Genomic DNA, 72,089 nt, shown 5'->3' with positions numbered 1-72,089 from the left:
CCATTTTTAAGGCCCTGGCGGAGGGAAGGAGGTTGTCACTCAGAATTGTACGGTACATGGCCCCATCCATTCTCCCATTGATGCGGTGAAGTAGTCCTGTGCCCTTAGCAGAGAAACACCCCCAAAACATAACATTTCCACCTCCATGCTTGACAGTGGGGACGGTGTTCTTTGGGTCATAGGCAGCATTTCTCTTCCTCCAAACACGGCGAGTTGAGTTCATGCCAAAGAGCTCAATTTTTGTCTCATCTGACCACAGCACCTTCTCCCAATCACTCTCGGCATCATCCAGGTGTTCACTGGCAAACTTCAGACGGGCCGTCACATGTGCCTTCCGGAGCAGGGGGACCTTGCGGGCACTGCAGGATTGCAATCCGTTATGTCGTAATGTGTTACCAATGGTTTTCGTGGTGACAGTGGTCCCAGCTGCCTTGAGATCATTGACAAGTTCCCCCCTTGTAGTTGTAGGCTGATTTCTAACCTTCCTCATGATCAAGGATACCCCACGAGGTGAGATTTTGCGTGGAGCCCCAGATCTTTGTCGATTGACAGTCATTTTGTACTTCTTCCATTTTCTTACTATGGCACCAACAGTTGTCTCCTTCTCGCCCAGCGTCTTACTGATGGTTTTGTAGCCCATTCCAGCCTTGTGCAGGTGTATGATCTTGTCCCTGACATCCTTAGACAGCTCCTTGCTCTTGGCCATTTTGTAGAGGTTAGAGTCTGACTGATTCACTGAGTCTGTGGACAGGTGTCTTTCATACAGGTGACCATTGCCGACAGCTGTCTGTCATGCAGGTAACGAGTTGATTTGGAGCATCTACCTGGTCTGTAGGGGCCAGATCTCTTACTGGTTGGTGGGGGATCAAATACTTATTTCCCTCTGCAGAATGCAAATAAATTCATATACTTTCCACAATGTGATTTTCCGGATTTAATTTGTGATGTGCTATCTCTCACTGTTACCAATAACCTACCCTTCAATTATGGGCTGCTCATGTCTTTGTCAGTGGGCAAACTTACAAAATCAGCAAGGGATCAAATACTTATTTCCCCCACTGTATTGCACATCTGTTTGGAAGATATTTTTGAGAAGCTTGAGTTTGTAAGATCTGAAGTAGAGGCCGATTGAGTTTCAGTTACAGTGTCGAAACTGGTCTAATTTTCTGTCTGGTTTTGGTTTTGGCTGAAAGGTTATTTTACTTTTCAGCCATGTTTTCCGTTTCTGGCAAAAAAATACCACATGTTTTTGGTGGAAACTGAAAATTTGTGCTTTGTCCCATTTGTCTCCCTTCCCCCCCCCCCCCAAATAGGAGTTGCACTTTCTCCAAGACACCCCCCCAAGCACCCATCTGTAAGCCCTCTGGACTTATCTTTTAATCCCTGGTGGTCTAGGGGTGTAGATGGAGCAGGAGTGATCCCCATTTACTCCTGTCCATTCTAGCTCTGCTCACAAAATGTCTACCACAAGTGGGGCATTGCTCCTTCCCTGGCTATACCATCAGGGAATGTAAGGTAGTACTGGGTGGGGGTGGGTTACCATATTTGCCGTAAGAAAAAAGAGGACACAAAATATCACCCTGCCCCCTGTCATTTTGACCCCCCCCCCCCAAAGAAAGCCAGATTCCCTCTTTCTCCTCCCATGTATATCCCCTCTGGCCTCCCCAATCTTTTTTCCAGCCTCTGTCCACCCACATGAATCCATTCACATCCCCTCCCCTCTTGTACCTTATTGTAGTGCCCTGGTGGTCCAGTGGCCTCTTTGGGGCAAGAAAGAGCCCCTTCATTAATGCCCAGCATGGCTGAAGATCTGTCTTGCTCCTGGTGCCGCATCAAAATGGCTGCCGAGAGTTCAAGCAGTGACCTTGCTTCTGCTGCCTTTTGAACTCTTGGCAACCATTTTGAAGCGATGCCAGGAGCAAGTCAGGTCTGCAGCCACAACGGGCAGGCTGAAAAGACTACTAGACCACAAAGACAATAATAAGGTAAAGGAGGGAAGGGGAGGATAGGACACCCTGAGGCCCGCCTGCCCTTCCGCCCGCCAGCCTGCACGTTCATCTGCAAACCCAGACAAACAGGCCGGATGTCCCACAGTGTCCTCAAAAAGAGGACATGTTCGGGAAAAAACAGACACATGGTAACCCAAACTCTCTTTATATTCTTTTTTTTCTTTGTACCGTGATTGCGAATAATACAGTTATGATCTTCCACAATAGTTTCCATGGTAAATAGAGTGCTCCAAATAAATGCTTTTGATTCAAAGGGTTAGTAGGAATTTAAGTCTGTAAATTTGGAATGATAAATTCCTTAGGAATTAGCCTCCCTGTGGAGCTGTGATGTCAATTATCACTCCGAGTGTGGCACAAAGTCAGCCATTGTAAAAGCACTATGGTTTTTACTTTCAGTTTTCATTAATTGCAGTCCAAGTGTGCACGGGCTATTTTGCTTGGAGATAAAATAGCCTCTCATTATTTAAATTATTATATTCTGGCTTGGATACTATGGATTTAACAGAGGGATGCAGACCACAAGCTCTGACAATCCCCGGCAGCTCTCATTAGTTCACATTCAAACAACCAAACTTGAGTTTTTGGTTTCGGCTGAAATCAGGTGCTGAGTTTCAGCTTCAGCCAAAAGCTTTCAGATAATTTTGGTGGCATTTTGCTTTTGGCCAAAACTGAAAAAAGCAATTTTGGTCAGCCTCTAATCTGAAGAAGATCCAGTATTGGCTTTTATACTATCGTAAGTATGACACTCATCTCAACAGAATCATTGAGAGCAAGTTCAGTAGTTTCATTCATTAATGAGTTGAGTCTTTCTATGAAATAGGCTGAGTTTTATCATATAATTGCGTTATAAAAATGGACTGATGATTGAGATTGATGTATTATTGAGCGATTAGCTCTGAATTGGAGCAAAGTGCTGGCCCTCCTCTGAAGGTTCTCAAAAATCAGAAACCGAGATAGGGGATTCGCCTCGGTGTTTGTACTGCTAGATTTCTCAGCAGCTTTTGACACTGTGGATCACAATATCATGCTAGCACGACTGAAAGAAATGGGTGTCAATGGAACAGTACTTGTTTGGTTCAGATCCTATCTATCAGACAGGCAACAATCCACAATGTTTGGCAGCAACTCATCGTCAACATTAGCACTGACCTGTGGGGTACCACAAGCATCAATACTGTCACCTATTCTGTTCAATATCTACCTCAATCCACTAGCTGAGCTGATTCTGTTAATGGACATCCAATTCTACATCTACACGAATGATGTGCAGCTATTCATACCCATTGAACCTGACTTACCTACAGCCCTGAATAAACTGATTACCTGTCTAACATCAGTTCAAGAATGGGTTAAACACAACAAACTTTGCCTGAATCCAAGTACAACCGAGCTTCTCTGGGTCCCTAACACAAGTGAATGCCAGTGGCGTAGCCAAGGGTGGGCCCAGGCCCACCCTCTTTGGGCTCAGGCCCACCCAATAGCAGCACACCTATGTTGTGGCTGGCACTGATCCCCAAGCCTCACCAGAAAACTCCCAACAACTGTCCCTCCTCCATACGTTATAAATAGCAGATCTTCGCCTTCAGCGAGTAGCAACTGATACATACTGTTCGCACCAGCCCCACAGCCTTCCCTGTGATGTTTCCCTCTGCAGAAACAGGAAGTTGCATCAGAGGGAAGGCTGTGGGGCCAACATGAGCAGTGTATTAGTTGCTGCTCACTGACAGTGAAAATCTGCTATTTAAAAGGTATGCGGGGGGGGGGGGGGATTTTTGAGAAACCATATGGCATGCAGGCGAGAGAGGAACTGACCAAATCACTTGTGGGACAGAGCGGAGTTCTTCTGCCCACCCATCTTGAGCCCAGGCCCACCCAAAATTGGGTGTCTGGCTACACCCCTGGTGAATACATACCTGACATCAAAATCTCTTTTGGAAAGTACGAACTCCCCCTCAAATCACAAGTAAGGAATCTTGGAATACAGTTAGATTCAACATTTACTCTGATTCCCCAAATCCAAGCAACCTTCAAGAGCTGCTTCTACTATTTGCAACAGCTACGCTGCCTCTCTCCTGACATCAAGAAGGTAAATCTTTTTTTTTAATCATTTTCAAAATTTTAAACAACATTAATTCAGAAAAGATAGGTAATATTGAACATCATACTACTTAGTAATTATATTTTTACAAGCAAACTTTTATACTATTATCTAATCTCTAGTCCACTATTAAAAGGGGAAGACAAGGTACAATTCCACGAAATATTATTATAACCTTTAAATGAAAATTAGAAGCAAAACACGGACCAAATTATTATTATATTATGGAATAGGAGAAGATATTGCTATAGGCTGCAAAACTGGGGTTACAACAGTCTTCAAGTCCAAAAAAGATACTAAATGCGTAGGATCATAAAAAACATATTTCACTGAGTTAAGTTTTAATACACACTTACAAGGAAAATTCAACCAAAATAAACCACCTAATTGCACCACCCGAGGGCGGAGTTTAAGGAAAAACTGACGCCTTTTTTGGGTTGCTCTAGCAATATCTGGAAAAATTCTAATTTTACAATTCAGAAAAAACTCTTCTCTCTGTCAAAAAAATTGTCTCAAAATCCAGTCTCTATCCGGTTGTAATACAAAAGTCACTATCAAGGTAACTGGTTTAATAACACTATCATCTTCAAGGATTTGTGTTAAATTTAATGTGTAAAATGTAACTTCAGCTTCTTCAGAAATTGGTTGATCAGTATTCTCCCTTTTATGTAATGACAAATAGTATATTTTAGAGACCGGAGGATATGCCTGTTCTGGAATCTTCAATATCTCTGATAGATACTTTTTAAAAGTTATAAGAGGAGCAACAGCTGGAACTTTAGGAATATTTATCAATCTTAATGTTTTAGATCTCTGTTGATTCTCCATATTCTGCATCTTATATTTCAATATCAAATTTTCTTTAATCAGATTGACTTGAGTTTGTTGGAGCGACTGAATATTGGTAACATTAGAATCAATCAGTTTTTCCATAGTTAAAGTTTTTTGTTTCCAGCAAGGATATTTTCTCCGAAGGAACTTGTGTATATTGCATTAGAGAAAGTAGTTTTTGAGAGAATGAAGTTTCCAAACTTAGAAGAGCTTCCCATATAGTGTCCAAGGTAATGGTGGAAGGTTTAAGAGGCAGCTTCGGAGTTGCCTCACTCGTCTGAGCAGTTGTTTCAGGCGGGTTAACACAGCAACCCGACCCCGCTTCAGGAAACACTCTTTGCATTGCAACGCTAGGGGTTTCCTGACTATGTCACTGTTCCGTCGCTGGCATGAGTGGAGACATCCGATCTTCAGGGCTGAAAGAAGTCTCAACCTCAAGCCGGGGAAGCGGGTCACCACCCACTGCTCCCTCCAGCAGCGAAGAATCCAGCCCCACATTAGGTCCGGATGTAGTAAAGCGGTCCATTGGTCCGACCGCGGGAGTCGCAGGTGTAGCGGGGCCAACGCGCTGCTTACCCTTCCTTTTAGGCATAGGTAAGTAGGAAAAATTCCTTTCAAATCCAAGAGTAAAGGTCAGGAACCGGGCTGCTTAACTGCTTTCGCTTCACGCCGCCATTGTGTCTCCCCAAATTCCAAGAAGGTAAATCTTATCCCAGTTGTGCATGCCATGATAACATCAAGACTGGATTACTGTAATGTACTCTACAACGGTCTGACTACAAAGAGCCTACACCAACTCCAATCGATTCAGAATGCTTCAGCAAGACTAATAGAAGGTTGCAAGCGACGTGACCACATCGCACCATTTTTGCAAAAACTTCACTAGCTACCAGTACAATACAGGCCTAAATTTAAAACTCTATATCTGATCTTCAAGGCCCTTAAAGGAAATGGTCCCAAGTACCTGAAGAATAGAATGATCCTCTACACACCTCCAAGGACACTAAGGTCCTTTCAAGGACTATTACTAACCACACCCTCTCCAAAAGACATTACACGATGTGATACCTGCAAGCGAGCCTTCTACGGAGTAGCCCCAACACTCTGGAATGCACTCCCTGAAAGGCTCCACAACACAAGACTATCTCTACTTCAGGAAGCAAGAGAAAGCTTGGCTCATCAACCAGGCCTTTAATGGAAGAAGTAACTAACTTGTTAGTCTCACTCACACACAAGGAGTGACACGGGCTGCACATCCTGCAGCAGGACATGTTTATCCACTCCTACCCTAGCTGAGATAATATTTAACCATCTCTCTGACCTCATGTATACCTTTCTTTAGTCACCTTACTTTCTAACTCCTACCTATATGTTTCATCTTTGCTTATACCCTACACTGTCTATGGAAATGTTTTATTACGTATTGTGATGGCATTGTAAGTAGTATACTATGAGGGGCATAATTGAACGGGGCGCCCAAGTTTTCCTGAGGCCGTCCCCGCAGGATGGCCCCATGAAGGAGCGGGGAAACTGCTATTATTGAAGCAAGATGGGCGTCCATCTTTCATTTCCATAATATGGTTGGGGACGTCCAAATCTCAACATTTAGGTCGACCTTAGAGATGGTGGACTTCACAAATTGCTTCCAGGTGCATAGCTCCCTTACCTTGGGTGCTGAGCCCCCCCCAAAAAAACCCTAAACCCACTCCCCACAACTGTACACCACTACCATAGCCCTAAGGGTTGATGGGGGGGCACCTACATGTGGGTACAGTGGGTTTCGGGTGGGTTTTGAAGGGCTCACATTTACCAGCACAAGTGTAACAGGTAGGGGGGTATGGGCCTGGGTCCGCCTGCCTGAAGTGCACTGCACCAAACTGCTCCAGGGACCTGCATACTGCTGTCATGGAGCTGGGTATGACATTTGAGGCTGGCAAAAAAAAATTAAAAACATTTTTTTAGGGTGGGAGGGGGTTGGTGACCACTGGGGGAGTAAGGGGAGGTCATCCCCGATTCCCTCCGGTGGTCATCTGGTCAGTTTGGGCACCTTTTTGAGGCTTGGTCATGAAAAAAAATGGACCAAGTAAAGTCGACTAAATGCTCGTCAGAGATGCCCTTCTTTTTTCCATTATCTGTCGAGGATGCCCATGTGTTAGGCACGCCCCAGTCCCGCCTTCGCTATGATTCCGACACGCACCCGTGAACTTTGGTCGTTCCCATGACGGAAAGCAGTTGAGGACGCCCAAAATCGGCTTTTGATTATGCCGATTTGGGTGACCCTGAGAGAAGGACGCTCATCTCCCGATTTGTGTTGGAAGATGGGCGCCCTTCTATTTCAAAAATGCCCCTGTATGCCATAATTTATATTGTTATTTGAATATTTTTACTGCTGTAATTGTCTATCACTCATGTTTCATTTATTCTTGCTGTACACTGCCTTGAGTGAGTTCCTTCAAAAAGGTGGTAAATAAATCTTAATAAATAAAATTTTAAAATGTAAATTTTTTTTGTATATTGTCGGTGAAGTCTTTACTGTTGACTCATGCTTCATGACTGCCTTTATAAAATAGGCATGGGTGCATGGCATGTGACTTTCCTGTCTGGGAGTCCTCTTATAAGATTACTCGATAGTTCAAGCATTTCTGATACTTGCACCTTCCTGACCTGTAAACAGAGTTTACAGAATTACTGAAAGCTATTTACAGAGCCTTCCTCAAAAAGGAAGATTTCAGTGGAATGGTACCGCCTCCCCCATTGTGAAACAGTACAGGATTTTTATTGTTTGTTGGCCCAGAGCAAGTTCCATACCCATCTTACCCTAACTGCCAGGGACATTCCTGCTAATGAGATAATTCATGCCCTTCCTCAGTAACTAAAGTCTTGCAGTTCCTGTTTAGAGATGAGACAGTCACTAATACTTATTTAACAATGGACAATAAAAATTGAGCTTGATACTCATCATATAAGCTGTATTTTTGCTTGTTTTGTGGATAATAGACCAGACTGTCAACACCAATCTGCAAGTTTTGTATTTGCTCTTCTATGAAGACTGCTGGTTTTAGAATCACACACAAATGCTACATTAGTTGGAAATCCTTTCTCTTTGGGGCCCCTCCATCCATCACCCTGCTCAAAATAAACGGTATAATGTGTTCTGTGGGACTTTTCTTTCCTTGCAGTAGCTCAGCCCAGGTATTTCTGGATATATTATTTTTCTTTTGGGGGGGGGGGGGGATTTTTGCTCACACCTTTTTCAGTGGTAGCTCAACGTTCAGGTACACCAGGCATTTCTCTGTCCCAGGAGGGCTCACAATATAATTTTGTACCTGAGCCAATGAAGGGTTAAATGACTTGCCCAAGATCACACAGAGCAGCAGTGGGATTTGAACCAGCCACCTCTGGATGTTAAGACTGGTGCCCTAACCACTAGACTACTCCTTCACTCTACTGGGAAAATATATGTGCAGGAAAGGTTGTGGTGTAGGTGGCTGTTGTACATTTTTCCACAAGAAGGCACTAGAGCCACTGGCTTTGCAGGTTAGCTAGAGTAATAACTTCCTCAAAGGGAACCTACCTGCCTCTTCCCTGTAGAAGCCTGTACACAGAAACAATTACAGAAAATCCCTTCACAGGGCTGCAGCACCTGCTCTTTTCTGGTTCATCCTCAGGGCCGTGCCAACACGGTAAGCGCCGCAGGGGGGCGCCTGCCTTCAAGGGCGCCTCGCCGTAGTTGTATTTTTTAAAAAAAACCTACCTCCTCCTCTCCATCCCCGATTCCCCCATGCTTTAAATTTACCTCGCTCCGCCTCCGACGTCTGCGTAGCGTCAGTGAAAGCGCTGCCTGTCTGACGTCTCTCCACCAGCCTTCCCTTCCCTTCGCTCGTTCGTTCCCTCTGTGTCCCATCCTCAAGGAAATGATGTCAGAAGAAGGCGGGACACAGAGGGAACGAACGAGCGAAGGGAAGGGAAGGCTGGTGGAGAGACGTCAGACAGGCAGCACTTTCACTGACGCCGCGCAGACGTGACTCAGAGGCGAAGAGAGGTAAATTTAAAGCGCCGGGGAATCGGGGATGGAGCAGAGGAGGCTCAGGGTGAGCGGGGGGGGGGGGGGGGGGGGCGCCAACTGATGGTCTGCAGGGGGCGCCAGAGAATCTAGGCACGGCCCTGGTCATCCTGTCCTGTAAACTGATTATCTAGATGGGGAACAGCAGATTAAGGTGACATTAGGAATGTGCATGAAAAAATGAGTTGCAACCTCACCTTGAGTATTGTGTGCAATTCTGATCACCATATCTCAAAGATATAGTGGAATTAGATAAGGTTCAAAGAAGGGTGACTAAAATGATAGAGGGGATGGACCTCTTCTCAAATGAGGAAAGGCTAAAGAGGTTAGGGCTCTTCAGCTTGGAAAAGAGATGGTCGAGGAGGAGATTTTACCACCTCACCATCTCTCCTATCCCCCTCCTTCCTACCATTAACCCATCCCCATTTCTCCTAAGCGCATCCCATCTTCGTCGCCTTCATCGCCCTTCCTCCCCCACCCTCCGCCGCACTCTCTTGCTCCTTCTCCTGCTATCCGCAGGAGACATCAATCGCAATCCAGGCCCCCCTCACCTGTCCTCATCCTATCCATGCAATCAATTCCGGGATGCCTCCAATCTCATCTGTATTCCCCTCCTCCCCCCTCTTCTCTCCCCTTCTCGTGTGCCCTGTGGAATGCCTGCTCGGTCTGCAACAAACTTTCCTTCACCCATGATCTCTTCATCTCCCATTCCCTTCAACTGCTCACCCTAACTGAAACCTGGCTCACCCCCGATGACTCTGCCTCAGTCGCGGCTCTATGCCATGGAGGTTATCTTTTCTCCCACACTCCCCACTCAGTTGGCTGCGGAGGAGGCGTCGGGTTTCTACTTTCGCCCTCTTGCAGTTTTCAACCCCTCCTCCTACCACAGTCTCACTGCTTCTCATCCTTTGAAGCTCACGCCATCCGTCTATTCTACCCGGTGCCACTCAGAGTTGCAGTCATTTACCGCCCCCCTGATAAGTACCTCCCCTCCTTCCTTACCGACTTCGACGCCTGGCTCTCCATTTTTCTTGAACCCTCATCTCCGTCCCTCATTCTTGGAGACTTTAACATACACGCCGACGACCCAACCGACTCTTATCGCACTAGCAATTCCCGGCGCAGCAAATGAGAGGAAGCCCATTCAATTCCAATGGACTTTCTCTCATTTGCTATGCATGAATCGCTTGCACAGCTTTGTAAAAGAAGCCCTAACATGGCTACCACACTAATTTAATCAGAATTGCAAATAAAATTCTTTTTCTACCTTTGTCTGGCCATTTAGTTTCTCTGGTTTCTGCTTCTTCAGTCTTCTCTTAACTCTGTTGCCAGGGTTTTCTGTCCATTTCTCCTTTTCTCTCTCTCCTTTCTTCTACACTTCCTCCACTACTTTCATGTCTTGACACCCATCTTTCAACTTTCTTCTATTTTTTCTGCATTCCTATCCATTTAGATTTTATTCATTCTTACTATCCAGTCTTTAAGCTCCCTTTTTTCACTGAATCTACCTACATTTTTCCATGTTTCCTTCACTCAAGCCCATCTAGTCCCCTTTCTCTTATTCCCCAGTCTTTCGTTAACTCTTTCCTCTATTTCTTTTTCTCCCCTTCTCCCTCCTCCACTATGCAGCATCTCCTCTTAGTATCTCTTTCTTTTCCCCACCTAAATGCAGCATCTCCACTCTCTTTCTCCCCCTGCAAAGCAGCATCATCTCATTTCCTTCTTTCTCTTACTTCCCCATATTCAGCATTGCCCCATCTTTCTCTCTTCCCTGTTATCCAGAATTGTCCCATATCTCTCTGCTCCCCCATTCAGCATTAGTGTCTTTTTCTCTTCTCCCCCAACCAGCATTGTGATCTCTCTCTTCCCACATCCATCATTGCCCTCTCTCTCTTCCACCCAATTCAGCTTCACCCCATCTATCTCTGATCCCATCCACCATCTCCCTGTCTCTGTTCCCCATCCAACATCTCACCCTCTTCCTCCCTATCCAAAATCACCCCCTCTCTCCTCCCCCATATCATCACCCTGTGTGTCTCTCTTCCTGCCCCGCACCCAGCATCATTGTCTCCCTTTCATCCTCCATCTCATTCCCCATCCAGCATCATCTCTTAATCTTCCTCCTCATCCAGCATCATCCCATCTCCACTTCCATCATTATCCTGTCTCTCTCTCCACTCCCACCCCCCCCCCAGCATCATTATCTCTCTTCTTCTCATCCAGTATTTCTCTCTCTCTCTCTCTCTTTGGTACCTCATCCAGAATGGTGAAGTCTCTGCCCCCCCCCCCATCCATTATCTCACCCTCTTCCTCCCTATCCAAAATCACCCCCTATCTCCTCCCCCATATCATCACCTTGTGTGTCTCTCTTCCTGTCCTGCACCCATCATCATTGTCTCCCTTTCATCCCCCATCTCATTCCCCATCCAGCATCACCTCTTAATCTTCCTCCTCATCCAGCATCGTCCCATCTCCACTTCCATCATTATCCTGTCTCTCTCTCCACCCCTCCAGCATCATTATCTCTCTCTCCTTCTCATCCAGTATTTCTCTCTCTCTCTCTCTTTGGTACCTCATCCAGAATGGTGAAGTCCCTGCCCCCCCCAATTAACTATCACCATCTCTCATTCTACCTTTACTCTCCCCTCTCTTTCTCTGCTATCCCATCCACCATGGTGCAGTCTCTGTTCCCCCCCCAATCACTCTCTCATCACCCACCATGGTGCAGTCTGTGTCCCCCCCCCCCCCCCATCACTCTCTCATCAAGCATCACCTCATTTCTGAATCCCTTTTGTCTGTCTCTTCTTCCCAATATTCAGCGTCATCCCCTTTTTGTCTCTTCCCCTTTCTCTCCCGATCATCTTCTTTAACATGTTTTACGTTTGGTGGAAGAGCACCCCCCCCGCGTTGCATCTTTCAACCTTCTCTTCTCCTCGTCGCTCCCATCCGCATGGTTACTTTGTACTTCCCTGAAGTCTTCTCCTGCGCAGCACCGCACCGGAGATTCCCAGTCAGCCTTCTTCCAGCGTCGGGGCCTCTCCTCAGGCGCGTCCCACCTCTGCGGAAAACAGGAAGTTGCAATAGAGTAGGCGTGACGCGTCTGAGGAGAGGCCCTGACCTGGAAGAAGGCTGATTGGGAATCGCCGGTGTGGTGCTGCGCAGGAGAAGGCTTCAGGGAAGTACAAAGTAACCACGCCGATGGGAGAGACGAGCAGAAGAGAAGAGACTGGAAATATTTATTGGCACGGGGCGCATAGGCGCCATTTTTTCAATACAGCTGTTTGGGGGAGCGACCGCTCTCCCTGCGCCCCACCTAGCTACGCTTCTGGGAGAGAGATAGAAAAACCAATAGGGACAGAACTTGAGATCAGGTAGCAGAGGTGGTCCTAGAGGGCAGTCCTCAATTGGAGAGAAAGGTCATACCCTAGCTGACCCATCAGAATAAAGATAGTAGAAATAATCAGGAAATGACAGTAGGCAAACAAAGGAACCAAGCTTGGCTGAGAAAGGGAGGAGGCCTTTGCGGGAGAATAGACCACTAGAAACAAACTTTATACAAACAAGCAGGGGTGGCTGCACTACATGTGAGACTACATTATACATGATGCCTTGCTCACATATCTTGGGAGAAAGTGCTTGCAGCAGTAAAAATCTTTAGAAGTGAGAATAACTGTAAAGGCATTAAACATATTATAGGCTACACTATAAAACTAGTATAAGGCTGCTGGGGGGCAGAACAATTCCAACGCACCTACATTTTGGACACCATATATAGAATCTAGCCCTTAATGTCCAACTGTCATTGCATTGGTTTAATGGCAAGCATGCACTAATTCACTCGTTAAGTGTTTTTGTGATGGGGCAGGAACTAGGTGGGATGTTGGTACAGAATGGCCTTAGATATTATATTGCAGACGGTGCAGATAACATAGAGGCCCTTTTACAGAGCGGTGGTAAGCCCAATGCAGGCTTACCACTTGCTCTTCTGGGACTAGCGTCAGCCCAACACAGCTGTTGGCAGTAGTCTTGCCCCGAGCGTGTACCATTTCCTGAGGAAAAATGAAAGTCCTGGAAATGGCTTGCACGGTGGTAACCCGGTGTAATTGGGCATCGCCGCGTGCTGCCTGATTACCACCGGATTAGCATGGGAGCCCTTATTGCCACCTCAACGGGTAGCAGTAAGAGTTCTCTCACCGTGTGGCCATTTTTTGTGGGGCTTTTACTGGTTGTGGAAAAAAGGGCCCTGCTGCTACCACAGGGCCCTTTTGTCCCGCAGCTTAGTAAAAGGACCCCATACTGCTCGCTGTCAATTGTGCTGCTTCTGTAGGATCAATAGGAGGCTTGAAGTATCCACGCTAATTGTGAGCAGTATTGACACATTATAATTGCAGAGGACATGTTGGGCACACTCCCAATAATTAGCATACAAGTTTTGCACATAAGGCTTGTTAATATTTGGTGTTAAGGTGCACTAAGTGCAAAATCTTTGCATAATTTAGTTAAAGGGGGCCCCTAAAAGTATTAAACTCACTCAGTCCTGAAGGATTCAATCTGTTATGCCTGTATCAGAACTAGAGCTGTACTGTATAACATATTTTACTATTCGGCTAAATAAGAACAATGACAAATATTATTTGTCCGAATACAAATAATGGGCATTGTGTTTTAATATAACAAATAATGAAGAGGCAACATGAAATCAGAGATCAAGTGTTTATTTCAGTAGGGTTTAGCACAGTAGAACCCCAGATTATTAGTATTAAAATTTAAATCACTATTTGGCTGAATATGAATAATGTATTCAGGGCCGAATCGAACTGAATACGAATATTCTGTATAGCTCTAGTCAGAACAAAACATGAAGGAACTGCAGACTGTTCAGAGTGCTTTGGAAATACCCTGCCATGATGAAATTTTGAGATTGCTGATGTGGTATTATAATTTCTTTTTTTTTTTTAACATGTACATTTAAGTTGGCGTAATGTGCTGCATGCCAGGAATCTTCTGCAAGTGGTTTTGTTCCTGTACATAAGTGTAGATGTGGAAGAAACGCTGAAGCCACACAATGTTACACAATAGCGTTATTTTCAGATCTTCCTGCTGGGATTGTATCAGCACATCTATGGGGGGCCTAATATATCTTGAAAATTAACATGATTAGCTAAGGCTGTGAATTTGGAGGTGTGTGGTGATGGTGGGGAAGAGAGATTTGCTGTTTTATTTTTGTTTAATTGTATGAGATACTCTCTCCCCCCCCCCCCCAAGACCCCTGGACAGCAGCAAAGCTAGTAAACCTGTTGGAGTAAGTCAGTTGCAAATATGCAGATCAGTAAGAGACATAAGTACATAAGTAATGCCATACTGGGAAAAGACCAAAGGCCCATCAAGCCCAGCATCCTGTCCACGACAGCGGCCAATCCAGTTCAAGGGCACCTGGCAGCTTCCCAAATGTACAAACATTTTATACATGTTATTCCCGAAATTGTGGATTTTTCCCAAGTCCATTTAGTAGCGGTCTATGGACTTATCCTTTAGGAAACCGTCCAAACCCTTTTTAAACTCTGCCAAGCTAACTGCCTTCACCACATTCTCCGGCAACGAATTCCAGAGTTTAATTACGCGTTGGGTGAAGAAAAAATTTCTCCTATTTGTTTTAAATGTACTACACTGTAGTTTCATCGCATGCCCCCTAGTCCTAGTATTTTTGGAAAGCGTGAACAGACACTTCACATCCACCTGTTCCACTCCACTCATTATTTTATATACCTCTATCATGTCTCCCCTCAGCCGTCTCTTCTCCAAGCTGAAAAGCCCTAGCCTCCTTAGTCTTTCTTCAGAGGGAAATCGTCCCATCCCCGCTATCATTTTCGTCGCCCTTCGCTGCACCCTTTTCCAGTCAGAATTCTAATTAATTTCTGAGGCAAATATTAGTGTTACCCAAAACACTTTTTACTTTAACCATGCTCTACATTTTGAATTTACTTAAATCATGACATTGTTGGTGTACTGATTCTCACCAGAATCCCATGCATGTACCACATACTCACATACAGGGGCAGCTTTCAGAAGGAATTCAGGGAATGAACAGATGTTTATCTGGGGAAAAGCGTATCTTGAAAATTGCCCCAAATCTGTGCTGGGGAAGGTGAGGCATAGGGTGAGTCAAAACTCCAGACTGCGGGTCAATATTCCCTGGTGGGGGTGAAAACTAAATTAAGGAGTCAAAACTTCTGTGCAAGGGTCAAAATCACATATGTAATATGTTATATATATTAAATATATAATATTATATATATATTACATAGGTAGTATATGATATATAATATATATGCAATATACATTATATATTACACACTGGTGGTGGTCAGAACTAAATTAGGGAGTCAAACTTCTGTGCAGGGGTCAAAATTCTAGAAAAGAGTCAAAATTCCAGGCCAGGGGTCAAAACCTTTACGTAGGAGTCAAAACTGCAGACTGAGGATCATTATTCCCTAATTGGGGGGGGGGGGGGGGGTCAAAACTAAATTAAGAAGTCAAAACTTCTCTAAAGGGGTTAGAATTCTAGACATTTATTTATAACATTTGTATCCCACATTTTCCTACCTATTTGCAGGCTCAATGTGGCTTACATAGTTCCGTAAATGGTGATTACCAGTTCCAGATAGGAGAAATACATAGTTGAGGTAGAGGGACAGAGTGGGTTAGGTTACAGGAGGAAAGTTCGTCTTGTGATGAGAGCTGAAGGTATTAGGTTAAACTTCATTCATGACAAAATTAACTTGAACAATTAGGAACATTAAACTACAAATCAAGAAGATTTAGCAAAAACAGTTAACATGAGTCAAAATTTCAATAATGGGGTCAAAACATTTAGGTAGGAGTCAAAATTCCAGGCCAGGGGTCCAAAGTTTTATTTAGCAGTCAAAACTTCACCCTGAGGATCAATATTCCCTGGTGGGCGTCAGAAATAAATTAAGGAGTCAAAAATTCTGTGCAGGGGTCTAAATTCTAGAAAAGAGTCAAAATTCCAGGCCAAGAGTCAAAATTTTTAGGTAGGGGTCAAAACTCCACACTGAGGGCCAATATTCCCTGGTGGGGGTCAACACTAAATTAAGGAGTCAAAACCTCTGTGCAGAGGTCAAAATTCCAGGCCAGGAGTTAAAATTCCAGGACAGGGGTCAAAACCTATTTAGGAGTCAAAACTCCACACTGAGGGTTAATATTTCCTGGTGGGAGTCAGAACTAAATTAAGGAGTCAAATCTTCTGTGCAGGGGTCTAAATTCTAGAAAAGAGTCGGTAGGAGGTATGCATGGGAACATCAAAGCATTTCATTGATAGTCTAACAGGATGGGTGTGGGTAGGTGAGGGAAGAGGGAGATAAACAGAGAAATACCACTTTATGGTTTATAATGGGCTAGAAAACCCAGATCTTTGTTAAGTCCTGTCTGTTGGGTGTCAGTCAAAATATTCAATCATTCTGACTTCAAAGGTCTTACGTTCCTGTATTGTTTTAAAGTTACCTTTCAGGATTCTTACTATGAAATCACTGGTACAGTGTTCTGGTCTGGTAATGTTAGACTGTCAATGAAATGCTTGGATGTTTCACTTATATATACTGTCATCTTCCACATTTGCTTATTTCCGATCTGATGAAGAAGGGCAACCTTCGAAAGCTAATCAAGAAATGTATTAAGTTATGTCCAATAAAAAAGGTATCATCTTATTTTCTTTTCCATGTTTTCTTTTGTTTGATTTCTATTGATTACCTCTAAAAGTGGACTAACATGGCTACCACACCTCTCTACTTAGAAAAGAGTCAAAATTCCAGGCGAAAAGTCAAAACATTTAGGTAGGAGTCAAAACTCCAGACTGAGGGTCAATATTCCCTGGTGGGGGTCAAAAATAAATTAAGGAGTCAAAACTTCTGTGCAGGGTTCAACATTTTAAACAAGAGTCAAAATTCCTGGCCAGAGTTTTAAACTTTTATTTAGGAGTCAAAACTGCAGACTGAGGTCAATATTCCCTGGTGGGGGTCAGCAATAAATTAAGGAGACAAAACATCTGTGCAGGGGTCAAAATTCAACAAAGTAGTCAAAACTCCAGGCATGGAGTCAAAACTCCACACTGAGGGTCAATGTTCCCAGATGTGGGTCAAAACTAAATTAAGGATTCAAGACTTCTGTGCAGGGGTCAATATTCTAAACATAATATATATTTTATATGTGATATATACAGTACGTATGTAACATGTGATGTGTATAGTATATATGTAATATGTGATGTGTATACTCTGTAGGTAATACATGTATATATACATATATACATATATATATTATATATGTAATACATGATAGATATTACAAATGTAATATATGAAATACATTATGTATGTAATAGATGGTATATATTATGCATGTAATATGATATATATATATATATATATATATATATATATATATATATATATATATATATATATATATATATATATATGTATTATATTATATATTCCACATGTAATATATATGTATTAAATATGTAATAATATATATAGATTACATATGTAAGAAGTACATAGTGTACATAAGTATTGCCATACTGGGAAAGACCAAAGGTCCATCAAGCCCAGCATCCTGTTTCCAACAGTGGCCAATCCAGATCACAAATAGCTGGCAAGATCCCCAAAAAGTACAAAACATTTTATACTGCTTATCCCAGAAATAGTGGATTTTCCCCAAGTCCATTTAATAATGGTCTATGGACTTTTCCTTTAGGAAGCTGTCCAAACCTTTTTAAAACTCTGCTAAGCTAATCGCCTTTACCACATATATTACATGTATATTATATATATTTTATATATTACATAAGTAATATATCATATGTAATATATGATATAGAATACATATGCTATATAAATTATATATTACTCACTGGTGGTGGTTATAACTAAATTAGGGAGTCAAAACATCTATGCAGGGGTCACAATTCTAGAAAAGAGTCAGTATTACATGTCAGAGGTAAAAACTTCCATTTAGGAGTCAAAACTCCACACTGTGGGTCAATATTACCTGATGAGGGTCAGAAATAAATTAAGGAGTCAAAACTTCTGGGCAGGTGTCAAAATTCTAGAAAAGAGTAAAAATTCAAGGCCAGTGGTCAAATCTTTTAGGTAGGAATAAAAATTGCAGACTGAGGGTCAATATACCCTGGTGGGGGTCCGCTCTAAATTAGACTTATACGGTCTGTGCCAGAGCCGGTGGTGGGAGGCAGGGATAGTGCTGGGCAGACTTATATGGTCTGTGCCCTGAAGAGGACAGTACAAATAAAAAAAAGTAGCACATATGAATTTATCTTCTTGGGCAGACTGGATGGACCGTGCAGGTCTTTTTCTGCCATCATCTACTATGTTACTATGTAAGAAGTCAAAACATCTGTGCAGGGGTCATATATTACATACGTGGAGGGGCATAATCGAAAGGGACGCCCAAGTTTTGCTGAGGACGTCCTCGCAAAACATCCCGATGGAGGGGTGGAGAAACCTGTATTATCGAAACAAGATGGACGTCCATCTTTCATTTCGATAATACAGTTGGGGACGTCCAAATCTTGAAATTTAGGTCGTCCTTAGAGATAGTTGTCCTTAGACTTGGTCATTTCTGATTTTCGTCAATAATGGAAACCAAGGACGCCCATCTCAGAAACGACCAAATGCAAGCCCTTTGGTCGTGGGAGGAGCCAGCATTCATAGTGCACTGGTCCCCCTGACATGCCAGGACACCAACCGGGCACCCTAGGAGGCACTGCAGTGGACTTCATAAATTGCTCTCAGGTACATAGCTCCCTTACCTTGTGTGCTGAGCCCCCCAACCCCTCCCCCCAAAACCCACTCCCTACAACTGTACACTACTACCATAGCCCTTATGGGTGAAGGGGGCACCTAGATGTGGGTACAGTGGGTTTCTGGTGGGTTTTGGAGGGCTCCCATTTACCACCACAAGTGTAACAGGTAGGGGGGATGGGCCTGGGTCTGCCTACCTGAAGTGCACTGCACCCACTAAAACTGCTCCAGGGACCTGCATACTGCTGTGATGGACCTGAGTATGACATTTGAGGCTAGCATAGAGGCTGGCACAAAATATTTTTAAAGATTTTTTTTTTAGGATGGGAGGGGGTTAGTGACCATTGGGGGAGAAAGGGGAGGTCATCCCCGATTCTCTCCGGTGGTCATCTGGTCAGTTCAGGCACCTTTTTGTGCCTTGGTCGTAAGAAAAACAGGACCAGGTAAAGTCATCCAAGTGCTCATCAGGGACGCCCTTTTTTTTTCCCATTATGGGTCGAGGACATCCATGTGTTAGGCACGCCCAAGTCCCACCTTCGCTATGCCTCCGACACGCCCCTTGAACTTTGGTCGCCCCGCGATGGAAAGCAGTTGGGGACGCCCAAAATCGGCTTTCGATTATACTGATTTGGGTGACCCTTCTGATTTTTGTTGAAAGATGGGCGTCCTTCTCTTTTGAAATGAGCCTGATAGTGTATTTCATATATTACATACGTAATATATTTCATATATTACATACGTAATATATTGAGCAGTCACAGGTCTATTATAATGGCAAAGTTATGGGATCATGGGATTATATATAAAAGAGAGGCCTAACATAGGAGCATAAAATCAGGAACTCACCAGCCAATTCTGCCCACAGCAGTCAGTAGAGTTGAAGCCTAGGACATAGCTTATTGAAAACCTGGCTTATGTCCAGGCACTGGCATTGGACATCTGGGTCAATGCCTATAGCTCCCCTAAAAATCTGGCATTTGTAATGCTTGACCAGATTCGCAACAGGGGCATAGCCAGACCTGACATTTTGGGTGGGCCTAGACTTAACATTGGGGGGAGGGCACTAGGCATACAGATGTGAGTAGTGCTTGATATATTCCTAAATAATGCCTTACAGTGCATTTGATGACACATTTCTAAGGAAACTGTGTGCCCAACAGGCATCCTGCATCAGCATAAACCCCACACACACTTATGGAAACTTTGGAAACATTCATCTTTTAATTTAGGAGTTTAAAAGTTATTCTCTTGATATTCAGAGCTATTTAACTGGCCAGACACAGCATATCAGCACCTAACCACTAACATTCAGCAGCAGATAACTGGATATCTCGCAAAATATTGCCGGTTAGCGTCTAGTGCATAACCAGCTATATTGCGTGACTTTTCCAGTTAGGCGCCAATATTCAGCACCTAACCAGATAGGTCAGTTATTTATGTGGTCTTATTTGACCACTAAACTTATCTTAAACTGCTAAACAGTTAACTGGTTAGTGCTGAATATTGGCGTGAGCCAGTTAACTTTTTAGCGGTGAAAAAAACCTGGATATGTAATGCCGGTCATCAGAAATGGCCCTGCATTGAATATCTGGGTTTAACAGCAGCGGCAGACAGCAAAAGTGCTGCTCTCCACTGGCTGAATATTGGGCCCTATGCTTATAAATTTAGGCCTGGTTAAACTAACAATCAATGGCTGAAATTCAAACTCCAGTCTTCTATCAATGCTCCAAACAAAATTACTATGATATCAATATATATATAACTTTTAATCAAATCAGTACGACCTCAGCAGTGCAACTCGCTAGGCATAAGTAACCTGTCAAGATTTAGGCGCTATCTTCATCATCGGTCTTTTAAAACTATTAATTATTTGCTTTCTTCAAAACTATTTTTATGAACTTTTTACAAATTTCACGCTTAAATAAATACTTACCTTCTGTCGGCTCAGGCATAGGCGCCGACTCCGTGGGTGCTGTGGGTGCTCGAGCACCCCCAATATTTCACCCACCGGAAGTTTGTTCCCTCCCTCCCCCCTTCGAGTTCCAGGCCCCCTCCATCCGAATTTTAAAAGTCATCTTTCTTACCTCGTCGGGGTTAGGGCGGCAGCAGCGGTAAAACGCATGCAGGCTCGGCTCAGTGCTTAGTTGTTATTCCTTCTCTCTCTCTCCCGCGGGACCAGAGCTGAGAGAGAGAGAGAAGAGAAAACAACTAAGCACCGAGCCAAGCCTGCATGCTTTTTACTGCTGCTGCTGCTGCCCTAACCCCGACGAGGTAAGATAGATGACTTTTAAAATTCGGAGGGAGGGGGCCTGGAACTCGAAGGGAGGGACCCTGGAACTGGGAGGGAGGGGGGCCCTGGAACTCGGAGGGGGGGAGGGAAAGGAGAGAGAGAGGGGAGGGAGGGAGGGAGGGAGGTAGGGCCTGGAACTGGGAGGGAGGGAAGGAGGGAAGGGGTCTGGAACTCAGAGGGGGGATGAGGGAGGGGGGAGAGGGAGGGGGAGGGGGGACAGGGGAGAGGGATGAGGCGGAGGGGCACAGGGGGAGAGGGAGGGGGAGGGGGAGGGGGAGGGAACAGGGGGGAGGGGGAATACACCACCTATAAAAAAAATAATTCAGCACCCCCAATCATTTTGAAAGGTTGCCTCCTATGGGCTCAGGGGCAATGTATCCGATGTGAATCATGTTTTGCCATTAGGTGTATCAAGGATATTCCCCCTCAAACTAAGCCAGATCCATCTTGACGACATGTAACAAATAAGTAATAGTTTTAAAAGACTGATGACTAAGATGGTGCCTAAATATTGATGGGTTACCTATGCCTAGTGAGTTGCACTGCTGAGATCTTACAGATTTTGATTAAAAGTGATATATTGACATCACAGTAATTCCAGCATTTTGTTTGGAACATAAATTTAGGCCTGCCATTCATTTGACCAAATTTATGAGCCTAGTGATGAAAATAATTGCTAAGCTCTTAACTCCCACCTCCCCATCCACCCTTTTGCCACCCACTTTTTATACTTCTAAAGTCAAGAGTTTAGTGAAATTCTTAGTACAAATTTAGGCACTTAGTAAATTTTCAAAGTCAAGTTAGGAGCATAAATCCTTTGTATATCATGCCCAATGTTTCCAGAATCTTCCACAAACCATGTAAGGGTGGCTAGACTTAGGTGATAGGAAAGCACCCGTTTAAAGCCTATCCTACAAATTAAAGTAGCACATGTGGCCCATAACATGTCTAAATTTAAGGCACAATCATTTACACTAATCATAGAGTGCCTAGATCGCAAACAAATGCGCAAGAATTAAACCCCTGCTATTCAGCTGGAGCTGTTGGTGAGCATTTTGCTGTCTGCTGCCGGCAGTATTTCTGTTTATTGAATTCCAGGCTTTGGCATTGAATATCATGGGGCTTTTTGAGCCGGCTAACATATAGCCGGCTAAGTCAATATACAGTCCTTGCCCACATAAGCCAAACCGCTTAAATTTAGGATTGCTATCTATTCAGCCCAATTTTAAGTGTTTTTTCTTAAGCAGTGAGGGGCCGAATATCGGTACTTAACCTGACTCCACCCCTGGAATTCCCACACGTTAGCTGCTTTGGACTTTGACGCTGATTATTTTTAGCGGAGATACCTGGTTAAATGCTGCTCAAAATATCCAGATAGCTGTGAACAAGGGAAAATGACTGGATAGCTACAAACAGTCAATGGCTGTTTCCAGATAGTTTTCTGTTATCTACATGCGTGTAAGTGCACCATAGCCCCACTCTACCCAAACTCCAACTATGTGAACACCCAACTGCTAAACACGTGTCATTGAATATTGCTGTGTACTTACAGAACAGTGTGTAGCCAAAATATTGTTAATTACGTGCATATATGTTCACTTATAACATGTAAATGACTAGCGACATCTACTTGCATTCGGCTTCTTATAGAATTACCCCGAAAGGACCAAGTAGATAACTAGAGGCCTAGTTACTAAGCTGTGCTAAGGTTTTGCAAAACCATAGTTTCACAATTGACATTACTTATACATTAGAAACTAGTTCAAAGATACTGACAGTGATTACTAACAACCATTTAGTATTTGAACAACAAGCATTGGCCATAGCTACCAAGATTTTTAGGACTGTATGGAAACTTAGAAGAATTAGGGCTTATTTGTCTACTTAAACCTTTCGCTTATTAGTCCAAACTTTGGTTTTAGCTAATATAGATTATTGGAATATTGTATATGCAGAATATAAGGAGGCTGGATTATGAAAACTTGAGACAGCACAAACACTGTGGCATGTTTGATTTATAGGATATCAAAATATGACTACTACTATAAATTTCTATAGTGATACTAGATGTATGTAGCACTGTACACATTATATGCAGATACTTTCTCTGTCCCTAGAGGAATCGCAATCTAAGATGATGTACTTAGGGCAATGGAGGTTTAAGAGACTTGCTCAGGGTCACAGGGAACTTCAATGGGAATTGAACCCAGGTCACCAGGATCAAAGTCTGCTGCACTAACCATTAGGCAACTCCTCCACTTCCCTTGCTGTTGTCATTACACTAGCTACCAGTAAAAGCTTGTTCTGTGTTCGTCTTGTGTACATTCACTTACTGGATATTGTATGGTATTGTAATATTGTAGGGACGTAGATTAATCAGAAAGGAATATTAAAGGTCACTCAGAAAGCTGAATTCTTCATTATCCTAGGTATAGGAAAACTGTTTATAAAATTATACATTCTGCCTGGTTTTCATATCAAGTGAATCAATGGTGGAATCTGTTACCCTTGGAAAATCAGATGTCGGGAAAGTTACTTTACATTTCAGAAAATAAAAGTTAATAAAGTTTTCAACAACAACAACCACCTGTTAGCATCTGGGCTCTCGGAGGGCTAGGCCGCCCGTGGAGGCAACAGAGTGTGCCAACCCCTTTGAGCACTGTTAGGGGTCAAGCCTATCTGAAGGTGGACAAAGCATCTTATGATGGATTTTCAAAGAGAAACTTTGCAGGGCATTTCCCTTTGAAAATATACCCATGGGACTGCTGACCTCTAATGACCTGTATGGATACAGTGGATTTCCAGAAATGTATGCACATTGGGCCAGATTCTATATATGGTGCCTAAAAAACCAGCACAGAAATCAGTTTCGCCCAAGCGTATTCTATAAGATTTATGTGTGGTATGTAGAATACGCTTAGTCAATATCATGATGCATAAATCTGCATGTGCCCATTTACACCAAAGAAAACCTGGCGTAAATCTCAGCATGTATTCTATAACTACGCGCATAAATTTTAGAATGTCCATAAACACACCCCTTTTCAACTGCTCACATTTATTTTCAACTGCACGGTTCACCATTTAGGCGTAGTTCATTATAGAATGTGCTTACAGAGATGTGCGTGTAACTTGCAATTATTGCCAATTACTTCTCATTATTGCTTGTTAAGTGTTGTTAAAAATGCTGATTGGCTTGTTGAGCCAATTAAGTTACACTCGTAGTTTTAGAATGCACCTGGATTTCGGCACGCAAATCTAGGCGCCATATATAGAATCTGGCCCATTGTGGGCATTCTGCTAATGTAGCCAACTTGCATTATCAGTTTTGAAATGCATAAAGGTATGAGCTGGGCTTTTAAAGTGAAGAAGCCAGGGTTCAAATTCAAGTGACATTTGAGTCCTTGGGTAAGTTACAACCCTCCACTGCCACCCATTGTTTAAAATCACCAATGTGTGTGTGGCGGGTTGTGGGGGGGGGGGGGGGGGGGAGGAAGAAGTATAACATTTACAGCTAAAAGCTTTGGTTCCATATGATCCTCTGTTTTGTCTATTTGGTCATATAAACTGTATTCATCTATAAGTTTTCAATAAGGGCATGTTATTGGCTAGTAGTTTTGGGGGGAAATTACTTGGGCCTCTGTTTGGATGTAGATCTGTTTTCCTTGCTTTAGAAAAAACAACAGGTCTACTATGATAGGCCAAACAATATATATACATTTTTAAAAGGCCATTTATCAAAGCCAAAATGCATGTTTAAACAATTCATTGCAAACTGAGGTAATTTTTCTGCCTTTCTTTAGGTGAAGTGCTCTGTCTGATTCTTTTAAAAAGGGTGTTTAAAATTATAATTTTATATTGCTGGATTAGCTCTTTGATTATTTTTTGTTCCTTTAGTAGAAGGGGATTTTTTTTTAAGAAGCTTATTTGCTTGCTGTAGTCTTCAGGCCACACCCAGCAAGTCAGGTTTTCAGAATATCCACAAGGAATATGTATGGGAGAAATTTTTATTTATTATTTTATTTATTTATTTATTTATTTTATTGCATTTGTATCCCACATTTTCCCACCTTTTTGCGGGCTCAGTGTGGCTTACAATAAGATATGAATAATAGAAATACATTTGTTACAACTTGGTTATGGAATACATTGTGCAGAGTTGTGCGAGACATTCGAATATCATTAGGAATATAACAATGGGACATCAACATAGAAACATTGGAAGGAGACAGTGGGACAATGGATTATACTGAGGAGGCAGTGCATGCAAATCTATCTCATACATAGTCATGGTGGATATCCTGAAAATCTGACTGGCTGGGCGTGTCCTCAGGACTGTGTTGAGAACTATAAGGCTTTCATTTTTACCTCTAGTTCAATGAGGAGGTGAGCTAATAACACCTTGGAAGTCACAGCACTTCTGTGGTTAAGTCCCCCCATCTGAACTTCACCCACCTCATCTTCCAAATCTTGTTATTTAGGCCCACTCACCAGTTAGCTGAATTGAATTATATAGAAGTGTTTGACATTAGTTGAAAGGGAAAATCAAGACAGTAAATAGATCAAATTTTGGTTACCTGTAAAAGAGGACAATCAAACATATAAACGGCGAGTGACCGACTCACTCGCAAATGCGCAGTAGAGACTTCCCTCTCTGTCCCGCCCCCGCGTCAATACGTGATGACGAGGGCGGGACAGAGAGGAAAACTGCGCCGCCGAGGTTGATACCGCTCCCCCCGCCCGCCCGCCTGAGATCGCCGCTACCGTTCCTCCCCCCCACCCGGCCCGGGCCCTCTCTCAGCTACTAACACATCTATTCGCCAGAACGCAGCATGCACATCAGCTGAGCTGCCGTCGGCCTTCCTTCCCTGCCTGTGTCCCGCCCTCGCTGACGTTACGTCACAGGAGGAGGGCGGGACACAGGCAGAGAAGGAAGGGCCGACGGCAGCTCAGCTGATGTGCGTGCTGCGTTCCGGCGAATGAATGTGTAAGTTTAGTAGCGGAGAGAAGGCCCAGGCCAGGTGGAGGGATGGCGGCTACTCCGGGGGTGGGGGGGGGGACGGTAGCGGTGGCGACCTCGCGGGGAGGGGGGAGGGGGAAGGAAAACCCCAATACCAGCCCGTTTTTACGGGCTCAACGGTTAGTTGATTATATTTCAGGTGTTTTTGATTAGCAATATTATATTGAATCTTTGTGGTATGTTCTCAAAGGCAACATACTAAATTTCACACTACAGATATATTCAAAGTGGTTTACATGGTATATACAGGTTATTTATACCTGAAGCAATGGAGGGTTGAGTGACTTGCCCAGAGTCACAAGGAGCTGCAGTGGGAATTGAACCCAGTTCCCCAGGATCAAGGACCGCTGCACTAACCACTAGGCTACTCCTCCACTCCATAGTAAGTGACGGTAAATAAAGACCTGAATGGTCTATCCAGTCTGCCCAACAGTCTCATTCATTCTCAGTTCTAGACTGAATCAACAATGAACGTGATATTATATAGTTGATCATGGTCTTTCTTTGTTGTTTCAGGGATATAGACTGTAGAAGTCCACCTGGCTCTATCCTTATAAGTACATAAGTATTGCCATACTGGGACAGACTGAAGGTCCGTCAAGCCCAGCATTCTGTTTCCTACAGTGGCCAATCCAGGTCGCAAGTACCTGGTAAGATCCCAAAACACTATGATACATTTTATGCTGCTCAGTGCTTATCCTAGAAATAAGCAGTGGATTTTCCCCAAGTCATTTTAATAATGGCTTATGAACTTTTCTTGTAAGGAAGCTAGCCATACCTTTTTTTAAACCCCGCTAGGCTAACTGCTTTTACTATATTCTCTTGCAATGAATTCCAGAGTTTAATTATCCACTGAGTGAAGAAATATTTTCTCTGATTCATTTTAAATTTACTATTTTGTAGCTTCATTGCGTGCCACCCAGTCCTAGTATTTTTGGAAAGAGTAAACAAGCGATTCACGTCTACCTGTTCCATTCCACTCATTATTTTATAGACCTCTATCATTTTTCAATTAGTTTTAAGTTTGGCCTTTTTTCTTCCAATGTTCAGATATTTTTTTTATCAGTTCATTTTTTGCATTTGTGTTAATATTTACCCCAGAACCCCCTCTGTTCATAGTTATTTAAATTTGGCTGACACTTTATTAAAAACTCAGGGAGACTGAGCTCCAAATGGTGACTTTCTAATTGGGATATACTGTTAGCTGTACCTGGACCCAGATAATAGTCCTGCAGAGGTGAAAAATGGCACACAAAGGAATGGATATCTTGGTGACAGTAGGAGGCCTTGGATACAATGTTGAATCAAATAATGAAGGGACCGGGGGCACAAGGTATCATTAATAGATAAAGATACAAAAGGAGGGGAGAGAATTTAAGTACAAGCAGAAGGCTCATTGCATGGAAAAGTCCCAGAATTTGAAGGGGAGGGAGGAGGGACACAGCTTGGAACTGTGCAACTTCATTTTGGAAACTTGGATCAATGATGGGGATAGGGTGGAGATTGTGCTAAATGTAAAAATGGTGATGCAAAATAGGATTCATGAAAAGTGGAACCCATCCCAGTTGTATCTTCTAAAGTAAAATTTATTCAAAGAACTGGTACCAGTACCATGCATATGTCACTAATACCAGAGTTTCAGCTAACTTCCATGTGTAACCCTTAGCAAAATGTCCAAATATGATGAAATAGAGTTAATTGGAATTCGTTGCCGGAGAACGTGGTGAAGGCGGTTAGATGGTTTCCTAAAGGACAAGTCCATAAACCACTACTAAATGGACTTGGGAAAAATCCACAATTCCAGAAATAACATGTATAGAATGTTTGTACGTTTGGGAAGCTTGCCAGGTGCCCTTGGCCTGGATTGGCTGCTGTCGTGGACAGGATGCTGGGCTCGATGGACCCTTGGTCTTTTCTCATTGTGGAATTACTTATGTACTTATGTACTAATTGACTTTCAAAGGTGTTTGTTTTAGTAGATTACTTCCACATTTGGAGACATAGAGTATTTTAACTGCTAAAACCTTAAGAATTAACTGGTGGTGTAGATTACTGTCGTTTGATATCTCAAAACAAGCAGCACATTATCCATAGGGTGTAATTCTATGATTTAGGCATCGAGAACACACATAAATGTTGGTTTTCAAGTTATGGACATATGTATATTTTCTCCTCAGTCCTGCTTTCCTGGTCATCCCCTCTGTATTTTCTCCACTTACATCCCATGGGGAACTAGTTCTTCTATTCATTTGTTTATCACATGTATGTTGACATATTTGTGAGTAAATAATCATTTTCTGACTACACACCATTGTATAAGTGAGCTTGAATATTCAGTGTGTGTACTTTGCATGTGGGTGTACCAGTGGCGTAGCCAAGGGTGGGCTCGGGTGGGCCCAGGCCCATCCACTTTGGGTTCAGGCCCACCCAGTAGCAGCACATCTCTAATGTGGCTGGCAGGGATTCTCAAGCCCCACCAGCCGAAAACTCCCAACTGTCCCTCCTGCACACCTTTTAAATAGCAGATCTCTGCCTGCAGCAAGCAGCGACTCATACATACTGTTCGCACTGGCCCCGAGGCCTTCCCTATGATGTATTCCCGCCTATGCGGAAACAGGAAGTTGCATCAGAGGAGAGGCTGTGGGGCCAGCATGAGCAGTGTGTATTAGTTGCTGCTCGCTGTTGGTGAAAATCTGCTATTTAAACGGTATTCAGTGAAGGGCGGATGTTTGAGAGACCATATGGCATGCAGGCAAGAGAGGGAGAGACCAAATCACTTGTGGGACAAGGCGGAGTTCTTCTGCTCACCCATCTTGGGCCCAGGCCCACCCAAATTTGGGTGTCTGGCTATGCCCCTGGGGTGTACACATGGGTGGAGTTTGGGTAGAGTGTAGGGGGGCCAGGGGCAGACTGACCATTTGGGCAACCGGGCAGTGCCTGAGGGCCCAGAGACTCTAGGGAGCCCAGAGGCTCTGCCCGGTTGCTGCTGCCACACACTACAGCCCCCATGGGGCCCTGGTGGTCTAGTGGCTACTGCCACTATTCTCCCTAGTTGCACCTCTGTGTTTACAAAATGGCTGCCGAGACTCCGGTAGTCTCAGCAGCCATTTTGTAAACATGGCGCCGAGCCAGGCAGAGTAGAGGCAGTGGGTGGGCAGGAAAAAAGGGATTTATTTCCTGCCACCGAAGAAGCTACAGCCACTAGACCGCCAGGGCCCTTCAAGGTAGGGGGGGACAGCAGCAACATGGTGGGAAGGAGGCAGCACGGTGGGGGTAGGGCACTGGTGGTAGGGTGGCAGCAGCAGCATGGCAAGGGGGTCCAGAGTAGTCTCAGTGCCCAGGGGCCCAGAGTACTCTGTCCACCCCTGAGGGGAGCTCACATGTACTTGCATCCATGATAACATATCATAATCTTGTCATTGTTCTATTTTTCAGCTCTCTAGTGATATACCTGCAGTGTCGTGTGGTAGAGTACATGTTGTTAGAGTACAGGCAGTGGCGTACTAAGGGGGGGGGGGCGGTGGGTGCGGCCCGTCCTGGGTGCACACCGCTGGGGGGGTGCCGCGCGCCGGTCAGCTTCGTTGTTTCCATGCTCCCTCTGCCCCAGAACAGGTTACTTCCTGTTCCGGGGCAGAGGGAGCATGGAAACAACGAAGCTGACCGGTGCGCGGCACCCCCCCCCGCAGTGGCGTACACCCGGGGGGGTTCTTTCGCCAGGGTGGGGGGGTGACGAGGGGGTTCGCGCTGCACCCAGGGGGCAGGGCGCATCGGCGACCGCCCCGGGTCGGGTGTCAGCGCCCCTAGGAACGCCACTGAGTACAGGGCCAACTTCTAAGCTGGCCCAGAGCTTACCTGGAGGTGTTGCGTGTGCAGGGGAAAAAGAAGAGCCGGCAACTCCCTACCTCTTTCTGTCTCAAGCCACCTTCCCTCATTTACCTTTAAAGGCAATTTTCCCCTCTCAAACACAGACAGCATTTCACCTAACCTTACCCATATTAGCCCCGCCTCTTCCTTCTGCCACGCCCTGTCCCTCCTCTAACATAACTTCTAGTTTCCACAGGGGCGCGACAGAGGGTAGATGCAGGGGCTGATGTGGGTAGCATTAGGTGAAATGCCATTGGTATTCAGGAGGGGGAAATTGCCTTTAGTGATAGGCTGGGTGGGGGGGAGGATGTCCTGAAGGGGGGAGGGCACCAAGCCAAAAGGTGTCTCAGGGTGCCACAGTCCCTTGAGCCAGCCCTGTTAGAGTACTTCATATTAGGAACCCTGATGAAAGCAATTTTTGCCAAAATACTGCAGTGCTGGGTTTTCTTCATCTTGAAGTACTTTTTGTACACCACTTTTATTGTACACTCATATCGGATATTGTTTCTAGAAGGCTGTTTATTGCTGTTACCTTCAGCCAATAAATTGAGCCATTTTGTATCATCTTGACTTGTGGGTTTGGCTCCTTTCATTCCTTTTTAATTCTGTGTTGTTTTATGGGAGGACTTTGTCCCTTTTTTTGTTTCATACCATAATCTATGCACATTCTTTAACAATTTAGGCCTGAGCATTTACAGCAGCTGTATGGCTGGTGTCAGTGATTGTACGTAAAATACTGTAGTGTGTGTGCTGTTACACTAGTACAGAGCCACTGAGAGACAGAGCCAGGCCGGGGCAGGACTGCCACAACCCCCCCCCCCCCCCCCCCCCGTTCAGCAGCTGCCTCCCCCGCCCTCTTACCTTCTTGCGTCAGCTCCTCCCTCAGCCTGTTACTTTCCTGCTTCTGTGTGCCGGGACCCGGGTTATCACGTTAAAGCAATCACCTGGGTCCCAACACATAGGAACAGGAGAGAGATAGACCCCAGCGCCGAGCCCGGGGAAACTTGTTCCCCCTTCCCCACCTCTGGGCAGCACTGCAGTAGTATTCTACAAAATAGAAAAGAAAAGCAGGTGCCTATTTTTCATTATAGAGCAGGCTTCAATTAAGCATGTTGTTGGCACCTAAAAATATGTGACCCTTTACAGAATTACCCTCCGTAGGTTCAGAAGGACAATATTAGGCAGTCCTACCACACTCACCTGTACAGGACAGAAGCAGTGGAATGAGGTGGGCCACTGCCTTTGAGGCTATGGCCTGACCAATCTAGAGAGCTTGGGGGCAGGGCTGGAGATTGTTTGGTTTGACCCTTCCAGCCTAAAAGGTGTTGCACTGCCCCTGCTCCTAGTAGACATTGTATAACAATGATATCAGAATTTATAGGTTTGGCACAAATAAGATTAGTAGAAAGTGTGAATATTTCAGACAAAACTGTCACAGGATCACATATCATTCAATTCTCTGTTGTACAGTTTTACTCTCTTAAATTGGCTGTCCGAACCCCACCCCCCCCCTCCAAATGGGGCTATAAGGACCTTGTGCCTGCTGCAGATTTCACAGCAGAGGGATGCACATGCCTCAGCTTTGAAACTTGGAGCTAAGTGCAGTCCGTGATCTGGAATGGACGGTTCAAATGTTGCTCCCATATGCATAAACAGGAGAGGAATAAAATATACATAATCAATAAAACATAAAAGAAACATAAGCAACAATAAAAACAATAACTAACCTTTTCACACAATTAGCTAAAAAGAAAGTTTAATCTGATTTCACCTAGCGATATTTCACATTTGCTCTTAATCAGTTTTTCTCCTTCCAGCAGATAGTTAGCTGGGTCATTCTGAATAAACAGAGTACATGGTTATCTCCTTTGATAGGAAAATTCTTCACATTACGTATTACAGTACTGGATGTACTATACAGTGCATTATGTATACACAATATACACTGGAAAATACTGTTTGTGTCACAGCTTTTAAGCATAATAATGCATGAAAGGTAGAATAGGGGATCTTTATGTGCTTAGAACATTCCTGTCAGAGTCATCACAGTCACAGTCTCCTGTTCCTCCAGGCCTCACAAGGATGGGTTTTCACTCTCTTTTTTATTCCTATAAATGGCAAGAATAAATCAATAATTAAACTCAATAGCAAGGTTATAACAGCTACAACATGCAATACATGTAGGGGGCATTTTTGATATGACGTCTTAAGTCCAAATTTGGACGTTTTTGCACAAAACGTCCAAAATTCGAATCGGAAAGAAGGTCATTTTTTTTAAAAAAAAAGTGTTTGTTTTTTTTCTGAAAATACTGTTTCGGACAAGGTTTTGTGCTTTGGATGTTTTGTTTTTTGGTCCATTTTCGAACCCCCCCCCCCCCCCCCAAACAGAATTACTTGTAGAAGCCTGCCCTTACAGATCAGCAATGCAGCCGCGCAGGCTTCTGTTTCTATGAGTCTGACGTCCTGCATGTATGTGCAGGACGTCAGACTCACAAAAACAGAAGCCTGCGCAGCCGTGTTGCTGATCTGCAAGGGCAGGCTTCTACATGGAATGTTGCTAGTGGAATAGCAACATTGCATGTAGAATCTCAAATAGTAGCAACAGAATCTCAGTAGTAGCAACATTCCATCTAGAATCTCCAATACGGAAAGGAAAATGAGACTTGATATACTGCCTTTCTGAGGTTTTTACAATTACATTCAAAGCGGTTTACATATATTCAGGTATTTATTTTGTACTACAGGCAATGGAGGGTTAAGTGACTTGCCCACAGTCACAAGGAGCTGCAGTGGGAATTGAACTCAGTTCCCCAGGATCAAAGTCCACTGCACTAACAACTAGGCTACTCTTCCACTCCTGGCACTCCACTCCTCAATGCTGTCTAAAGTTCATAATCTTTGAGGGGTTCTTTTACTAAGCTATAGCAAAAAGTGGCCTGCAGTAGTGTAGGTGTGTGTTTTTGGCTCATGACGGGCCACTTTTTACTGCATCTGGGAAAAGGGGCTTTTTTTTCAGTGGGCCGGGAAAAAGGCCTGTGGTAAAATTGAAACCAGTGCGTGCCTATTTACAGCCTGAGCCTTTAATGCCACCCATCGATCTAGCGGTAAGGGCTCATGTACTACATGCGTGGTGGCCGGTCGGCATGTGCCAACTGCCGATTAATGTTCGAAATGCCATGCTCGGTAGGAAATTAAAAAATAATTTGTCTCAGCGGTATGGGTGCATGCCAAATCTGAAATTACCGCCTGGAAGGATGCGCTAGCCTGGTGGTAATCTTGTTTTGGCATGTGCTGCACACACGTAGAGCCTACCGCACCTTTGTGAAAGGGCCCCTGAATCTTGGGACTGGATGAATTTCAAAAGATTCTCCTTGAGGTTGAACTAATTCCATGAATCTTTATGCAAACCGATCAGACTGAGAATGTTTGGAGCACGGATTCAGAAACCCTGAATTGGAGGTTCTCAGTAGGAACAGTTGTTCGCAAACAGATTCATGGAATTAGTTTCATCAAGGAGAATCTTTTGAAATTCATCCAGTTCCAAGATTCAAAGATTAAGGACTTTACAAGACAGTATTAATATATAATGTATTAACAGGATGAAAAATTGAATAACTGGCATAGAATTGTCGTCATAGATTTGTATTATTACATAACTAGTAAAAAAGGCCCGTTTCTGACACAAATGAAACGGGCGCTAGCAAGGTTTTCCTTGGAGTGTGTATGTTTGGGAGAGTGTATGTGAGAGTGACTGTTTGAGAGTCAGAGTGAAAGTGTGAGTGTGTGAGAGAGAGAGTGAGTCTGGGTGTGAGTGTGTTTGTGAGAGAGTGTGTGTGTGAGAATGTGAGTGTGTGCAAGTGTGTATGTGAGACACAGTGTGAGAGAGAGTGTGTGAGTGACTGTGTGGCACATACAGAGTGAATGTGATACAGTGTGAGACAGAGTGTGTGAGAGTGAGAGTCAGAAAGACATTGTATATGAGAGAGAGAGTGTGAGCCGTGCCCTCCCAATCCATGGCCATCTGTCCCCTGCCCCCTCCATTCATCCTTTTCCAGCAATTCCCCTCTCTCCCTGAGCCCTGCCCTCCCAATCCATGGCCATCCATGTTTCTCTGTCACCTGCCCCCTCCATTCATTCCTATCCAGCATTTCCCCTCTCTGCCTGAGGCCTGCCCTGCAATCCATATCCATCCATGCCCATCTGTCCCCTCCATTCATCCCTATCCAGCAATTCCCCTCTCCCTGAGTCCTGCTCTTCCAATCCATGCCCATCCATGCTCCTCTGTCACCTGGCCCCTCCATTTTTCCCTATCCAGCATTTCCCCTCTCTGCCTGAGGCCTGCCCTGCAATCCATATCCATCCATGCCCATCTGTCCCTTCCATTCATCCCTATCCAGCAATTCCCCTCTCCCTGAGTCCTGCCCTTCCAATCCATGCTCCTGTCACCTGGCCCCTCCATTTTTCCCTATCCAGCATTTCCCCTCTCTGCCTGAGGCCTGCCCTGCAATCCATATCCATCCATGCCCATCTGTCCCCTCCATTCATCCCTATCCAGCAATTTCCCTCTCCCTGAGTCCTGCCCTTCCAATCCATGCTCATCTGTCACCTGGCCCCTCCATTTTTCCCTATCCAGCAATTGCCCTCTCTACCTGAGGCCTGCCCCGCAATCCATATCCATCCATGCCCATCTGTCCCCTCTATTCATCCCTATCCAGCAAATTCCCTCTCTCCCTTAGTCCTGCCCTCCCAATCCATGCCCATCCATGCTCCTCTGTCCCCTGCCCCCTCCATTCATCCATTTCCAGTAATTCCCCTCTCTCCCTGAGCCCTGCCCTCCCAATCCATGCCCATCCATGCTCCTCTGTCCCCTGCCGCCTCCATTCATCCTTTTCCAGCAAGTCCCCTCTCTCCCTTCCATGCCCCCCCCCCCCTCGCATCCATGCTCCTCTCTCTCCCATGTCCCAGCCTGGCCCGCCCTCTTTTCCCCCCCCCCTTCGCATCCATGCCCCCCCCCCCCCGTGCGCATCCATGCATCCCTTTTTTTTTTCTTCTTCGTTTTAACTTTACCTCCGTGGCGGTTCGTGCAGCGAAGCGTCAGGGAAGGAGGCGGCGCTCCCGACGTCTAGCTTTCCCTTCGCTGTGTTCCGCCTTCTTTTGAAGGCACAACACAGCGAAGGGAAGGCTAGACGTCGGGAGCGCCGCCTCCTTCCCTGACGCTTCGCTTCCGGATTTGTTTGGTTTGAGGCGAGGGCGGGGCAGAGACGGCTGGCTGGCTTGACTGCTTCACACCACGAATCCACGAACCCTTCAGCCTGGGAGTGACGTCAGATGGCTTCAAGGCTTCAAGGCTTCAGGGCTTCACAGAACGTTGTCCTCAGAACGTTGAGGGTGCGTTTTATTATATTAGATAGTGATCAGCATTGATAACCTCCAATAGAAGGAGAGTAAGACCGAGCCATAAAGTGGTTTTAATTTATGTGTTTATATGGAATAATAAAGAGGATATTTACTATGTTATTTATAAGATTTCAATGATTTATGTAATTTGGTATTGAGATGATATATCATTGTACATGTGTGTTCACTCTAGTATATAAGTTGAAGCAATGAATATTCATGAGAGAGATTTTTATGCAGTGGAGGCAGTGCATGCAAATCTCCCTTATGAATATTCCTTGTGGATATCCTGAAAACCCAACTGGTTGGGGTGCCTCTAGGACCAGCTTTGGGAATCACTGGATTTCAGGATAATTTTAAAAAACATATTTGAGTGGAAGAGTGGCCTAGTGGTTAGGGTGGTGGACTTTGGTCCTGAGGAACTGAGTTCAATTCCCACTTCAGGCACAGGCAGCTCCTTGTGACTCTGGGCAAGTCACTTAACCCTCTATTGCCCTACGTAAGCCACATTGAGCCTGCCATGAGTGGGAAAGCGCAGGGTACAAATGTAACAAAACATAATAAAAAAACCTGGATTTACATGTGTAAATGAGATCTTATACAGTTTAGAGTGCAATGGACATGCTGAGACAAAATTTGGGCACAACATGGGTGGAGTTGTGATTTATGTATTTATTTTATAAAATATCCCCCCCCCCAGATTTTGTAAAGGTTGCCCAAATTTGGGTGGCCAAAATAATGAGTTGATGGATGCCAATGATTTAATTATTGGATGTATCAAGCACTTAATTGGCATTAATTATGATTTGGGCGCCAATCTGGCTACTCACTATTCTGTAATAATGAGCACCTAAATTGAGGGGTCCTTTTACTAAGATGCACTGAAAAATGGCCTGCGCTGGTGTAGACGCATGTATTGAACGCACACAGGTCCACTTTTCAGCACACCTGCAAAAAAGGCCTTTTTTTGGCCGAAAATGGATATGCGGCAAAATAAAAATTGGTGCGTGTCCATTTTGGGCCCGAGACCTTATCGCCACCCATTGACTTAGCAGTAAAGTTTCATGCGTTAACTGGATGGTAATCATCAGTGTGTGTACACTGCCGATTACCACCCGGTTAGTGCCACATGCCGGAAATTTTCCAGTGTGCGTAAAAAATGAAATCACCGCATCGGCCATGCGGTAGTTCCAAATTGGCGCACATAGGCGCCTATGGAGCTTAGTAAAAGGGCCCATGAATTATGTGCCACTCAAAAGGGGGCATGGCCATGGGAGGGGCATAGGCAGGTTGAGGTGTTTACAAAAGATGTGCACAGTGCTACAGAAAAATGGGATTCATGCCCAATTTGTGCGACAGGAGTTACACCAGATTTCAACCAAAATTTTTTCAGTGCTGATTTTTGAGTGCCATTTACTGAATCTACTAGCCCTAAACCGTACATTAAAGCTAACATAGCTTATTAAAAGGCCCCCTTAATGGATAAATAGGTTTTAAAGGTGGTTAAAAACTTGTAAGCTATGTATTCTTTGGTAGAGTAGAGATTTTTGGAGTCTCAGGCATTAAGAGTGGTAACCTTGTCCCTCGTGGTGTCTCATTTAAATTATCCCATCTGTGCCCAGAGCCAGTATTAGAGATGCTGCGGCCCAGGACAGAAACAGGGGAGGGGTCTCAAAGTCTGCCTGAGGCTTTCTTTCTGTAGACTTAGGGCCCTTATGACACGGGGGCTCAGGAAAAACACCTTGCTTGCCCTCTTTCTCACACCAGCCCTGACTGTGACAGATGTAAACATAATGGACTAGGTTCTATATATCATGCCTACAAGAATGGCGCTGAAATGAAATACGCTTAAGCGTATTCTATAAAGTACACCTTAATTTAGGTGTACTTTATAGAATACGCTTCCATCAGTTTATAGAATACACTGAGCGCCTGTCCGTGCAACTAAATTTAGTTGTGGGCAGTTATGCCAAGTAAAACTTGGTGTATATCCTAACACCTAAATTAGGCACAGGTTGGGTGTATTCCATAAAGCATGGATTTTAGAAATGCCCACGTCCCGCCCATTTCACACCCATGGCCACGCTCCCTTTTCAACTATGCAACATAGAATTTAAGTGCATCACATTATAGAATACATTTAGACAGTTGTGCACTTAAATTCTAGCTAATTTATTTATTTATGACTAGTGTCAATAATTGCTTGTTAAGCGGGAATTATCAGCGCTGATTGGATTAAGTTGAATGCACAAATCCAGAATACACCTGGATTTGCATGCGCAACTTAAGTCACGCTATATAGTAACATAGTAGATGATGGCAGAAAAAGACCTGCACGGTCCATCCAGTCTGCCCAAGAAATGTGCCACTTTTTTGTGTATACCTTACCTTGATTTGTACTTGTCTTTTTCAGGGCACAGACCGTACAAGTCTGCCCAGCACTATTCCCGCATAGAATCCCAGGGAATATGGGTTAAAAGAGAGATTATTATCTACTGTGGTACAGTGTGTATATGTGACTGCAATATTGTCCCAAGGTTACTGGAAGTGTTGGTGAAAGGATAAATATCAATTCGTTGAAAAATTGACAGGGTTGCATATATGAAGATGCTATTTTGGTCAGTAGATGTTTAATTATAAACAAATTCAGTGATATAAACTCACTCTTGAATAATCTTAAGGAGCGTGTTAATCCACTTAGCTGCTGGGTCCACACACACAAGTGATCCAGTCTTTAATGTAAGTCTGAAAAAGAAGCACAGAATTACGCCCCTAGTTAAATATCACAAACCTCTTCTCCAAACCAATCCTCTTCTTTTGATAAACACTTGCAAAACCTATTACTAGCAGCCAGTGGAATCAAACATTAGTATGTATAGATGTGTGTGTGTGTGTGTGGGGGGGGGGGGGGGAAATATTGTTATGAGAGGATGCCTAAAGTAATTGGGCAGAAAAATGCCTATTTTAAGCCACTTTTATAGAGACAGGTACCTATGTCTTTTGATAAAATACTATCTGAAATTGTGCCTAGATTGAAAACGTGGACATTGCATTGGTTTGAGAGTAGGTGTAAATGTATGCACGCTCTTTACGCATGTTTGCATGAAAAAGGCGATTCCACTCCCGCTGTACCTTAACTACTCCTCGAAGCATGCTTGCCTACTGTGAAAGTACATGCCAGCTTACACCATGTGCACTTTTAGGTGTGACCTAATTTTATCAGAGGACTTTTCTGCATTTAAATCAGAGTTTTATAAACTGACCTCTTTAAATTCCCATTTTGCCCAGGGCGTCTAGATCAGAAATGGAAGGTTCAATATACAAAAAATATGCAAAAAATTCACCATTTCCAACCTATTTTACAAAAGGCCTACTGAACACAGCGTGTATAGGGCCTCCGGAAATGCACTGGCATTTCTCTCTACGTGCTGTGGGGGTCTTATGACATATTTATAAAAAGAGAGGCATCAGACTAGCGGTAAATGTTCCTCCTCACATGTCATTGCCAAATTTCACCACTTATACATATAAGTACATTACAGTCTTGAAAATCCGATCATCTGGTATATCCGATGGACTCCCCTCCCCCCCTGGTGACATCATCACATTTATTTCTATTAAAAATCTTTCTGTTAGAACAATTTTAGAAAATTGGGAAATCTATGCCATTGTTTATGCATTGCTTGAGGGGGTTATGCAGTGTTTTCTATATTATCCGACTTTTCAGTTATCTGACAATGGGTTGGTCCAGTTTAAGTCAGATAATTGAGACTGTACTATACCAGTGATTATCTATCTATATAAGCAGCCCTTTTACAAAGCTGTGGTAAGCCCAATGTGGTAAGCTAATATGGACCTACCACAGGCCCAACATAGGTATTGTTGTGAGCACATACATTATGTCCCTTTAACCAGCAGGGGGTGCTGAGACTTCTTCCTAGGTTTTGAATAACAGAATAACAGGAATATTCACAGTAACAAGGAAACCCACAACTTTTGACTTAGCAGAAAATACTTTTTCTTCATCACTTTTTAACAACAGAATTAAAAGAAATATATTTGATGTCGCAGAGATAAAAAGTAAAAATTCACTTGCTTTGCTGCATTTATGAGCTGTTAAGTTTTCCATTTGAATGCTGGTGAAATGGCCGATGTTGGTGAATGCCACAACTACCTGCAATTCATGCACAAACATTTCCCTGTCTAAGCCTAAAAAACATACATTTGCTAATTAGCCTTTTTTTTTTTTTTTTCAGAAAAGCAACAAAATATTCACAAAAAAAGTTCTCAACCCAGTCCAGAAAACACACCGAGCTAGTCTGGTGTTCTAGATATCCTTAATGAATATTCATGAGATTAATTTACACGTACTTTCTTCATTGTATGCAAATCTATCTCATGCATATTCATTGCACCTGGGTGGGTGAGACCCAAGGACTAGGTTGAGAACCAGCAATTTACACACATTCTTGGTTCTATTCATATTGCCTCAATCACTCACAGTCCTTATTTGATCAAGAACATCTTTTACTAAGCCATAGTAGCATTTTTAGCTCACGGTGGAAATTAACTGGCGATAAATGCAAAGACGCCCATAGGCTGGCATACAGGCTGGAAAAAAAAAGTTTTTAAAGTTCTTTTTTTGGGTGGGAGGGGTTAGTGACCACTGGGGGAGTCAGGGGAGGTCATCCCCGATTCCCTCCGGTGGTCATCTGGCCATTTAGGGCACTTTTTTGGCACTTGTTCGTGAAAAAAAAGGGTCCAAAAAGGTGCCCTAAATTCTCGCTACTGCCGGCCATTTTTTTCGATTATTGGCCGAAGGCGCCCATTTCTCTCCGGCCGATAAACACGCCCCAGTCCCGCCTTCACCACGCCTCCGACATGCCCCCATCAACTTTGTTCGTTCCCGTGACGGACTGCTGTTGGAGGCGCCCAAAATCAGCTTTCGATTATACCGATTTGGGCGCCCACGGGAGAAAGGCGCCCATCTCCCGATTTGGGTCAGAATATGGGCGCCTTTCTCTTTCGAAAATAAGCTGGATAGTGAATGACAGCAGATGGTCCATCCAGTCTGCCCAACAAGATAAACTCATTTTACATGTACCAATTATTGGTACTGATTGACTTGTTTAATCAAGTTGTGCACGCAATTTGACCATGGAGCCAAATTATCGCGCACAACAAAGAGCCATATATAGAATTTGGGGGCAAATCTATTCTAGAATACCAGCGTAAGTCTGCATTTATGCACCACACTTTAGGCACAACCACTTAAACCTATGTAAATGCTATGCCTAAAAGCAGCAGATACTTAGTTTATTTGCATTTGCTATAGCGTCCTTGTTAACTTGCAGATCAGAGTGGTTTACAATCTAACAACAAAAAGGTATAAGAACTGCAATAAAATTGGACAGGAAAGGGCAAGCAAGCACACAGAGGCATTCACAACTCATAGGAGAATAATGAAATGGAAGCCAAAGAGTCCAGAAGAGGGAGAGAGAATGTGAACAGAAGAAAAAACCAGTCGTCCCCAGTACTAGACAAGCCACAGTCCATCTAAGTGGGGTCAAATGCAAGATGGAAATGCTAAATTTTAACAGTAGCTTTAAATTTAAGTAATGACGGAATTCCAAGTATAAGGAGCAGCAAAGAAAAAGGCACGGTGTCTTGTTGTTTTCCAGGTGGGCCTTTTTAGCTCCTGAGAAGGACCAAATGGTGATCATTAATAGAGCGGAGTAGGTGGGCTGGGGAGTACGAAATAGTAAGGGTCTTCCACATAGTACTCTCAGGAAACTGCAGACTATGCAGGATATTGCTGTCCGCTTATTGGGAAAATGTAACTCTGCTTTACGTTCTTCATCATTGGCTACCGGTGGAGTTTTGCATTTTGTTTAAGATTCTAGGCCTACTGCACAAATTTTTCATAAAAGATCTCCTGAAGTGCTTGCAGATTTAATTGGGCCATATATGTGCTCAGAGGATAAGTTTCTTTTGGAAGAACCAGGTATGAAATCGGCCCATTTGAGAAGGACCTGTAAGCGAGCTTTTTTCGTGGCAGACCCTGACCTATAGAATGGTCTAATCATATATATGAAGGTCGTCCCCTTGTATATTATATCCAACAGCCTCCGTGAGCTATAGAAATATATAGCCGGGGGTTTCTTGAGGCCTTTCCTCTACACACAAATAATGTGTCTTGATACATACGTCAATTGAGTTATCATGATCTCCTAATTGCTCTAGATAGTTGGCTATAGAATGGTCTCACAGAGTTGAGGGAGGAAAGGAGGCTAGTTCACTTTCGCTGAATGTTGAAAGCCCACTAGTTTACTGTGACGTTCCCTGGGGTATCTGGGGGGAAGGATGATTGATGTGTGATTTTGTTGGGATTTTCTACTCTTCTTTGCTACTTTTCCTATTATTTATGGAGTTCCTCCTTGATTTTATATTTTATGTTATTAATTGTAAACCACTTTGATATTTTATTATGTAAGGCAGTATATTAAAGACTAATAAACTGTAAATTGGATGAGAAATAAAGCGGGAGGCCTAAAGGCTTGAAGGGGAGCATAAGAAGTTTGAACGTTATACGCTGCTTGACAGGAAGCCAGTGGCATTTCTGTAATAAAGGGGTGACCTGATCATAGCGACCAGCATGGCACAGAAATCTGTTTTGAAGAGACTGTAATTTCTTTAACTTGGAGATAGTCAACAGTACGTCAATGCAACTATTGTATACAGTGCGTGCGGGAATAGTCAGAACTCTACTCTGACACACCCATGCCCCTCCCACGTTAATGCCTCCTTTGCAGTTGCACACAAAAGAGGATAGGCACTAGGGGCATAAGGCAGTTACGCACACAACTACTGCTTTAGAAATGTTGAGTAGTAGTAGTAGTAATTAGTGCCAAAGAGAGAAAAGAATAGTTCCAATTTAGATATCCAATGATGTGACTTTTGAAAATATTAAAACTGTCACACATTAAGGGGCATTTTCAAAAAAACGTCCAAGTCAGAATTGAGACGTCCTGCCCATAACGTCCAAAAATCTGTCCATCTCACAGCTATTCTTGAACAAGAAATACGTCCATACTTCTTGTTCGAAAATACGTGAGAAAGACATCCTTAAGCTGAAGACGTCCACTCTGAACAACCATTTTACAAACTGAAACGTTTATTTATTTATTTATTACATTTGTATCTCACATTTTCCCCACTGATTGCAGGCTTAAAGTGGCTTACATAAAACTGTAGTAAAGCTACAGTGCAAGAATTACAATTATGCAAACTGAGAGTAAGATAGGAAATAACAATTAAACAGCAATAAGTAAAAGATAATAACCTGTAATTAGTGTCCTTGGATCATATTAATAGTAAAGGTTAATTCAGATTATGTTGAACCAAGAGAATAAGCCTTCTTAAACAGTACTGATTTCAATAATTTCCTGAAGTTTAGGTAGTTCTGGGTAGATTTTACTGATTTGGGTAAGGCATTCCACATTTGAGTGCCTATGTAAGTGAAGTTTGAGGCGTAAATTGATTTGTATTTTAGGCCATTAGTCTGGGTAGTGTAAGTTTAAATCTGTCTGACAGCAATCTTAGAAAACTGCCATACAGATATCCTTGTAGAATAGAGGAGTAGCCCACTGGTTAGTACAGTGGACTGTAAACCAGGTTTAATTTCCACTGCAACTTTTTTTTTTTTTTGTAAATGTGATCCCTTCAGGAACAGAAACATACCTACTATACCTGAATGTACACTACTTCGATAGCTACTGCACTAACCACTCGGCTACTTCTCTAACCTGTATGTTGCTTTGTTCAGAATGTCCATAATACCTGCAGCCAACATAGACCCTGGTTTTCCTTCCCAGTTTCGCTTTCAGGGGAGACGGAGGGGGACAGCAGCTACTGGGGGATTAAGGAGAGGTCATGGCTTAATCCCTCCAGCGGTCAGATGCTCAATCAGAGCACCTTTTTGTAACTTGGTTGTGACTGAAACAGGTCTAGATAAAAACATCCTTCTTTTTAGACATGGGTGTTTCTTCCTGTTCAAAAATCGCTATTGGACGTCCTACATTAGGGCCCTCCCTAGTCCCACCCAAAACATCTCCCCTTGCTATTTGGATGAACTGCAGTGTGAAACGTCCAAATTCTGACTTTCCAAAATCTGGATTTGGATGTTTTTAGCAGATGGACATCTCTAAATGCCTAAAAAACTATCCATCTGCTTGGAAAATCAGCACCATTGTATACACACTTTAAGAATATATACATGTTATTTATTTATTTGTTGCATTTGTATCCCACATTTCCCCACCAATTTGCAGGCTCAATGTGGCTTACATTACACCGTAATGGCGATCGCCATTTACAGATAGAGAAATTACTGTGTCTCTTGGTTTACGGGCTACTTCTGTCTGTCCTACCGTTAAACTTATTGGTCCTCTCTGTCTGTCCTGATTTAGATTGTAAGCTCTTTTGAGCAGGGTCTGTCTTTTCTTCATGTTCAATTGTGAAGCGCTGCATACGACTGGTAGCGCTATAGAAATGATTTATAGTAGTAGTAGTAGTAGTATTACATTACAGCAGATGAATGGTACAATAGAATACAGAGAGGTATTGCATTGAAGTTCCTGAGTGAGTTATAGAATAAGTTAGATAGTCAAATGTAAAAGTTACTGAATGCGTTATAAACTAAGTTATAGAATCAAATATAGAAAGTTCATTTCCGGCATGAGAGACACAGTTCGATCCGGCATAATAGCTAAAGTGGTAGTGTATATTGTGTAACTTTATGAGAGGCAGCGAAGGTTATAATCTGATGTAAAGAGTTATAGATAATAGGGTAATTTTCCAAGCACTTAGGAGCCAATTCTATAACTGGGCACCTCCATTTAGGTGCCCTGAGGTCACCCAGTAGGAGCATGTTCTGTAAAGGAACCAAGACACCTAGGTTCCATCATAAATATTAGTGTAACCTGGTATCTACATGCCTAACAGGCGACAAAACAGAAATAAACAAAAGAAGGGGGTAGACCAATGTAGTTCCAACGTAAAAATATTTATTGTAAAAAGGGACAATAAAATGCAGTGGTGAGTCAATGACTCGTTTCAGCGCCAAAATGCTCCAGCCTCAGGATTTCAGATAATGTCACTGAAACTTGATGAATTGTACAACATAACAAAGTATCCAGTCAATCACCAATACTGTATCAATTAGTAGGAAAGAAACCAATATGTCATACGAGTGTAGAAATGTGTCAGTGTTACTTGCATAAACTATACATAAATGTGAATACCTAGGTTCTAGAATTGGTTTTTTAATGCCAGTAAATGTTTACCTATGAAACTTCTGTTAAACTGCCCAGAGCCTAGGCAGGCAAAATTATGCACACCATTTCAGTGGGGGTAAAGGGGAATTCTGAGGGAGGGGCAGGCTGGGGAGTGTAAGGACATGTGGACAGTTCATCTTCAAATTTCTACTTGTGGATCTGACCCATTGATGCCAACATTTTGAAATGATTGGGGATGCCATACTCAATGAAAACGATCTCTTTATTTATTAGGATTTATTTACCGCTTTTTTTTTTTAAAGAATTCACTCAAAGCGGTTTACAAAAAGAATAAATCAAACGTAAGCAATAGACAATTACAGCAGTACAAATATTCAAATGACAATACAAAGTATGGCATAGTATACTACTTTGTGTTAAACCACAATATGCTCAAAAGTGCAAGGAGGATGTCAGAGAAATTGTTTCCTTCCTGACGCAGCTGTGAGAGCAGCGAAACGAGACGTTCTTGTTGATCGGACAGAAGGAATTAGAGAACAACACAGTGGGAACCAGGAAATAAGCAGTGCAACGTACAGCCTGCAGCTTGCAGACAGCCCTGAAGTTAAGTACAGACTGTTTGTGTTGGATAAAGATCCGCAAATGAAGTGCTATTGACTCACAGGAATGAACGAGTGGGGAGTTCAGAGATAACCCTTGAGATAGGAAGCTGCATTAATAAGCTGGGCTGAATAACGTCAAGACTGAGCACTGACTGTATCAAGCCGTATTTAAGTGTAAGGAAGACAGAATCAGTTGCAGTAGATATTCTGCTCGGTACATTGTGAAGCTATATTTCCGAGGGCAGGAGTCACTGGTTTTTCTCCTAATGGGAGGTTTTTTCCAATTGACTTAAGAGACCTGGCCTCTGAAAGATTTTGATAGCAAGTACAGGACCAGTGATAATAACTACTTTCAGCAAACCAGTGGCGTTCCTAGGTGTGCTGACACCCGGGGCGGATCGCCGATGCGCCCTGCCCCCCGGGTGCAGCGCTCCCCCCGGAACAGCGTGACCCCCCCCGGTGAAAGAACCCCCCCCTGGGTGCACGCTGCTGGGGAAGGGGGGGGTGCCGCGCGCCTCTCGGCTCTTCGTTTCCATGCTCCCTCTGCCCCGGAGCAGGAAGTAACCTGTTCCGGGGCAGAGGGAGCATGAAAACGAAGAGCCGACAGGCACGCGGCAACCCCCCAGCGGCGTGCACCCGGGGTGGACCGCCCCCACCACCCCCCTTGGTACGCCACTGCAGCAAACAGCTTGAGTGCATGGGTTGGTGGTTGGTGATTGGGAGGCGGGGAAAGGGCTGGGCAGACTTATACGGTCTGTGCACTGAAGAGGACAGTACAAATAAAAAAGTAGCACATATGAATTTATCTTCTTGGGCAGACTGGATGGACCGTGCAGGTCTTTTTCTGCTGTCATCTACTATGTTACAATCAGCTGTGGATGTTTGGAGCAGAATATTTTGAACACCACGTGGTAAACATTACAAGGATTAGAATAGTGTACTACTTACAATGTCAACACAATACATAATAGAACATCTTAATTGACAGAGTAGGGTGCAAAATCAATGCAGTTCAGTTTAGACTGGGATCCCTTGCTAGACAGAATGAAGGAGCTTGCTCACTATTGGGTGGCTCAGCACCCACTGCACTCAGAGAGCGCTCCTTTGACCTGACCTCCACAGATAACAGGTGCAAAGTGTATGGATAGTTTGGGGGTTGGGACTAAACTTTTGAGGGGCCCAATAATGTCTGAATGTGACTCTGAAGTGACCTTCGATAGCATCATTTTTGGCCTCAGGAGTAGCATTCGTCTTTGCAGTCCATCAAAAAGGGGTGGGGAGAGAAGGGGAGTGATTCTGAACATCTCTAGGGGATGAGTATCAGAGCTGGAGATAGCTTCAAAACCAGGCACAAAAAGACCTTCAGTGAGATGGAATATGAATATTTCTCAAGTGAGCACTGTTATAACTTGCTACTTACATCATTTCTTTTCTTGGGCAGCAGTGAGTTGGTAACAATAGTCTAATGTCAGAAATCTTCTTTGGATGTACAAAGGATTTTGTAGTTTTCTGGCATTTGCATCGTTCACAGCGAGGATCCTCGAACAAACCTGTATGGTCAGAAACAGAGAGTGAGAGAGAGAAATGTAGCACCTACCCTCAAATCGTTACCTTCCAGAACAAGTTTATATCAGGGCAAATTTTTCCTATATTTATCTATATGGGACCTATTTATTAAGCTGCATCATCTGTTTTACACAGTGCGTTTTTTCTAGCTAAAAAGGTGCCGGTACTCAAATGCCAGGCCACCCTTCAGAGGTGGGGTGATCACTGAGGAACCCACCTCACAATTGCCAGCCCTCCCACACACAATAGCCAGGCCCCCTGAAACCATCACAGAATCTATGACAAGGCAGAATTTGTGTTTACAGACTGAGCATTTTCATTAAAACTTGGGGTCCTTGGGTCAATTTTAGCAGACAGTGGAAAAAGTGCCTGTACTCAGTACCCCCAAGTACCCCCTCAAAAAAAGCCCTGGTTTCACATAGCTTTTAGAAATCAATAACAGTGCATCTTGTTAACTGTTTATACATGCTAATTGCTATGCAGGGGTGGACTGACCACTGGGACAATAGGGCAGTGCCTGAGGGCCCACAACAGTAGAGGCCCACTCTCCCCTAGCCTCCATCTTTTAAAATCGTTTTTGATATGTAGTTAGGGGCTCATGACCCTTAGTGCCCAGAGGCCCAGATCACTGACAGTCCCCCCTGTTGCCATGTTAAACTGATGATGCAGAAAATGCCATGTTGGGACAAGGAATGGGTAGGGAACAAACTGATAACACAGAGCAGTTAACTTAATTTGACATCAAGAGGTAAAGCTAAATGCATTGCTCATTATTGTCCATGCTATTAATTCATGATAGCCAGTTTTCCTCTGTGTTAACACCATGTAAGCTCTCCCTAAAATGCTGGGAATACCCCACCAACATTTAACTCTGAGGTTTTACATTTACCCCCAATTCAGTAAAAGTTGCTAAAAATTGTGCATGCAAATTTGGGTGCATGCCCAATTTAAATAAATAAGCTAATTAGTGCCAATAATTGGCTTCTTAGCAAACAGTTATTGGCACTAATTAAATTTGATTGAACTTCTTGCATGTAAATTTAGGCTCGGGATCTGTGCCTAAAATGTACGCGTTATTTGAAAAAGGGGGTGTGGAAGTGGGAAAGTCATGGGTGGAATGGGGGGGGGGGGGGGTTCCTAAAATTAACACACTGTTATAGAATAATAGGGATACACACCTAACATAGGTGCGCACATTTGTACCAGGTTTCAGTTGGTGCAAAGTTAGGCACGATTCCCGGGTGTAAGCATTATTCTATAAACCACACCTAACTTTGTGGCATGTAGAATAGCACTTTTTTCAGTACTGATTTTTTTGTAGCTATATATTAGAATCTAGCTCTTACTGTGCATTAATTTTGGCTATTACTGCATGGTGATTGCAAAAACTTGGGCGTCTTAATTGATATGTCTATGAATTGCCCCACATTTCACAAGTGCAATTAATGTACAAATGAGAACATATGGGCCAATATTGAAACAGACTTTATAAGTCCACTATCTATATATTTTCAAACACTATGGACTGGATTCACTAATTGGGCACCAGAAAAAATTGGTGCCCAGCGCCAGTGGCGGCCCTACCATTAGGCCAACTGAGGCGGGGGACTCAGGTGGTACTCTCTAGGAATGGCACTCTCCCCTACCCTCCTCAACTCTCTTCCCCACGTTTACCTTATTTTTTTCATTTGCAAAAGGTGGCAGCGATTCCCATAGGCAGCTGTGCCACCAGCACCGGCCTCTTCTCCTTACTGCAGCCCGCCTCTTGTCGCAACTTCCTGTTTCCTCAGAGGCGGGATGCAGTACAGTGTAGAGGCCAGTGCCAGGAGCACTGCTGCAGGGCAGCCTTTGGGAATCACTGTCGCTGCCACCTTTTGGAAAAGAAAAAAATAAGGGAAGAGGGTTGAGGAGGGAAAGGGAGAGATGCCAGACTGGGTGTGGGCAGGGACAGTATCTCATCCCTGCCTCGGGCAGAAGATTGCCTTGGCCCACCCCTGCCCAGTGCTATTCTATACAGGGCACTCTGGGATGAACACTCTTTGTAGATAGCGTTGGATGCCAAATTCTGTGTCTAATTTTGGGATGAAATTCTGGAATGCAAGTTAGGTGCGCATCTGTGGTATGCCATAAAATTGTGTGCAATTTTCTGGAATGCCTATAACCCGCCCATGCCCTTCCCATGGCCACGCCCCTTTGCAGTTATGCACAAAACCACTTAGGCACTATCCGATGACTGGATGCAAAAGTTTGGTGCTTAGTTTCAAGTGCCATTAATAGAATTGCCCAGTATATGGATCAGAGCCAAATGTTAGATGCCAAGAAGCAGTGTGCTAAGTGCTAATTTTACAATAGCATTGGAATGTCCAGATTCTCTTATAGCATAAATCAACATTTATGAGTCAATGTTTAGGTGCTCCACTTATGCCGTATCAATAGCACGTACATTACATAACACGTATATACCACACATATCTTTAAAGTTCAGTGTGGCTCATAAGAAAAGAACTGAAACATCTCCAGGAATTACATGACTTCTTAATAAACCATAAATAAAAGCATATATATTTATGTGACCTAGAGGGGCATAATTGAAAGGTCTTCCAAGTCTGAATGAGGACGCCCTCAGGAAGTCGGCCAAAATCAGGTAGGTATAATGGAAAAATAGTATGGACTCCCTTAGACATTCCATTATCGCAGTTGAAAACGCCCAAATCAGGCATGCCCAAAGTATAGGAAAAATACTGCAAAGACGTCCTTAGTACAGTAACAAGAACACGTTTCTCACAGAACTGCCGAAGGATGTCCATCTTACTAGGCCCACCAAAGGACGGCGGCCCTGTAACAGGGACGTCTATCGGCAGTTCTGTGAGAAGCACGTCCTTGTTACTGTACTTTACCATGAATTTTCCTTATTTTCCTGTACCTGGATGTCCGCAACTACATGCACTGTACTTGCGGAACATGCAGCTATGGGAAATATAACGAACATACATATTTTACTGTGTATATATGAAGAGGTTTGCACACTTGATAATGATCGATATAAGGAAAGCTCCATACGTGTGAATACATATTCATCCAAATAAGGCCCCGCAAGCGTGATGACGGTCCATGTACGTTCATGCGTGACGGTCGTCCACATGTGGCGCCATTATAGATGCTAAGACGTGCACATACTGACCCGTCCATATATGGAACTGTCCATGTAAGGGCGTCCATCACGTATGGGCGTCCACATAAGGCAATGCACGTTTTCCAATGGTTATTCACTGAGAAACATGGCTCTCCGCAGGGAGCCAAACTACAGCGTCGGTGAGAGTCTGCTCCTGGTGCAGCTCTGCCTGAGGCACCGGCGCAGGCTGTTCATGTGCCACCACCACCTGCCCCCCAGGACTGTGGCCATCACAACATGGACATAAATACGACACATCCTGTAACTTCTAACTAACCTCCTCTGAGATGAATGAGATGACATGCCTCACTTCTGTATCCCCCTTTCTGGGGTGGATACTGTTTTATGGTATTCTTGCCTGATGTCCTGCTCTTAGTGGTTGTCATAGCATGATTTGAAAGTAATGTAAAGATGTGTTCCCTGTCAGCACATCTTATAGTGTACTCCTTTTTTTCAGTCTATTAGATTGTAAGCTCTTTGAGCAGGGACTGTCTTTCTTCTATGTTTGTGCAGCGCTGCGTATGCCTTGTAGCACTATAGAAATGCTAAATAGTAGTAGTAGTAGCTTCCTGGGTTCCCTGTCATGCATCTCATACCCCATGCGTATAGCCCAGGGCTCACCACTGACCCCACCTTTCCCCATTCCTGCACTATGCAAGCCATGTTGAATGTGCTGATCTCAAGGACACTCCTTTTACATACACAGGGTGCCAGCAGCAGGAGGAGGAGCAGGAGGAGGAGGAGGAGGCGGCGGCAGGAGTGTCTGCTCTAGTAGTGCAGGAGGAGGAGGAGGAGGAAAAGGAGGCAGGACTGCCTCAATTGGTGGTGGAGCAGGAGGAGGAGGAGGACCCCTTTGAAGATATGCCTCCGCTTGAGGAAGAGGAGGGCCCAACACCTCCAGCCCTCTCCACACCATCCCCACCACCCTCCGCCTCCCCATTCCCAGCCCTGCGCCTCCTGCAGCAACTGGTGAATAGCCAGAACCAGTTGCTGCAGGAGGTGTCAGCGATGTGGCAGGCTAACGAGCAGCACTTCAGGGCACAGAGGCTGCTCCTGGTGCTGCTCGTTAGCCTGCTGCAAAGGGCCATGCAGCAGCAAAGCCCTCATTGAGGACAATTCATATATCTTTGTACATAGTTCTGTTTTGTTGTTTTGTTAAATACACATGTTTAATATTTTTAATATAACAGGGTGTGTGTCTCTACTTTGTGCACTACATATTATCAAATGCTGTGGTTGATTTGGTAGCGCTATAGAAATGATAAGTAGTAGTAGTAGGAGGCAGCAATCTGGGTTGCACGACAGGTGAAATGTGACAGAGAAACTTTGGTACATATGTGTCATAAGTGTGGCCATACAGAAGGCCGCCTGTTCCTTCCAAACTGCATGGCTGTATGGTAAGGGGGGGGGGGGGGGCGCTGGGTGGGCATTTCTGTTGAGGAACACAAACTCCCATCCAGCCTCTCCCCCCTTACCATAGAGCCCCACAGCACAGAGTTGTGTAAATAATAGGTATGTTGTCTAGCACTAGTGATCTGCCAAGTAGAAACTTGCAGATAACCATAGGTAGCGCATAGACGATGTTTGCTCTCTGATCACCAGACACCCTTACCCACAACCACACCTCATTGGTGAGGGCCAGGAAGGAGCTACAAACAGCTGGGTCATCTTTCACATTGAATGTATCAGCAATGGTATATAGTGCTGAGGAGAAAAGGGAAACCAAGGGTAAAAGCATTAGATGGATGTTTACTTCATCACAATTGTAATATAATACATCAGGTGCAGAAGGGCACAGGCTAGGGGAATTATATAGGCACCAGGCTGTAGCCACCTGCAGCTAATTTAGAAGAGGAACTGTAACCAGAACCCCTCTCCCTCACCGTGACTTAAGGGCTCAAGGCCGTGGTAGGCACGCACCTGTGGCCACCTTGAAAATAGTTTGCAGAACAGAATTTAGAAATGTTGTTGTTTCATAAATATGGAGGATTGCAGGACTGTGTTGAATAATGTGGAAAAGACATTCAGTGCATACATGCTTCCCCCTCCCCACCCCTAACAACCTTGATAATGGGTGAGCACTTCATAAAAGGGGACTGGGATTCACCACATAAAGAAGGATGGAACCTAGCGGGGAGACACATGAGGTGCAAAGCGGGAGAAAAACTACCAGCTGTGGATACCTGTGAACCTGGTGAAAATAGAGGTAAGATTTGAATGCAGAGAACATACAGAGAATGGGGAGCCCTTGACCATGAGGGATGCACACATCCAATCTCAGGGCCTCTTCCCCTCCCCATCCCCCTCCCCCACCCTACAGGCAGCCACAACTGAGTGTGTCCAATAGAGAACAAGACATCTGTACAATGAATTGGGTAGAAACAATCATGGCTCTCAGAGTGCAGTGTATTACAGTCCACTGGTGTCTCTTGCAATCCTCTTGACCAGCTGTCCTGCAAGATGCAAGAAGTGTTTGTTTAGCACCTACATAGCAGAAAGGGAAGAGGTGGCTGAGAGGCATGAGCTTACCTTGAACTTGTGGTGCAAGAATCTGTTGGCTCCAAGTGACCACAAGCTGCCTGCTTCAACAAAGGAGAGAGAGAGAATGGGGGGCAGTGAGGGAGCATATCACACACAGCAAGGAGCTCCTGGAGGGTAGAGAATGGAGAGTATATGCTAAGCTACCAGCTAACACCCAGTCTGAAACAAAGCCCATACACTAGTTATCTTTCAAGAATTGGGAAAAAATGTCCCCCCCCCCCCCAAAAAAAAAACCCCCCCAAAAAACAAACAGGTGCACAAAAGCATACAGTGGCAAAAACAAGGTTTACTATAACTGGAGCTAAAACGCTTTGAAATACCACCCCATAAACTAAAGAAAAACCTCTAAAGTGCAAGCACAGAGAAAGCCGTTTTAAAGAGGTGCCAATAAAGGGAATGCAAACTTCCAAATGGGAAGAGCAGCTGGGGACGTTTATCATTATCACCCTTAATCGAAATGAGGACACCCAAAACACAGTGCAGCTGGGGACGCCCATAGTTCCCTACCTATAATCGAAATTAGGACGCCCAAATCGGCGAAGCAGCTGGGGACATTTAGGGATTTTGTCGATAATCAAAATTAGGATGCCCATCTCAGGGACGTCCATCTCATTCTCACATGGGTGTCCCTGAGAGCATATGTAAGCGCCCTTCTCTGTATTTTCGATTCTTTGCATCGCATTGGTACACTGGCACCAAAGCAACCACCCACCCGCAAGGGTAATTTCACTGACGCAGAAGTTGACCTGCTGGTTCAAGAAATACAGAGGAGGCACACGCATCTCTTTGCTCCCACGGGCCAGAGGCTAGCTGTTACAACGAAGCAGCGAGAATGGGAAGCAGTAAGGGACCGGCTCAACGCGGTCTTCCACTGTGGCAGGATGTGGAAGACTGCAAACGAAAGTGGTGCCAGCTGAGGCGTGATGTGAGGAGGAAGGCTGGTGCCAACCCCCCAGCAGATGACACTGCTAACCTGACCCCCCTAGAATGCATCATTCATGGGCTCTTGCCCCAGAAGGGGATCCATGGCATTGGGTTCCTTGACACATCAGCACAGCCTGACGGCTCAGGTAGGTTCACCATTAGGAAGCTGGGGTATCTGTTGTGCTGCATTACACTCTGTTTTCCACAAGTGGGGGACAGTGTGGTGCACCTCAGTAGGGGAAGGGGTGAGAACACCACAAGCAAAACAAATCACTATTCATTACTGACCCTGACACAGGGAGTAGCAGGGGGGAGAGTGGAAGGGGGAGGGTTTCCAGCAATGTATATAATATATGTAAATAATATATTTAAAATATAAAATATAACATCTAACTAAAATAAATAAACTTTGTGTAGATTAGCACTGTTTCACAGCTTTGGGGGCCTTCCCCATCACCAAACTCTGCATATCTCCTTCCCACATCTCTGTACTGTAGCCACTGTGACCTCTGCACTCCTTCCACAGTTCTATGTGTACCCACCTGCCTGTGTGGCTCTCTTGCACATCAGTCTCTGTAGTACACTGTGCTCCTTGTCTCCAGCTCTCTACCACGTACAATGACATCAGTGGCTTGCCTGCCAATCCCATTCCTCGCCATCTCTTAGCCTGTGGGGCTATATATATGAATGCTGAAAAACAAAAGCACACACTTCCTCCCCTTTTGCTATGCAGGTGATGACAACCAGTCGGAGGAAGAAGATGGCCCTACTGGCCACCAGCCCCAGCACACAGAGCAGCAAACCAGTGGGCCTGCACAAGAAACCACACAGGACCATGGGGTGGAACCACAGGACCCAGCAGCAGCAGCAGCGCCGGTTCTCCCTCCACTACCCACAGCAGAGGCTCTCCCTCCACCACCCGCAGCCTTTGCTGATGGTGGCACTGAAGAAGAAGCTGAAGATGCAGAAGGGGAGGCACCTCCTCAGCAGAGGCCATCCAGCCAGAGGAGGCAGCTACTGCGCCTCGCCACACAATTTCTGGGCCAGAATGTGCAGATGGAAGACTACTGGTGCCAGAAATTGGAGCTGCACTGGGAAGCACTCCAGGCCCAACGGGAAGCGGTAGAGGCCCAACGTGATGTGATACAGCAGCTCCAACGGCTGGAGCACAGCATCAAGGGCCTGTGCCGTGACCTGAGAGCACCTAATACAGCCCTGATGCAGCAACAACTGGTGTTGACTTCCACCACTGCACAGCAACCACCTGCTAAGAAGTGGAGCTTGAGATCCTCAGCCTCCCCAGCCACTGGTCCAGCAGCCACCACACCAGCTCCCCTTCTGGGTCCTGTGGCCAGGTTGCAGGGCAAGCCACAGAGTGCAAGGTGGCCAGACTTCCACAGGGCAGCCGAGGCAGCAGGCTGCCTTGTGGACACAGAGGAGGAGAGTGGGAGCTCATCAGAGGACTCTCAACAGAGTTCTCCTGCAGCACCAGCTGCAAAGGAACATGGTGGGAGGGGTAGGGGAAAGTGTTGGGACATGCTGGGGGGTGAGGGTTGGAGGGAGGGGAATATGCACAGAGTGGGTGATGGTAGTGGGAGGGGGGGGTGGTGTTGGTGTGTAAATACTGTGTGTGATATAAATAAATGTCAACTTACTCTCATAGAAAACTTGTCTCGATCAGTCTTTGCCTGGATCTGACCCCCAGCTGGTGTGCAGTCTGATCTGCTCTGTGGGCGGGAGGTGGAGGGGGCTCCTCATCCTCTTCATCTGAGGCCTGCTGCTCTGGTGGCTATGGCTCTTCTGGGAGGGCCTGTCCTCGGTGTATTGCCGAATTATGCAGCAGGGCAGGAATATCTTTGCCACCTTTTGGGGGCTGTACAGGAGCTCCCCTCCAGAATGGTCCAGACATCGGAACCTGTTCTTAAGTTGTCCGAAGGTGCGCTCGATAATGCCACGGGTGGTCCGATGTCTACTGTTGTAGCTCTCCTCTGACCCTGTTTGTGGGTGCACTATGGGGGTCATGAGCCAACTCCACTGTGGGTAGCTCTGTCACCTTTGGGGAGAAGCAGGATGAGAAAGATGAGTGTGTATTGTTTGGAGCGGGTACCTTGTGGAGCTGTGTGTGTGTGTGTGTGGGGGGGGGGGGGGGGGGGGGGGAGGGATAGTGGGTTGTGGAGTGAGCAGGAGGGAGACAGTGCTGAGGGCTGCCTGTTGGTGGAGGTATAGTTTGGGCAGATCCATGCTGCACTTACCTAGGAGCCATCTGCCGGTAATCTCCCCTCGGTCAAACCTGCGGAAGATTCCTGTGTGCTGCAATATATAGGCATCATGGGTGGAACCTGGGTATCGGGCACACACGTCTAGAATCTCCCCCTGGGCGTCACACACAACTTGCATATTCATGGAGTGGAATGCTTTCCTTTTCCTATAAGTGGCCTCTCGTGCCCCGGGGGGTGGGGTGGGGGTCTGAGTGCGACATGTGTGCAGTCAATGGCACCTATGACCAAGGGGAAGCGAGCTACGGCATAGAATTCAGCCATGTTGTTCTACAGGGCCTGGGTGGGGGGGGGGGGGGGAGGTGTTCTACTCGGAGGTGTGGGTAAGGAAGGCATCAAGGAACTGGGTGAGGCAGTTAGAAATGGAAGGCTGGGTGAGACCCGTGTTCACAGCTAGGACAGACCGGAAACTCCCAGTGGCCAGAAAAGATAGAGAAGTGGTGATCTTTAGGTGCACAGGGATGGGGTTGTTCCTACGGGTCCTGGGCTGCAGGAGGGGTTGGAGCTGGTCACAAAGGTGCTGATTGGTAGCCCTATCAAAGCGGTACCTAGTGAGACACTGCAGGTCAGTGAGGTCTAGGAAACTGCTAGGGGGCCTGAAAACTCTGGGGCGTGAGTACCTCCTGCGGTGCCTCCCCTCTTCCTCCAACATGTAAGTCACCTGTGCATTTTGTGTCTTCATTTGCCCACACTACAGGTGCAATACAGTGCGACCAGTGCTCACCTCTCCCTACCGACTTGGTGAAACACAGCAGCAACAAACAGAAGCTGCCACTCACTCTCCCACCACCGACACACACCCACTACAAACTCTCCTGGCACACCCTCTAACCACTCACTTACTCTCCAAGCAGCAAACGACAGTCTTCACAAACATGCTGCAGCAGTACACAGGACAAAGAGACAAACAGAGACTACAAACAGGTAAGGGAATGAAATATGAACTTGGGGACAGTAAATGGAGAGGAAGAGGGGATGGGGGACATAGAGGAAGGAGCAGTGGTGTCTAGGTTTGGGGGCTAGAAGGGGTAGGGAAAGCTGAAAAGGTAAAACACAAATGAGGCAGGTGAGGGTGAAAACGTTCCGACTATGGCACACAGACAAAGGTAACAGGTACTCAACAAACTCTCAGCTTTCTCTGCAAACAACGATTCAGCTTTCTCTCCCAACAACACTCTCGCCACTCTCCAACTCCACAAAATCGCTAATGGGTGTAAAGACAACTTCCCCCTTACTCTGGTCGCTTTTATTTCAAGTCTAATTAAGAACGCCCATGTTCCGACCCATGCAAAACCATTTTGCAAGCCGTTATACACTGGGGGCGCATATCATGTAATGCCGCCCCTAACACGCCCCCTGTGGGGACGACCATTGATGGGCATCCTCACACTGAGGATGACCTTATGGCCCTTATTGGATTTGGGCGACCTTCTTTCACGGGGATGCCCATTTACCTTTTGTGTCACTTTTTGGGCTCCCTTCTCTTTTGAAAATGAGCCAGCTAGCCTCTTAAAAATTTTCTAAAAAAAAAAAAAATGTTTTCAACAATCTTCAAAAAGTCATATAACTAGATTGTCTTCTAATATCAGTTGGTAAATCATTCTAGTGTATAGCTGCCAAATATGCAAATGTACTAGAGAGAAACTTTTTATGAACCACCTTGCTAGGTTCCGGAAATTGTAAAATTAAAACACATCCAGATCCACATCCATTGCTAGACAAATATGCAAGTTTAATGGGCTAATAACTGCTTGTTTTACTTGTTTAACTTATAAATTACTTGTTTACATATGCTGTCTGTTATATTCAATGTTAACCCACTGTCATTTGTTTTTTCTTTTGTTTGCTTATGTTCGTGTTTTTTAATTCAAAATTATAAATAAAGATATTAAAAAAAAAAAAACACACATCCAGATCCAAGGGAAATATTCCTCAAGGACAATCTGATTAAGCCAGACATTTAAGTGGCTGCTTCACCATGCACCATCAGAAATACCAACAACAAAGTTTGATAATAACGCACGCATGCAATGGAACGAGTGCAATGGCACCAGCAATGGCGTAACTCTATCAAATTTGGAAGATCTAAAATTCAGTCAAGCAGTAGTGTTTAACAGCGTTTGAAGTTTTTTTTAATCGCTACATCCTTACATCCACTGTAAATGATATCATAACAGTCAATAAACGTCTATATCATGGCTTGTATAATCGATCTAAAACTTCATGACTAAATGCGGCACTTGAGTAGGTTACAAGCATAAATAGGAGACACGCCCATGGCCGGCTCATGCTCCTCCTCATGTGAACACCCCCGTGTATTTACACACTAACACCTGGATTCTATATAAGGCATGGTGAGTTACATGCATTAAATTGGGTGCACACCCAATTTACTCACACACTTTAATCGAGTAAGTACATAAGTACATAAGTACATAAGTAATGCCATACTGGGAAAAGACCAAGGGTCCATCGAGCCCAGCATCCTGTCCACGACAGCGGCCAATCCAGGCCAAGGACACCTGGCAAGCTTCCCAAACGTACAAACATTCTATACATGTTATTCCTGGAATTTTGGAGTTTTCCAAGTCCGTTTAGTAGCGGTTTATGGACTTGTCCTTTAGGAAACCGTCCAACCCCTTTTTAAACTCTGCTAAGCTAACCGCCTTCACCACTTTCTCCGGCAACGAATTCCAGAGTTTAATTACACGTTGGGTGAAGAAAAATTTTCTACGATTTGTTTTAAATTTACTACACTGTAGTTTCATCGCATGCCCCCTAGTCCTAGTATTTTTGGAAAGCGTGAACAGACGCTTCACATCCACCTGTTCCACTCCACTCATTATTTTATATACCTCTATCATGTCTCCCCTCAGCCGTCTCTTCTCCAAGCTGTATAGCCCTAGCCTCCTTAGTCTTTCTTCATAGGGAAGTCGTCCCATCCCCGCTATCATTTTAGTCGCCCACAGTGATGACAATTGGTAGATAGCAACAAATTCTCAAACCTAATCGGCAATAATTGGAATGTATACATGCATCTTTTTAGGCGTATTCTAAAAAGAGGCATGCAGCTGAAAAGGGGGCGCAGCCATGGGAGGAGTGTGGCATGTCAGGGGCCTTCCTCAAATTTACGCACGTGGTTATAGAATTCGGGGGAACGTGTCTACATTTAGGCGTGGGTATTTGTACCAGGTTTACAGTGGCGTAAATGGCTGTGCCTAAATGTACGCGCATTCCCTGGTCCTATGCGCTATTCTATAAACCACGCCTAGCTTTAGGTGTGGTTTATTGAATAGTTCTAAGCAGGCTTCTTAGGTTTTCTATGATCCATCTCAGTGCAAAGCTTCATTCAGAGTAAGAGATATGGTATAGGGGTAGCCAACATTAATATGTGAGAAATGGAAACGTAAACTTTTTTCCCACCTGTATTGTGTTGACTATCTATTTCTTTAATTATATATTCTCTGTAATTTTTCTATTCTTGGAACTCTCCTTACTGTGGACTGTAAATGTACCTATTTGGTTGTCATATTTCTATTTTTTTTTTCTTACATTGGAAAATTTATATTCAAGTTTGTTTCTTTGATGTATATTCATAAGCTTAATAAACATTTAAACTATAGAATACTGCTAAGTGTTATTTTTGGATGTGCCTATTTTACAGACGCTTTTACAGAATCTGGCCCTAAGCAAGGATACTGGGCTTGATGGACCTTTGGTCTGTCCCAGTGTGGCAGTACTTATGTACTTATCAAATACCGCTGAATGCACACCTAGCGGTTACATATGTACGTGCAAGTAATCTATAACTTGACATGCACAAATGGTGCCCAACTTTAGGTGACCTGTTATAGAATGAGGGGATAGGGTCAGGGTGAATATTCCTCTAACCAGCAGGACTGTATGGCAGAGGGGCGGAAGGTGGGAAGAATGATAAAAGAGCTATGAAACTGTGCAGATTGCAGTGATATTCAACCGCTATCTGGATAGTTTAGAGGTCCGATACTCAGAAAAGGCCAAGCACCTAAATTTAGGGGCCCTTTTACTAAGCAGCGGTAGGGCTAATGAGCATGTCGTGTGCATCAATCCGGCACTACCGCAGGGGTAGCGCAGGTGCCCTGCGGTAGTTTGAAGTTGGCGCACGCCAGTGCCATAGCTAGGTGGGGCCATGGGGGCCTGGGTCCCCCCAAATTTCTTCTTGTCCCCTGGTTTTGCTGGAGGGGGGTCCCCAACACACACCAGCTGAAGCCTTCATCCAGCGCCGGTCTCCGGCACTGCCATGTTGCCTGCCCTACTCTCTCTTCCCCTCACGTCCGGCACATGATGGGAAGAGAGAGAGCAGGTCAGGCAACACGGTAGCACCACCTTGGGCTCTGTCCCCCTCCCACCGCAAGGTCTGGCTATGCCCCCGACACACGCTGTTTCCCGTGGTAGAAAATATTTTTATATTTCCTACAATGGGGGCATTCCCAGCAGTAATTGGCAGCATGGCCACATTGGCACGCACTGTATAATTACTGCACGAGTAGAGCGTGAGCCCGTATTACTAAGTCAATGGGTGGCAGTAAGGGCTCAGGCAGTAAATAGCCGTGCACTACCTTTGATTTTACTGTATGACCATTTACTGCCAGGGTGGGCCTGGATGGGCCCAGGCCCAGCCACTTTCCCTCCAGGCCTGCCCATCCAACATCCTTCGCTCGCTGTCGCTGCCTTTTCTCCCATGGCTCCGGGTACGGCCATCCGGGAGGCAGCGTTCAGCGTTGCCTGGCTGCCTGCCCTGAAATTCTTCTTCTCCCAAGGCTCCGTCCACTGCCTCAGTCCCTGCATTCTTTTTTTTTTGCCCTTCGCACAGCGCTGCCATTCACACAGGTAGCTCCACTCCCCCCTGCCATGCCCATCTGGCCCTACGTAAACAGGAAGTGCATCAGAGAGGGCCGGATGGATGTGGCAAACGGGAGCGGAGCTGCCTGTGTGAATGGTGCTTAAAAGCTTTGCTCCAAATGTAGGTCTGTGATTCATTTGCCTTGATTTAGGAGAAACCTGCTACTGAAAATCAGTGCTAAGCTCTTAACTTTTTTTTTCCCTCCACTCTAAATTGACATCTGTTGCCACCCACTTTATAGGCTCCTATACTTAGGAGTTTAGTCAAATACTGTGGAAAGTATTCTGAGAACATTGAGACAGTTAATCACCCCTGATGATTTCTGAACTATTTTACAATATTTACTGCTCTTATCAATAGATCATTGTAATTCTCTGTTGTACAGCCTGCTGAATATCTGAATTAAGATTTAAAACTCTGCAGACTTGTTATTAAGTGGATCAAGAATTTTGGATCCTATTACACGAGCTGCCAATAAAATCTAAAATAGAATTTAAACGTCTAGTGTTAATTTTCAAAACTAGAAGGTTGAATCAGCCAGTAATTTTGATGGTTCCATTGCAGCAGTATCGACCTTGCGATTCCAGGATGTAGGTTTGCCAGCTGTTCCTTCTTTGTGTCGTGCCAAGAAGACTTGCACACGAGAACTTGCATGGTCAATCATTGGCTCTGGGCACTGGAATTTGTTGACCCAATCACTTTGGCTTAAGACCGACAGAAAAGATTTTTGAAAAAAACGTAGAAGCCTGGCTTTTTGAAGAGGCTTATTCTAATTGACATGTTTTTAAAAAATATATTATGATAACACATCTTGTATATTAAGTTATATGCATGGGCATAATTTGACTGATTCATTTGGGGGGGGGGGCAAAAGGTGGGGTTTGGCACATTAGCATATTTATTTGCTTATACATATTCATTATAATTATTCAAAATACACACACACCAGAGTAAAACACTGAATATGAAGCCAGCATACTTAGCACCCTGTTTACTAAGGTGCGTTAGTGTTTTTAGCGTGCCTATAACGCTGCTTAGTAAACAGGGCCATAAAAAAGTAAAGATACATCTTGTTTAACTGAAATGAGCCAGCACCATGGGAAAATTTTCTCATTATGCCCTCTCTCACATTCACATGAATTAGTAAGGGGAGAGTACACTTTCCCTCTCCCCCTCCCTAGGCCTGATACCAGCACCCTCCCTTTTTCTCCTTCTCCAAATCCCAGCTCTTTCTCCCTCTCTCCCTCTTTACTAACAATTTACCTTACCATGCCACATGGATAGAAAAAAATATCCCCCTTCCACTGCCCCTCCCCCGGCAGGCATCACTCCCCTCTCACCACTTTTTTTCTACCTTCCTTCCCCAGAGGCAACACTTACCCCTCAGGCATATAACATTTTTCCTCTTGGCCCCCTCCACTGACAGCACTAACCCCAAGGGGCGGCTCACAGCAATCTGCTGCCTGAGGTAAGGGATGAGGTGGCACCCCTCCCCCCCAGGCACCCAAAAGAGAGGGCCCCCTGAAATCTCTAATCAGGAAGGAGGGTGAGGATGTCTCCTCATTCTAAACATTAGTCAGGTAGTTGCCCCAAGAAAAAAAAGAATGCAATTTATATTCCCAAGTTATACAATAAAAAACAAAAAACTGCCAACACTGGTTATACTCAATAGAATTATTTGCGCTAAATTATGTTGCCTGGAATTCTAATATATATAAAAAAAATAAATACTGACCCTTGATTCTGCACTGTCACAGTGTTAAATGCAGTGGCATAGCCAGACAGCCAATTTTGGGTGGACCTGAGCCCAAAGTGGGTGGGCACAAAATTTTCTCTGCCCTGTCCTACCCCCACCTCAAAATATAAATTACACTTTCTCTGAAGGTGGTCAGAATTCCCTTTTACCAAGCTTGGCAGGCAGCAGCGATGTCCCTAAGCCACTGATGCCGGCACCCATGTACGTTTAGTTGTCGGAGGCTCAAGGATGCTGTCATCGACTGCAGAGCTTGGGAGAAGAGAGTTCTGGCCATCTTTGGATGAATTCCACAGCTGGGGATGCTTGGGGATCCCCACCACCTATAAAGCAAGGGTCAGGACCGATTTTATCCGTGCGAGAGACCAGGTCAGAAAATAAAGGAGGGCCCCATCCCTAAACACCTCTCCTCTCTGCCTCACTCCAATTTCCCTATCTGCCATTACTATCATACCACAAAGTGTACACTGTGTGGCAACAATATCAAAATGCTTACTAGCCAAACAAACTATGAATCAATATATTGCATCAACATATGTAATTTTTGTTTAATTTTTAAAGACAATGAGGCATCCTATATGGCTCTAAAATGAACTATTGGATCTCCTATAGTGCATAGTTATTCTAGATACGAAGCCCTCCAATTTGTCTTAATCATTTGTATCCAATGTCTTCTTTTATCTTTACATATATATGCACTTCTGCAACAAACATTTTTTTAAAAAAGACAACAAAACAGTGACCAGTTCACTTATCTGAGAATGTAGATTACAGCACTGTAGAGACTAGATCAACACACTGACAGATCCTCACCAAATACAGAACAAGGGATCACAGATTAGATAGACAAAAAAATGAGATGGGAGCCCCAAGAAGTTAAACTTAGCATGTACTATAACACTAGGGCAGAAAAAGAGAAATGCATTTCCTTTTCTACTGAACACAATACAAAGACATTTACTATGCACATTTCCCAAAGCTAACATATGAACATTTTATTTTTCTATCATGTTGGTTCTGGTTTCTCTTTTCTTCTTTCCTGTCTGTTGTCTGCTAATTCTCCTTCAAGCGGCTGCTGTCCAGTTTCTTTTCTCTTCTTTCCTGTCTATTCCCTCACTACACCTGCCTCTGACATATTGATCCTTCCTTTTCAGCTCTTCCCTCCCTTTTTTTTTTCTTTTCTGCTTTCTGTCTACTCAAATTTCAGCCTCTATCACCCTTCTCCTTTTTACTTTTCAGCCACCTATCAAATTCCCATTTTCTCTCACCCACTAGTTCTACCATTACCCATCTCAAATCTTTCCCAGCCCTCCATTCTCTTTCATCTTTAATCTAATCCCCATTACCATATTTCTATCCTCTCATTCATTTCCTTGCCATCCTCTCCTGGCCTCCCCCACACGATTCCACCATCCCCTCCACCTTTCTAGCCCAGTAGCTGCTCCCTCTTTCTCCTTCTCCACTCTCATAGCCTTACATCTCTCTATCCCTTCTCTCTTCCCTACTGCTTGTGCCCCCATTTCTCCAGCATTTTCCCTCTCTTTTCCGTCACTCCCACTGTCTGGCATTTCTCCATCATTCCCTTCTGCTCCTGGATCCAACATCTCCCTCCCTCTCATTAATCCCAGTTTCGTAGCTAGGTGGGGCCATGGGGCCCTGAGCCCTCCCAAATTTGCTGTGGCCCCTGGTTGGCTGTCAGGGGTTCCCAATCCTTGCCAGCTGAAGACTTCACCCAGCGCTGGTCTGTGGTGGCACCGCATTACCTGCCCTGCTCTTTCTTCCTCTCACGTCGGGCACGCTTCTTTTAGTGAAACTGAACATGCTCAGTTTTACCAAAAGGAGCATGCTGAACGTGAGGGGAAGAGAGAGCAGGACAGGCAATGCGGCGGCACCGGAGACCAGTGCTGAACAAAGTCTTCAGCTGGTGGGGGGTGGGGACCCCTGCCAGCCAAGGTATTTGCGGCAGCAGTGGTGGGCGGTGGAGGGGGCAGTGGCATGGAGGTGATGAAAATGTGCCCCCCACCTTGGGCTCTGGCCACCTTCCACCCCAAGGTCTGGCTATGCCCCTGATCTACCCTCATGTCCAAAATCTCTCCCTCTCTCCTATTGTCCACCATCTCTCTCCCTTCCTTATGCCCAAAATCTGTCTTCCTCCTCCCCCATGCAGCATTTTCTCCCTTCGTCCTGTTCTTTACCTTGTCTAACATTTCTGTCTCTCTCCCCTGGTCACCATCTCTCTCTCCCCTTCACCTTTATGTCCATCAATTGTCCCCGTCCTCTCCCCATGTCCAACAATTCTCCCTCTCACCCACCATGCAGCATATCTCCCTCCCCTCCACCCTTATGCCCAACAATTCTCCCCTTCCCTCCTCATCCCATGTTCAACAATTCTCCCTCTATTAACCCCCCCTCCCCGTTCAGCATATCTCCTTCCCTAATAGCCTAGTGGTTAGTGCAGTGGACTCTGATCCTGGGGAACTGGGTTCGATTCCCACTGCAGCTCCTTGTGACTCTGGGCAAGTCACGTAACCCTCCATTGTCCCAGGTACAAATAAGTACCTGTATATAATATGTAATCCGCTTTGAATGTAGTTGGGAAAAACCACAGAAAGGTGGTATATAAGTCCCTTTCCCTTTCACCCTTTCCTGCTTGTATGAACGGGTCCCTGGCAGCAGCGAGGGGAGTAGGCTGGGCTTCTGTGGTCCTGCATCTCCCTTCCATAAGTGCTGCTTTGGCTTGAACAGGTCCCCAGCAGTGGCAGTGATTCCCACACGCCTGCCACTATGCCAGAAACCTCCTGCCGCGTCCTGCCTAGTCAGAAACAGGAAGTTGCGACAGAGGGAGGTGGGCTCGGCAGAAAGGAGGTTTCTGGTTTAGCAGCAGGCAGAATGTGGGAATTGTTGCCGCTGCCGGAGAACTTTTTCCTGCAAGAGCAACACTTAAGGAAGAGAGATGCAGTACCGTGGAAGCCTAGCCTGCTCCCCTCCACACGTGGGCCCAGGCCCACCCATGGCTATACCCCTGGTTAAAAGCAGTGGCGTAGCCACAGGTGGGCCTGGGTGGGCCAAGTCCCACCCACTTAGGGCTCAGGCACACCCAAAAGTAGCACAAATTTAGTGGTAGCTGGTGGGGATCCCAAGCTCTGCCAGCTGAAGACTTCCTTCTGTTGGTAAAGAAAATGCTACTCTCCACGATACTGGCACCTGAGCATGCTCAGTTTTCAGCACATGCCTGCTACAGACTGCCAAGGTGGAAAGAAGCATTTTCCCACCAGATGAGATATTTTTTGGTGGTGGTGGGATGGGGAAGAACACTTGGTGCCCACCCACTTCTTGCCTAGGCCCACCCAAAATCTATTGTCTAGATACGCCCCTGGTTAAAAGTAACCATATATTCTGCATCCACAGAAGCTTTCTTCTTGCAACAAGGAATGCAAAGCTGAACTAGAGCATTTCCCCATAGAATTCACTATGCAAAATAAAATATTATTCTGGTCGGGAGTTTAGGGGAACTATTCCTTATAGTTCTTGGTTAGGTTAAGGGCTACTTGGTGTTAAAAAGGTATACTGTAACTTTGTCTATTTGCTATTCACCCATGTGTCCATTTATAAATAAAGTTGATTTAAAAAATTATTCTGGTTTAATCTCAGTATCACCAACATAATTCCTCTCCAGTAGCAGACATATTAGGCCCAATATTCAGCCAGTGGCAGTCAGTATTTTGCTGACCACTGCTAACTTTATTCCTTGATATTTAATGTCAGGCCATGTCCAGGCACCAGCATTGAATATCCAGGCATACACAGCTGGATTAAACATAGCTTGTGTGATATTCAGCACTTAATCAGCTAGGATGAACCGCATTAAGATAGAACTGTGTTTTATTCAGTCCTATTTATGCGGTTATCATAGCTAGTTAAGTGTTTTATTCCCCTTACAATTTACCACACAAAATTATTCAAATTGTGATCATCATCTTAGGAACAGCATACGCTCCTTCCCCTGCCAGACAACTGTTTAAAGCGGACAGGTTTTTGTTTGCATCATGACTCTACATACAAGATGTGAAAACTACTGGTGTTCAGCATCTTTATTTTGGGTGACAACTAGGGAAAGGGAAACAGGACTTGGTATACCACCTTTTCTGAGGTTTTTTGCAACTATTCAAAGCGGTTTACATATATTTAGGTACTTATTTTGTACCAGGGGCAATGGAGGGTTAAGTGACTTGTCCAGAGTCACAAGGAGCTGCAGTGGGAATTGAACCCAGTTCCCAAGGATCAAAGTCCACTGCACTAACCACTGGGCTACCAAAGCCTGCTTTCAAATAGGGCCATACACTTTATGAAATGACACAAAACACTCCATAACAGCCCTATAACTTATGAAAGACAGTGCTATAAATATTATACTGGGCCCTAAAGCACCAATATATTCTGCTACTGAGAAACTGAAACTATCTGGACTGTTACACATTCCTACAGAGACACTACATGCTAGCAAAATCCTTCACCTCAGTCGCACATGCAGAACATAGACAGACCCTCTCAGCGGCCCTGCCCTGCTCCTCACCTCTCCCATTCAATCACTAAGTCCCTGTTATCTTCTGCTCTGTTCTCCTTTTCCCCCACCCCTCTCCTAGTCATATTCATCTTCTGATCTGTCCCCCTTCCCTTAGTCATCTTCTATCTATTCCCCTTCTTCCCACATCCATCTAGTTTCTGCTCCGTTCCCCATCTGCTCCACCCACACCTCTTAGCCCCATCTGTTCCCCTCTTCCTCCACCCACACTCCCTCCACTCACACCCCATTCATCTTTTGCTCTATTTCCCTCCCCTCCACCTACATCCCCTAGTCCCATCCATCTTCGGCCCCTTCCCTCTCCCTCCCACCCCAGTCCCATCCATCTTCTGCTTTCCAGTATCTCCTGTCTGACGTTTTTTTCTCTCTCCATGTCCACCGTCATTCCCTCTGACTCCTTATCTCTGCTGTCCATTACCTCCCCTGTGTCCCTGTCCTATTCCTCCCATGTTCAGCATCTGTTCTTTGTGTCCCCATCCCCCCCGTCCCCATGTTCCTCCCTCGTCTTTCCCTCTTTCACCTGTACTCCTACCCCAGGGTCAGCATAGTAAATTTTCAAAGAGGCCAATTTAGGAACCTAACTCTTAAAGTGAACAGCTTAAACCCATTGAAAATGTACTTTTACGCATACAGAAGCCTAAATTAAATGGGAGTGGAAATAGCATTGACTGCATTAAATTTATATTCAGCACTGCTGAAAACACATTAATCTATGTATGTGCCAGTGTATAATGCAGAAGAAATTCAGTTCCTAAAAACAACACAGGTACAGAAACAAACATTAATATCTTTCCTGTTACTGTTTCTCCCAACAGAACACTATATAAGGGGCCAATTATTAACAATGAGAGCGTGCTAATGGTGTTAGTATGCTTTTATTCCTATGGTCCCTGTAGCTGATAGTACCTACAAACTGTTAGGACTGGGGGGCATGCAATGAAGCTACTAAGCAGTATATTTAGAATAAATTGGAGAAAATATTTCTTCACTCAACATGTAACTAAAGTCTGGAATTTATTGCCAGAGAATGTGGTAAAAGCAGTTAGCTTAGCAGGGTTTAAAAAGGTTTGGATAATTTCCTAAAAGAAAAGTCCATAAGCCATTATTAAGATGGACTTGGGAAAATCCATTGCTTATTTCTAGGATAAGCAGCATAAAATCTGTTTTACTGCTCTGGGATCTTGCCAGATACTTGTGACCTGGATTGGCCACTGTTGGAAACAGGATACTGGACTTGATGGACCTTCGGTCTGTCCCAGTATGGCAAAGCTTATATTGTCATGTTCTTAAATGACCCCCTATAGTATTTTCAATTCCACAATATGATCAAATAGAAGAGGATACTAGTGTCCTGGAAAATGCTGAGAATAAATACAACCCCCTTCCTTATGGGTGCTGAAATTCCATAGGTTCTTGTAGTTTATGCTTCCCTCTAAGATGAAAGGTACCTCTTACATGTGAATAATTCTAAAAAGTAAGAGGCAGCAGCATTTCACAATGCTGTGACATGAAATGATTCTACTACTGGCATCTAAACTGCCGTAATGTGTACTTCACACCATACCTTGAATGTTTAGCAAAACTTAGGGACTTGGTAGAGCTGCAGGTGTGTGAATAGGCAGTTCTCTGACTTCTTAGAGACGACCACATCTATTCAGTGTTACTACTTAAAGTGCTCAATGTGAGTTAGTTCTATCTGATGTAAAATACATAAAAACAAATAGGGTACTATGGGGAAGAGAGAAATTAAAGTGGAGCGCTTACCATGAGCATCCTGTGTGATGAGCAGTAAGGTGAACATCAGAACAGCAGCGCTGGATTTCATTATGGCTGTGACTGTGAGTTCAAGGTTAGTTCAGCCTCTGTTCAATGCTCTTCGGGTTAAACCATCTACTATTTATTTGCTTAAAACAGGGAAGTGGCTTCCTCATTAAGGGTATTTTTAGAACACGTGTTTGAGAAGTGACTTCACTTTAATTTCCAAAAAACTAACAATGCTGATATTTGTTTACCATCTGAAATGCATAGGGGGGAGGCAGGAATTACTGTAAGGTAATTCAGAAAATCAAATTTAGACAAATTCTCAAATATTTTTGGCTCTGCCCACGGAAGACCAAAATTGAGTCTAGAGGAAACGCATTCTGTTATTGGTCCTTTATGAATTTATATGTGGTATTTTCTCTTGAAAATGTAGAACTGTTTTGATGATGTGGCTTATATAGAGTAAATTCTATGATTTGCGATCATTTCTTAAAGATGTCTTGAGTAATAAGAACTGAAAAAAAATGGCAACCAAAATAAATATTATTGGGTGAAGTTGTACACCTGGTGCACAGACAATGCATTTCTGCTGCAGATTTGAGCTGTTGCCCTCATTGATATAATTTATGGTTGCTGAAAAAGAGGGTATGTTTTGCATATATACACAGATGAAGGGTCATTTTATACCAGGTTTCTTAGATTAACCGCAAAGATTAACATGTGGTAAGTTTAAAGCTTGTGCTGTAAATGCAGGGGGTGCACTCTGCATTGGTCTTGCATTTACTACACAGGGCAGACACCTGCCATTATTATTATTAATAATAACATTTGTATAGCACTACCAGACGCAAGCAGTGCTGAACACCTGACACAGAGAGACAGTCCCTGCTCGATAGAGCTTACAATCTAAAAATGTTATCTGAAGTGCTAGACTATGCAGGCACCTGTGCTATCTGCCACAGCAGGCAATGTGTTGTGGGACCTGCTGGCAAAGCTACGTGGGGCCACAGGGGCCTGGGCCCCCCCCAAATTTGCTTTGGGCCCCTGGTTTGGCTGGCGGGGGTCCCCAACCCCTGCCAGCTGAAGCCTTCGTTCAGCGCTGGTCTCCAGCACCGCGGCATTGCCTGTCCTGCTCTCTCTTCCCTTCACGGTCCAGCGTGCTCCTTTTAGTGAAACTGAGCATGTGCTCATGCTCAATTTAATTAAAACGAGCATGCCACATGTGAGGGAAAGAGAGAGCAGGGCAGGCAATGCAGCGTCGCCAGAGACAAGTGCTGGATGAAGGCTTCAGCTGGTGGGGGTTGTGGACCCCCACCAGGCAAGATATGTACAGTGGCGGCAGTGGGTGGGGAGTGGCAGGGCGGCAGAAAGGGGTGGCGAGACAGCGGAAGGGGGGTGTTGGCAGGGCAGAGGACCAAAGTGTGCCCCCCCCTTTGGGCTCTGGCCCCTTCCCACCTCGAGTTCTAGGGACCAAGAATAAATAAATAAAGATGTCAGATCTGCTGCAGTGGCACTCTCCCCACACAACTCCTCCACATCTGATTAACACAGTCTGATCTCTCAAGATCTATTTCCACCCTCCCGAATACCCTCTATTACATGCCCTAACACCCCTGCCTCCCCAATCTCACCCCCTAACTCCAGGCACTGCAGCAGGTGCAGAATTGGCCACTCAAATGAAGGGAGATCTTCGTGAATGGATGACTGACATCAAAAATAAATTCCAATTGGTCAAGGGCCGTATTAAAGATGCAGTTAAAGAAATCTGTAAGGACATCGCGAATTTGGCAAACAGAATGGATGATGTGGCGCTCTGGGTTGGTGAACAGGTAGAGCTCACCACGGATTTATATGGTGCAGTTCAAGGCTTGCAACAGACTCGAACAGATTGAGTGGAGGACCTAGAAAACAGGTCTAGATGGCAAAATCTCAGGATCCATGGGGTCCCCGGCATGGAGTCCTATCAGGATGTGGAGCGGGTAGTACAAGAAATTTATAAAGAGTTGATGGTTTCTGGAGAGGCTGTAGAGGAGGGTAATTTGCCTCAGCTCAAGGTGGATAGAGCGCATAGGGCAGGGTGAATGCAGTGGGATGACATGAAAGCTGTGTTAGCCTTGCTGACTTCATGGGAAGGTTGGGGAGATTGACGGGGATGGGGCTGTGGGGGGAAGGGGGAAGGGGTTAATATGGTTCAGATGGGGGGGGAGATTGTGGTGAAAGAGGTTGGCGGGGAGGGGGAATGATAAAGTGCAATTTCCCTTTGATGGATATGTTCTGATTGTGTACTGGGGGAACAATGGGCATTTTATAGTTTGATTTGAGATGAGTGCCAAGTTTGAGATGAGTGCAAAGTAAAGGGCCCCAATGCTCCCCACAAGCGTCAGTTAATGGTCGAGGAACTGGGGCATCTATAAGCACAGGTCTGTTTTGTGCAGGAAACACATCTTTTGAGTTCACATGAGAAGCTTCTACTTACAAAAGAGTTTTCAGGGATATATACTGTATATAGAGAGAGTCCAATAGGCTTGAAAAGAAAAAAAAGGGGGTGGTTCAGTGGACATTCTTTCTTCCTCGAGAGCCTCAGCGATTATGGAGGAGTATTGGGATGAGGTAGGTAGGTGGATCATATGGGTGGGTACACTTCATGGAGTACAGATGACACTGGAGAGCAAGAGCATTTATGCACCAAATGCAGGACAAGGAGCATTTTTGGATGCACTGCTGGAAAGGATATTAATCAGAAGGGACTTCAACTTAACATATGATTCCTGTTTGGACAGGTCAGGAGATAGAAATGATGGCTATAAAAAGGATAGAAAAAGCTTCCAAACGTTTTTTAGACACCCTTGGTCTTGTGGATATTTAGAAGGCGTGCCATGGGGGGGGGGGGGGGGGGGGGGGGGGGGAGGGGGGGGGAAGAAAAATTATACTTACTTTTCAGTGGTGCATAATTCATATACCCGGATAGATTATTTTTTGGTGGAGAGAGAGGGAGGGGGCGAGATGGTAGGGACTGAGATTGAGAATAAATTGGTCAGATCATGCTCAAGTATGGCTAGTTGTGCAGCTTGGTAACTCTAAAAGGGGCGCCACATATTGGAGATTGATTCATAGCCTCCTAAGGGATAAGAAAATAATAGCCTATATAGCGGATGTCATCAGAGACTACTTGGTCCATAACCCCATAGACCAATATTCGGCTGTCAGTATTTGGGAATGTTTAAAAACAGTTTCAAGGGGGGGAATTTAAGCCTTGGCATCTTCCAAAAAGAAGGAGAGATTGCAGAAGAAGAAGGAACTCTGTACCAATCTGGCCTCTGTAG

General features: G+C 44.6%; 1 protein-coding gene across 1 annotated transcript; it reads right to left on the bottom strand.

Annotated features, from left to right (window-relative positions):
• Positions 1 to 31,762: 31,762 nt before the first annotated feature.
• CXCL13 (C-X-C motif chemokine ligand 13) lies at positions 31,763 to 68,886 on the bottom strand. Its single transcript, XM_030190546.1, has 4 exons — positions 68,770 to 68,886; positions 46,730 to 46,859; positions 38,076 to 38,156; positions 31,763 to 32,122 (listed from the first exon to the last, which is right to left on the bottom strand). Exons 1-4 carry the CDS (start codon positions 68,828 to 68,830, stop codon positions 32,089 to 32,091), a joined length of 306 nt encoding a protein of 101 aa, XP_030046406.1. The 5' UTR covers positions 68,831 to 68,886; the 3' UTR covers positions 31,763 to 32,088.
• Positions 68,887 to 72,089: the final 3,203 nt, after the last annotated feature.

The sequence above is a fragment of the Microcaecilia unicolor genome, chromosome 2 (genome assembly GCF_901765095.1).
Source record: "Microcaecilia unicolor chromosome 2, aMicUni1.1, whole genome shotgun sequence".
Classification (NCBI taxonomy): Eukaryota; Metazoa; Chordata; class Amphibia; order Gymnophiona; family Siphonopidae; genus Microcaecilia; species Microcaecilia unicolor.
The sequence above is the reverse complement of the archived record's forward strand: the minus strand, read 5'-3'. Positions and strand labels throughout refer to the sequence as shown.

Excerpts from the sequence above, each read along its gene's own strand:
- CXCL13 (XM_030190546.1), bottom strand. The coding sequence starts at position 68,830 with ATGAAATCCAGCGCTGCTGTTCTGATGTTCACCTTACTGCTCATCACA. Across the intron at positions 46,860-68,769 it reads CATCACACAGGATGCTCATG|GTTTGTTCGAGGATCCTCGC; the intron begins GTAAGCGCTCCA and ends CTGACCATACAG. Across the intron at positions 32,123-38,075 it reads CTCCTTAAGATTATTCAAGA|GAATAAAAAAGAGAGTGAAA; the intron begins GTGAGTTTATAT and ends TGCCATTTATAG.